This window comes from Culex pipiens, chromosome 3 (assembly GCF_016801865.2).
Source record: "Culex pipiens pallens isolate TS chromosome 3, TS_CPP_V2, whole genome shotgun sequence".
NCBI classification, from domain to species: domain Eukaryota; kingdom Metazoa; phylum Arthropoda; class Insecta; order Diptera; family Culicidae; genus Culex; species Culex pipiens.
The window spans coordinates 28,607,872-28,679,960 of NC_068939.1; the positions used below are offsets into that span (position 1 = coordinate 28,607,872).

General features: G+C 37.0%; 2 protein-coding genes across 2 annotated transcripts; one reads left to right on the forward strand and one right to left on the reverse strand.

The window, feature by feature from the left end:
- The first annotated feature begins 2,088 nt into the window (after positions 1 to 2,088).
- LOC120425981 (PI-PLC X domain-containing protein 1) lies at positions 2,089 to 13,210 on the forward strand. Its single transcript, XM_039590638.2, has 3 exons — positions 2,089 to 2,452; positions 7,694 to 8,104; positions 12,176 to 13,210. The coding sequence occupies exons 1-3, from the start codon at positions 2,341 to 2,343 to the stop codon at positions 13,171 to 13,173; spliced, it is 1,521 nt and encodes a 506-aa protein (XP_039446572.1). The 5' UTR covers positions 2,089 to 2,340; the 3' UTR covers positions 13,174 to 13,210.
- Positions 13,211 to 21,852: 8,642 nt separating this feature from the next.
- On the reverse strand, positions 21,853 to 56,379 carry LOC120426311 (PI-PLC X domain-containing protein 1-like). Its single transcript, XM_039591072.2, has 3 exons — positions 56,298 to 56,379; positions 23,478 to 23,741; positions 21,853 to 23,425 (listed from the first exon to the last, which is right to left on the reverse strand). The coding sequence occupies exons 1-3, from the start codon at positions 56,377 to 56,379 to the stop codon at positions 22,452 to 22,454; spliced, it is 1,320 nt and encodes a 439-aa protein (XP_039447006.1). The 3' UTR covers positions 21,853 to 22,451.
- Positions 56,380 to 72,089: the final 15,710 nt, after the last annotated feature.

A 72,089-nucleotide genomic window follows, 5' to 3' on the forward strand; every position in this document is an offset into this window, starting at 1 on the left:
AACCACAAAAGCCACCACAAAACCAATTTCGCAAACGCAGTTTAACGGGACGTCATGCGTGGTCGGCTCCTATTCGCCATCTTGCGTTCTCTCATTGCAGTTTTCGGAGAGAGTGATAAAGAGAGAATGACATCGCTGGGAATCACGAGACACAAGAAGAGATCTCAGAAGCTATAGAGACGGCCGCTATACTCTCGGATGTTTTTGGTGCAGAGATAATCAATTGATAGCTTTTCTATCACTCATTTGCAACACTGCTCACAAAAATATTTTGACAATCAAGAATAGGTTGTTTTAAAAAATAAAAATAAACTTCTAAAATATTTCAGAAGCTGAGCTTTTTTTTTTCAAAGAACTGCTCATGTTTGAAAGAATTGAAAAACTCACAAAAATATTACGACAAACAAGAAAGTGTTGTTTATAAAAATAAAATAAAAACTTAAAAAATATTTTAGAAGTCGAACTTTTTTTTTGGAAAATTGTTGTGATTGTTGTGAGGACAGATCCAGAGCTTCTGCGTACTGCGTACTGAATCTGGAGCAGAACCTTTAAAACACATGCAATCAACTTCATGGTTGCGATTAACTTCAACTTGCAACATCAGTATTAGAGCGTCCAATTTCCCGGGGTACGAATTTCCCGGGAAACTGGAATTCCCGGGAAATTGGAATTCCCGGGAGACTGGATTTCCCGGGAATTCCTGGGAAATTCTAAATTTATTTAAAATTGTTCTGATTTATATTTTGCATCAAAATTGTATAGGACAACGGTTTTCATGGTTAAAATCAGTGTAAAGATCAACTCATAGCTTGACTGCATGCAAAAATTCATACAACTAGAAGAAAATGTATAATTTATCTAATTTTATTAGCTCAAATCGTACAATAAATCAAAAAATGATTTTTGGTAATTTTTGTTTAGAAGTATTTCTTCATCAAAATGTTTTGGTCAGTAAGTAAAATGAATCCATACTCCACAATAATAAAATTTCTTTAAAACTTGCCTTTTTGGCCAGTTTGACAGAGTATGGTTTGACACATTAAGTAATTGAAAAGAAGTCATGCAGAAATTAGTTTTTTCTTAGCAAATAAATTTTCTAAAACATGTCATACTGGTTTCAGTTCTTGGAAAAAATTGTTTAAACAACAAAGAGCTATTCAGGTCTTCCTTTAATATCTAACTTCTGGTGTTTGTTTTACTTCAAACAACTCAGTTTTTAAAATATGTTTGCATTCTTTGGGTACCCCTCAAACAATACAAAGTAGTTTTCAATGACTTTTTTAACGGTTTTCGCCTCATAGTTTTCAAGTTTAGAATTGATTTCGGTCGAACGTTTTCTCTCAATTTTGCAATAATAATAATTTTGCGGTAAGGGGTTTAACTATTCTTTAGTTTTTTTTGCTTACAATTATTCTTTAAAAAGTTCACCTGAATTGTAATAGTTTATTTTCATTAAGCAAGGTTTATTTCCAGTTGTTTCAGAAATTAATATAATCAGAAATAAATCTTGACATGAAATTGAATTTCTTCATTTATTATTTTTTCCAGAGCATTTTCAAAAAATTAAGAAAATGTATGCTTCCGCTTAAATTTCGGGAATTCCCGGGAAATTTTAAATCCCGGGATTTCCCGGGACGGGAAATTGGATGCTTTAATCAGTATTCTCTTATCGATAACATCAAATAACTTTTTCTACTCTTATTAAAAAAAATGCATTCAAAAAATGCATCCAGCGAAAGTGGATCTCCACGCAAGCCCACATCCACTTCTCACTTTTTACGCAGCCAAGTTGACCCGCCTCAACACTCCAGCAAAACTGGTTCTACAGTCAGAGTGGTGACCGTCGCTCAGCCACGCGGAATTCCTCGCCATCAGTCGCGGCATTCGCACAAAGGTAGAACCTCTCCAAGGTCCAACAGCAGTGCAATGCTGTTTGTTGTTCGTCACGATCATCGCGAGTTGTGCTATCCATCAGTAAGTACACCACGATCATCAGTGTGCACATATTATGTAAATTTGAAACCCCCTGAGCGCGAGAGCAACAGAGAGAAATTCGTTGAGTCGCGATGCTCACTGTGAATGAATATGTACGGGACAGTCAACGAGACCAACGAAGCGCTAATCAGTTGGGTGACAATACTGCCGTGGAGCGGATCGCTCGCAGTTTCGCGGGTTAACCGGGCGAAAGGCTAGGGCCGAGTGTTTGTTATTTTGGATAGCATGAGAACGTTGATCGTGGTTTCCGTTTTGTGGCTTTAATTTGATTAGATAGCGGGTGAAAGTTTGGGTTTTGCGGAAGTATTACTTCAGTGTGCGGCTAGCGATATAGCATCTAATATAATGGGTGAGAATAGCAGAATTAAACCGCAGTTAGTGATCATGGATAGATTGTTACCTTTGCTGCTGTCATTGGTGCTGATTATCCAATTAGGCCACGCGCAACGAATGATTGGTGAGTAAACTATTGTTGAGTTGGCCTGGTATTGGTAAAACTTCACTATCTTTACAAGCAAACGAGAGATTAGCAATTTGGCAATTTGAACTTTTTTGATAATTCCAAGGTTTTAGGTAACTCACAAAACTCGAAGTATAAATCTACAGGAAGCTGTCAAACGCAAAAAGCGCGTTTGACTTGCTTTTTATTTCTTTTTTATGTTTGATCAACTTATACTCAAAAATATTAATTGTTAACCATAATTCACTCCACGAATGTCTCAACTTCTTATTTTTTTTAAAGAAAATTCACGCACCCTTGTACAAGACCCCGAGACACCAATTTATCCATACATTATTCGTAATCATACAATACCTCACACAATATTTCCAGCATGACCAATAAACACAACTCAGCATAACCCTCAACAACTCCAACCTGCCTCCAACTAATTTAACGCGAACCCCCCACTCCTCCCCAACCCAAACTCTACCCCAAAACTCAATTCTTACCCCATCCAATATACCTCTCACCTCCCAAAACCCAGACCCCCCCCCCAAAAAAATTTTTAACCACTCTTCCCAACCATATTGAGTTCTTAAACTTTTCTATTTACTTATGCCAATCCCCCTTCAAAACCCCATTATCTAGTCAAGTTTTCATGTTTTCTTACTAACATTCCTTATTTAATGAAAATAACCCGTATCAAACGTAATTTATCCCTCTAGTCGTCAATACCAGAAACTAGCTATACACCTCTCTTCATTTCCAACTTCACCCCCCATAAAAAACCAACCCATCTCGAACCATATCCCAACAAAACAGTGACATCCAATATCAACCCAAATCACCCAATCCCTAGCCATACAACCAGTCACTGCAACAAACATATTCAAAAAGTAAATAGCCAATATGATTATTGATTCACAGCCGTAGAAGCTTACCTAACCGACCAACCATACCAAACACTAAACCTCAAAATGTCCAAATAAATGCAAATTAAAATATATAATTTAAACATTAGCAAACCATTTTTATTATCGTAGAACAAAAGTTGCTCAAAATGACCTCCTGAACACGGGAAAAATAAAAAAAATTGAAAAAAAATGTGGGCAGTAGAGGGTTAATCTACTTATTTGGTTGGTGCCCAAAAATCCAGAGAAATTTTTCTTTAGGATAATACGCGCACTTTGGAAACCAAGTGCACAAAAATATCGTTTTTGGATTGGATTTAGTTTAATTTAGAACTGTTATTAGAAAGTATATTAATGCAACTCAAGTGGTTATTATTTAAGCCAGGGTTGCTAGAACTTCTAACTTTTAGACTCGTTTGGAAGGTCTTTTTATTACCAACCCAACGATAAGTCAGCTGATGGGTCGTATGGGTTTTGTATGGTATTTTGATCATTTTTCCAACGAAAGGTCGGAAGATGGATTTGAACATAAGTTCCATGCTGATAAGTGAGATCCAGCTTCAAAATGTACACAGCAAATTATGATGTTCGTTTTCAGTTAATATTGACTGAAAACTGCGCTACTGTAATTTTCAGTTAGTTTTTCGCTGAACTTAAGTAAAAAATTGTATGGAGCTGTCAAAGTTTGCTGAAATTTCAGCAATTTTTTCTTTACTGAAAATTTCAGTAGTGCAGATTTCAGTAAATTTAACTGAATTCAGTAATGAGGGATTGGTGTGTAGGTACTTATGCATCACTAAACAGCAATTCCCCACGAAATCAGCACGATTAAAAAAAAAGATCAGGGAATTCGTTGGCCAAAATTAACTAGCCAAAATAATAAATTGGATGGCCATGATGGTGACCTACACCGTGTTAGGGTGGTTCGAAAAAATGCTATTTTCAACGATTTTCTCAAAAACAACATTTTTCAAAAAATCATACCTCCGCGCCACTCAACCGAAATTAAATCTCTTGGACGCAAATGAAATCTTATTAATTAGGCTTTTAGGGAAAATAGTTTCAAAAATCACAAAATGGTACAGTTTTAACATTAACTTTTTTTACAAAAAAATATAAAATGGGGAAATATTTTTCGAAATAATATTTTCTAAAATTGCTTCCCGGTGTATTTTAACTTTGATTTTTTAATTTAAACAACTCACAAGATTGTAACCTTGCATTTTGAAAACAGCTTTATGCAAAAAAGTTTCATGGCAAAATTAAAATAATTAATTAGTACACAATTTTGAAAAAAAAGGATTTGAAAAAACGTTAATCAAAACGTCAAAGAATGAACGCAAAGTAATTCGAGTTATTTTATTATTAAATATCTGCAAAATGTATAAACAAATCGCATTATTGGTGGTGAACATTTAAAAAAAGTTTTTTTATTCAATTTGGATTAAAATACAAAACATGAATTTCCAAGAATTTGTTTAAAAGTTTAAAAACTGCTATGCATGATTTTTTTCTATTTTCTGGAGACATTTTAGAAAGGCATATATATTACATATTACCCCCTTTCCCCCTTATTGATTTTCTTAAATCTCCGAATAATAACTAAATTCTTGATTTTTTTTTGCATAGAATATGTTGTGTCAAATGGTTATATTTTGTATCTTGAGCTACTGCTAACTTTTCTGAACGCAATTATTCCAAAATATATTTTTTTATTCGATTTAAGAGTACCTAAAATTGCCGTGACATGTCAAGATTTTGTAATTCGTAAAAAATCACTATCCCTAGCTATAAGACAGTTGCAAATAAGTTTCAATGTTTATCCCCCCACCCCTTTTAAGTTCGGCTCGAAAAATCAGGGGCAATAAATAATATTTTTCAAAAAGCTAAAAAAATTCTATGGAAATAGGAGTTTATCAACAATCCATTTAAAAAATTAAACAATTAACAATTAAAAAAAACATTTTCCTAGTACCTACATTTTCTTTAATTTTAATTTTTGTATTTTTTAATCCGGCTGAAACTTTTTTGGTGCCTTCGGTATGCCCAAAGAAGCCATTTTGCATCATTAGTTTGTCCATATAATTTTCCATACAAATTTGGCAGCTGTCCATACAAAAATGATATGTGAAAATTCAAAAATCTGTATCTTTTAAAGAAATTTTTTGATCGATTTGGTGTCTTCGGCAAAGTTGTAGGTATGGAAATGGACTACACTGAAAAAAAATGATACGTGGTAAATTTTTTTTTGGTGATTTCTAATTTCACTTATTTTTTTATAGACATCACACCGTCTTTTCAGACTGATTTTACTGGGACAAACAAAGAACACCCAGAGGAGATGGGCGGGAATCGAACCCGGGCCCCTTAGCACACATGAGGGATCGGCAGCCGAAGCCGCTAACCACCGCGCCACGGGGTCCTCCTTTTTGTCACTTGATTTGCAAAAAAACACTATTTTTATTATTATTTTTGGCATGTTTCAGTGGAAATTAAATGCCAACTTTTCAGAAATTTCCAGAATGGTCAAAAAACTTTGACCGAGTTATGATTTTTTGAATCAATTCAATTTTTTTCAAAAAATCGAAATATTGGTTGCAAAAATTTTTTTATTCCATTTTTCGATGTAAAATTGAATTTGCAATCAAAAAGTACATTAATGAAATTTTGATAAAGTGCACCGTTTTCAAGTTATAGCCATTTTTATGTATCTTTTATCAAAATAGTCGAAGTTATTGATTTTTTTTAAATACTACCCATATTTGCCCACTTTTGAAAAAATATTTTTGAAAAGCTGAGAAAATTCTCTATATTTTGCATTTTTGAACTTTGTTGATACGACCCTTAGTTGCTGAGATATTACCATGCAAAGGTTTGAAAACAAGAAAATTGATGTTTTCTAAGTCTCAACCAAACAACCCACCATTTTCTAATGTCGATTCTCAGCAACTCATGGTTCGATTTTCAATGTTAAAATATGAAACATTCGTGAAATTTTCCGATCTTTTCGAAAAAAAATATTTTCAAAAATTTTAAATCAAGACATATCAAAAGGGCGTAATATTGAATGTTTGGTCTTTTTGAAATGTTAGTCTTTATTTAAAACTACATTTAATACTTTGTGCTTGTGTTTTTGTAAATCATAGCTTTTTTTTTTAAATGACAATTACTGCTTTAATAAATTTGTGTCTTCTGGAACAAGCAAGAATTTTCAAAGTAAAACAGTTTAATTTATTTTTGTGAGAAGCAAGTCGAATTAGAAAATAAGTCATTTTTTTTATGAGTGTATTTTTTCAGTGAAATTCTACTTACACTCTGCTCGAGGCACCAAATTGAACAGAAAACCTGTTTTCATGACAGAGATTTTTGAATATTTTCTTTCTGTATGGGCATCTGTTCTAATTGTACGATGACTGTTGACTGTTGAACGAACTGTTGATGTAAAATATCAAAATAGAAGAAGTAGGGGGAGAGGGGGTAATATGCACCCCCTAAGGGAAAACTGTGATTTCTCAACCATTACAGCATTACTGTGGAAGAATTTTGTTCGATGTTCTAAAACAACTATTATTCTTCGTCATCCATGTGAAAAAAGTTTTAAAAAACCTCAAAATTGTTCGAAAATCTCAAATTTCTAAAAACATTTTTGATTCATTTCAAACAACCATGCGGGGCAATATGCACCGCAACATTGGGGCAAAATGCACTACCACAACGGGGAAAAATGCACCACAACAAGGGGCAAAATGCACCGGGTAAAAGCAGTTTTCACTGGTCACCACTAGATGACACCGCTGTTTTTACAAAGGTGCTTCACAGCGGTGCCTTTTGCCCCGACCACGCTTTTTGCAGAAAATTTTATTAAAAATGCATTTTTTGATGTTTTTGGGCTCATCTATCTACAGAATAGTGAAGATTATGGCAAAAACTATATACCTCAACACTTACAATAACAATGAATGCTTTTTATATTGTCCAAAAATCATAATAAAAGTTCAATGAAAATTAGATGAAAACACAACATTTTAAAGTTTTGCAAATAACTTAAGCTGTTTTTATACTACGATGCTCAAATTTTCCAGCATGGTTTATTAATGTTAAGCTTCCAATTTCTATGAGTTTTTCCCCGGAAAATTCTTCCAAATACCGAGAAAAGCAGGGGGTGCATTTTGCCCCGGGGGTGCATATTACCCCCTCTCCCCCTATACAAAAAAAAATTCATCCAAATTAAAATTATTTTTCTTAGAGTCTTAGGTCTTAGTGAAAGTGCCTTCCAAAAATAAATTCCTTGTTATTTGAAGAAGTTTGAATCTCAGTATTTAAGGTATCAAATTCCTTCTTCCAGGTGATCACGTGTACGAGCCGAAAATCTCCGACCTGTACATCACGGTGAACGCCCGCTTCCAGACGCTGGAGCTGACCTGGCGCAACTTTGACGACCCGGGCGGGTACATTCTGCTGGCGGAGGACTTCCCAATTAGTGCGTTCCAGCAGAAGCTGTTCTACTACACGGTGCCGGTGACGGACGACAGCAGCAGCAGTACTGTCAGCAGCTTTGGTGAAGTCGGCAGTGGGGAAGCTGAGAGTGATGGGGTGGTCCGAAATGGGAGCAGCACAACTGAGGAACCGCCGGTGGCGACCACCCAGATGGTGGAAATTGACTGGGAGTACGACTTCCGGGACCAGTACGGGCAGCGCAAGAAGGAGGTTCTGGTCGCAATCAAGCCAATGTACTCCAATGGGTGGACTATGACGGGTGAGTTTAAGGGGGGTGGCGGATTGGGTGGAAAATTGAATTTAAGTGGGATTGATTAGATGTTCTGGATATCGCGTGACTCGTCAGACGATGATAGCAAAACAGAGAAATTGAAAAAGCGTTTAGGATAATGAAGAAAACTGTATCTAGATTTGTGTTAAATAAATCGTAGTTTTGGCTTACATTTTTGCATTAACAAGTAAGTATCAAAATGTAATATAATTTAAATCTATAATGAAAACAACATCCTTTAAAAATTGTTTTCGATTTTATTTAACCCATTTCCAATCCCCTTTATTGATTGGCAAATTATTATTTATTCGAGTAATGATTACCATTTCACTTCACGCTGAATTTACCTTGCTTGTGCCAATTTTTAATTTATTTGATTGGTCAGCAAGGCTCCGCGAGAGGTCGAATGAGTTTTTAATTAGTTCAAAGCCGGCACGAATTGGGCCAACATTGCGGGTGGACTCATGTCCGCAGGGTTTTTCATTCTTTCCACACATTTAAACTTCGGTTTGTGGTCAACCATTTTTCATTTCAATGACGCACAAGACTGTTTCTTTTTTGCTCGATTGTTTTCCATGACAGATTTTCATGAATATAAATTTTTGAACCGATTGTTAACGGCCAATTGGATTTTATTTGTTTCGGGTGAGTTACGATCGGCAAGTTAGATTGCTTTTTTTTTACTCGTGGGAAATTGATCGTATAACGCATGGGTGATTATTATTTAAATGAAAAAAAAAAACTGCAATTCCGATGTCACACGGTTAAGCCCTGGTTGATTCATGCAATTGTCGGAGCAGTGACGATGAAATTAAACTTAATCTTGAAAATCCCAATTCATTTATGCCCTTCCGGTGTTTCGTGATGCAGCGTCTGGAACAAAGCACGCCGTACCGGTGAGAACTTTAGCCGGTCTGACTCATTCGAGACAGTCATCTAATTACACACTTAAACTTAATTACCAATCGCACGGTAAGAAATCATGCTAGTGAAGCTGCAATCGGATATTTCAAATTGATGAAAGATTTGCAAATAAAATACAAAATATTGTATCGGGTCCATTTGATGATCCCAACTTTTTCGTGAACATTAAAAAGTTTAATTGGTATATTGGATTTTGAAATATTGTTAAGGTCTGTTATTTCCAGATTGCTTAAAAAATGTAAAAGCTTGGAGGGTTGGAAAAAAGAACTTGATTTTTTTTCATGGAAATTTTCGGCAAATTTTTGAAAGCAGCAACTGATATAATGTTTTATGCACTTTGCTTTGGCCAAACTTTTTAAATATTTGCATTTTATGCATATGTGTTAGAATACAAAAGGTGCCAGCTTTTGAACTTTCGTGCATGACATCATGCAAATAAAAACAAATTCTGATTATTCAGGCCGACTTTGAAAGGGGGGGGGGGGGGGGGTGGGGGGGCGACATAAACTTTGAAAAATATTTGCAACGGCATTACATTAAAAAATAATGGAGGAATTAGTGCGTCCATCCCGGGAATTCCAGGGACAAATTTCCCGGGATTTTTCCAAAACCGGGATTTCCCAAATCCCGGGATTTTTTTTAATTTGTCCCGGGAATTCTGGAAATAGAAAATAATAAAATTTTGATCTGCAAATTCAGGTTTGGTTGTAAAAATTGATAATCAGTTGAATACATAGGAATCGATAAGAATTTTTAAAATTTGTATTCGGCATAGATTATAATTAATTTGGAATATTAGGGGAAATTGTTTAAATTTTAGTCTACAGAATCGCAAAATACCGAGCGCTTTAAATATTTTCTATTTAATTTTGTTTATTTTCAAAAGAATCGGTGTCATATTAACTTATATTAATTGATTTCATTATTTTTTTAATTAAATTATTTTTCATCAAACGCATTCAATTTGGCAAATCCGTACAATGTGACAAATTAAGACAGCTATTAAAGCCGTTTTTTAACATAATGTTTTGAATGACTTCGGTTAAAACAGGAACAGAACAAAATAATTAGTACACCGATTTCCAAATTTATTGCGCTAAAATCTAATGTACCTATTCAGGCTGTACTCTCGATTTTCCCCAGTTATGTAAAAGATCAAATTCAAAATTTATCTTAAATTTTACATTGACTGGTGTAATTTTTTTGTCGTTCTTCTTTTGTAGACATTTTCAAAGAAATTTGTGAGGCTTTTTCAGTCATGTCATATAAAAAAAAAATATTACAGAAATCAAGATAGAAATATATTTATTAAAGACATATTTGATTTGAATCACATTGGAATAAAAAATTGTTGTTCATTTAAAGTCCAAAGCACAACAAAGTACAAAAAAACATTTTTAATTTATGTTGAGCTCTTTAAAAACTCGTCATCCTTGTTCAGATTGAATTGTAGATTATCACCAATTAATATTATTGAGCTAATTCTTTGATTTTAAGCCTGAAAAACATAACAAATATAAGAAAAATGTAGATTTTGTTACTACTTCAAAAACTTCTCGGAATTCTGGGAATTCCCGGAATTTCAAAAATATTTTCCCGTTCCCCGGGAAATTCAAAACCCGGGAAAATTGAATGCTCTAGGAGGAAGTTTTCATTTAAAAAAATATATTTTCATATAGCTGAGTACTACTACTCATACTACTTTTTTGACTGAGATGTGGTCTTGCAAAGAATGACGATTCGAAAAAAAACATTTTTCTCAGTACTACGTCATCATCCAAATTCTTGTAACAGACGATATCTAGATAAATATTAATAAAATTAAAAAAAAGAAAAACTTTACTGCAATTGTCTCTACATTTCAATATTTTTTTCTAGAAACATCAAAAATTTACAAAAAATATCAAAAGTTTGAAACTAATTTTCAAAATGTATATATTTAATTTTTGATTTCTTTATATGGTCAAAAACCCGCATCTTTTGAACCACAGAAAAGAACGGATAATATTTTTGCCGCCTTGCTATGATTTATTTAAACGGTGATTTTTGAAAAAAAAAAAAAAATAAAGTAAATCTTCCTCCAGAATTTTGCTTGACATCAGTTCATTATGCAAAATAATATTTTCAATCGAAAAGCACTTTACAGAAATTTTGATAAAATGTGCCGTTTTCGAAATTCAAAATATTCAATACTAGGCTTTTTTGAATGCTAGTCTTGATTCTAGCCCAATCACACATTTTTACACTTTAAAAAGTTACAAAAAACACGAAATTTTAAAATGAAAATTTTTGTTCTAAATGAAAAAATGACCATTCTGGGTTATTGAAGATTCGAGAAGTACATTAAATTTCCCATAAAATGACATGTCCTAATTTATTTTACAGTCAGGTAACGGAAAATAACAGAGTTTTTAAAACTTTTTTTATGTTTTTACGATGATAAATACGTTATTTAGGAATTTTGAGCACGCCATCAAACCGGGCGTCCAATTTTACATAAAAGTCACTTTGACACCAAATTTCCATCTCATCATTTTTTTTAAATTATTGAAAAATATGTCTTTTTTCGCATGTTAAAAAAATTAAGCGATCGTACCACCCATCAGTTTCGAGTTATAAAAAAACGGACCTCGGATTCGTGATCAGAGACAAAAGTTACCCCCTAAGACAAAGTTTCACGCAAATCGAAGAAGGGTCGGGGCAACTCTTCCCGATTTCGTGTGATTTGGTAGAGAATTACCCAATGGCTTTTTTGGTCGTATGGAATGCTCCCATAACTTTTTGTTAAATCATTAAAATACAAAATATGAAAACACCTGAAATCGGCCAATTATGTAGAGAATTGCTCGTATAAAAAAATTAAATCGAAAACTGAACAGATGTTTCAATAAATACTTTATTTGTTATTGATTCTTGAATCTTATAAAACATACACTTTTGTTAAATTGAGTCTTTTGAATTCAGTGTATCTATTAACTGCTTTTTGTTTTCCTTATTTTTATTAGAAAATTAACCATAATTTTGTCAACTGTGAGATTTTTTTTTCCTGTAATGTCATTGAATTGTTATCATTTCACTTCGACAAGATTTCTACCACTTTAAACGACTCAACCTTCTTCCAATCTCTGCCTTCAGACATCTTCTACGACCGCACGCTCATGGATCGGGTGGACATCACGACCAGCTGCTACGGCTACTACGGGTACTTTGTGGACGCGAACGGCACGATCCGGTCCGAGCACTGCATGAAGCTGTACCCCACGTGGATGGGAGACCTGCGGTCGCACCTGGGCAAGTTCCGAATGCGGGAGCTGTTCATCCCGGGGTCGCACGATTCGGCCTCGTACAAGAACGGGTTCGATCCGCTGAGTCAGGAAAATCTGGTGACCAAGTACTGGCTGACGCAGGACGACAACATCCGAGGTCAGCTGCTGCAGGGCGTTCGGTACCTGGACCTGCGGGTGGGGTACTACCGGACGGCAAGTCCGCCATTTTATGCGAATCATGGGTTTGTGCGGTTACAGCCGTTGAAGAAGATTCTGGACCAGGTTCGGGATTACGCGCTGGAAACCAACGAGATTATAATTTTGGACGTGCAGGAATTCCCGGTAGGGTTTGGGAAAGACTATGATATCCACGATAAGTTGATTAAGTTCTTGAACAACTCGTTGTGGGACGTGATGGCCGATCCGGCAATCAGCTGGTATGGCAAGCTGGAGGACATTTGGGCCCGGAATCGAACAGTTATCTTGTGCTACGATCATGAGTACGCGATGAGGTCGTACGCGGACGTGGTGTGGAGGTCCGTTGAGCAAAAGTGGGGTGACGTGCAACGGATGGAAGATCTCAAGAGCTACCTGTTCAAGGTTCATCAGAGGCACGCGTACGGCTTTACGAATAGACCGGTGGCCGACATGGCAGAACTTACGCCGGATCCGTGGGGTGTGATTACGGATCGGTACGGGGGTCTGAGAAAGATGGCCGATTCGGTGAACCGGCATGTGACCAAGTGGTACTTTGAGGAGCTGGGACCGACGGCGAATGTGGTGGCGGTGGATTTCGTGCGGGGGACCAGCATAATTGAGGCTGCGTTGTACTGGAATCTGAAGCGGGAACCGAGTGGTGGTAAGTGAGGTTGTTAATGTTTAATAAAGAGGTAGACAAAATGTTCGTTGAAGTGTGTCTCGTGTTAAGCCGTAGGATTATCACAGTCAGTTTTCACAGTCAGAATGTCTTATTACTTAAAGATTTCTTCAATGTGACAAAACTTTCAGGCATAAATCCAGGTATTTTCAATGTGATAATTTTTTTTGTCGCTGTAACCTCAAGCTCCAACCCCTTTCGAGCTGGCCGAGTTGTAAAGCACCCCTCCAGGAAACCAAAGCATACCACCTTGTGTACACACCATGGAACAAACCAACCACAAGAAGTGCCACCCAGTTCAGACCTGTTCAGACTTTCATAAAGGTGATGATTTATGGAGGACTTCTTTTCAGCTCCCTTTTTTTCGTTTCGTTTGCTCTCACTCTTCCTTCAGCTCGGCACACTCTTTATGTGTCCTTGCACTATTTTGTGAGAAGCCGCCAAAACGACGACATGAGCACTTAAACGTGTGTGTGTGTGTGGGTGGGAAGGTGGTTGAGTGTCCACAAAGGAGCATTTGGAACTGAAACTGAAAATGCTTTTTGCTCCTTTCCTGATTCTATTTGACGGAGTTTTCCTGTGTCTTGAGAGCGAGTAGTGGCCGGGCTTTCTTCTTGGAGATGACAAATGGTGTGCTAGGTAAAAACGAGTAAAGTGTTCATTTTTTGAAAAAGAAATTCTATGAATAAATTAAAAGTACGCCGTTGAAAAAGCTTCCACAAGACATTTACTAAGAAGGGATGGAAAAAATGCAAAAGTTTCAACTGTCAGCTAGATTTTTTATTCCCTGTGTATATTTGCACAGGGAAAAATATGTCAGGATGGTTCTGTGTGGCTGAAGAACTGCGATAGCTGGGTTCCCAGTTAAATCGGATCGTTTGTCATCGTACTGCTTAAAAATTCATCTCTCCGAGAGATGGACGTGTCCCTGATTAAATGGTCCTATATTTCAACAACTTTTACTTGCATTGTGAAGGTTCAGATTATGTTTCTGTTTTTAAATATGGCGCCAACATTTTCTGACATTTAAAGTTTTATTTTCATCTTTTCACATATGTTTTCAGAGTGTTTATAAAACATTCATGATGCATGAATAAATTCCAATAGAGTGATTAAATTTTTTTTACAGATAAGAATTTCGTAATTTTTTTCGAGATATTTAATTTTGCTTATGATGAAATTTTGCCCACACCATCCCTATGTAAAAAATGTCATTTTGCATCACTAGTTTTTTTTCATAAAAGGTTCTAAACAATTTTGCTGACTGGTCAATGGTCACACTAAATGGGAATGTGAATATTCGATAATCTTCATCTTGAGAAGACATTTTCTGATTGGGTGTCTTTGGCAAAGTTGTAGTTTATGATCAGGACTTTTATGAGAAAAAAATAGGCAAGCGGAATTCTGATTCACCTATAAATTGAACTCTTAAAATATGCTTTTTAAATTTTCCAAATTTAATATAATTTTGAGGCAGGGTTTGCAGATTTTCAAGATGGGAGCGGCCGTGGCTGACTGGTTACGGTGTTCGCTTTGTAAGTGAATGGTCCTGGGTTCGATTACCATCTGCTCCCAACGAGAAAGTATTGGAATTATAAATCTTGAAACTCTTAAACTCATGAACGAAAAATCAAACTCGCTCGAGTCGGGGTTCGATCCCCCGTCCTTTGGATTGGTAAGCAAAAATGCTAACCACCAGGCCATCACGGCTTGGTGAGCTATGACTGGAATTAGGAATACTGTTACTATCAACTATATACGCGCTGGGTCTTTGTCCATTTGGCAAGGGTTCTGAAGTTCTAAATAACGTTTGAACCCGATTGGTGCAAACGTTCTTCAGGGCGGGGCTTGTCGATAAAGCTGAAGTACCTCGCGATCGGCTAGCCAGCGTAGAAATGGGTCACCGAAGCTCGGCAGAGCTAACACCTTCCAAATGCCTATGCGAGTTATTTGCATATATAGAATGTCGATCTAAAAATACATGGAAACAACTCAATTTGTAAGAAGTGACCGCGTGGTCCCGTTTGGTTGGTTGCACACACACACACACACACAGGGTTTGCAGATTTTCAAGATTCAGCCGAAATAAAGATAAATTATTATCTGTGCTAGATTTGACAGTTTTTCATTTGCTGCCAATTTCGAAAAACCTTTTTGTTAAATTGAAGAGCCTAATTAAAATTCAAAGAAATTGTAAATATTTGATTTGATGAAAATGACAAATTTAACTTATTGATGCCAAAAATCAATTAAATCCTCCAAACTATAACAAACTGGTTAATCAATATCCTTCCCACTCATTTATGTAAGATTTTCGACTTTCAGATTTTCCCAGGTTTTTGGTCGTTACTTGACCAGATTTTTTTATGGGACATAAAAAGAAATTTGTTGTATTAGCAAAGTATTAGCAGACAATATTATTTTAAAGATGCAAATCTAAATTCGCAATCGAAAATAACTTCACTCCTTTTTGAAGTGCACCGTTTTCAGATTGTAGGCATTTTAAAGTGATGTTTTTCGAAAATGTTCAGTTTATGCTTTATTACAAAAATATGAAGGAATGGGACTTCTGAAAAAATAATTTCGAAAACCTGAGATCGAAAACTTCCGATTTTGGATTATTTGACTTTGTTGATCGGAGAGTTGGTTTCTTATATAAAATCTAGACCGTCTAATTTTCCGTTCCAGAAAATAAATTTTCGTGAAATCCCGGGATTTCCCGTTTCCCGATAAATTTGTCAATTTCCCGGGAATTCCAAAAATTATCGTAGGTAATCATTATCTTAACGTTGAGGCCCCAGTGTTTTGAAAATGTACTGAAAAATAAAATAAAATGAATTAACTTCATTTTCTTTTATTCCATTAAATTTATTTTTCATCTGGAAATTTCAAATCATGGTTGAAAATTAAATTTCTGGAGCATTCAAAACTGGAAATAGGATCGTGTTTATCTGTTGGGCATTTTTTTACTATTTTATTGAATGAAAATAAACTGTTGGAATTTGTGTAGGCTTTTTAAAGAAATTTGGTCTAATGTCATTTGAAAATAAGTTATTAAATCCTTTTCCACCGAGATCAAAATTGAGGTTGTTTACGTTTTCGTTTAACATTCCAACGCCCAAGGCTCCAAAAAAGTTGGAACGGTAACTTCAACTCAATGGATCTCGGGCATAACTCAACCAATCAAGATGATTCTTCTTTCCAGTGATTTGTTAGGATGTCTAGATGATTCTAGAACTTTGCAGAACTTAATTTGATCAAATCTGTAATTTTTGCGATTGAAAACATCGTTCCAACTTTTTTTTTCGCGTACAAAAAAAAATTCGCCAAAAATTCCGCGGAGGCAGTCGTTTTGAAAAAAGGTGGAACGATGTTTTCGGTCGCAGAAATTACAGATTTGATCAAATTAAGTTCTGCAAAGTTCTAGGATCATCTAGACATTCTTACAAATTACTGGAAAGAAGAATCATCTTGATTGGGTGAGTTATGCTCGAGAACCAGTGAGTTGAAGTTACCGTTCCAACTTTTTTGGGAGGCTTGGGCGTCCGTGTAAGTTGGACATGCGTTGGTCGTTCCAGTGTTAACAAGACCAAATTGAATGAAAATTGAATTAGTATCATTCAATTTATCAAAGAGGGTTGTACATGAAAAATGTTATGGAGCACTTAATCTACCAACGACGCAAAAGGGTTAGTTAAGCAAAATCGGTACTAATTTTAATTTATCGCATAATTTAAAACAACTTTTTTGTTATGAATATATTTTTACCGAAGTCATTTATCAAGCTGAAACCACGAAACAAAATCAATAACATAAATAAAACCATTATTTTTTAAAGTATAACTGTGTTCGGAAACCAACCATTAGCATTTTTGCCTTTTTAAATGTATGTAACCCCATAAGTAATTAATTTTAAACTTTTATTTTTGCCTTCCTCACCTCACTGAGGAAAGGCTAAAAAATCACTCAAATGAAATTCTTAACTAGACCCACCTACACTTATACATATCGACTCAGAATTAAATTCTGAGCAAATGTCTGTGTGTGTGTGGTGGGATGTTGATCGAAAATTTGCACTGGATTATCTCGGCACTGGCACAACCGATTTTGTCTGTATTGGTCTCATTCGATCCGTCTTGGGGTCCCATAAGTCGCTGTTGAAGATTGTTAAAAGGGTGGTTTTTTTTAAGAAAACCCGTCATGTTATACATTTTTAGAAGGGTATTTAAAAGACCTTTCTGACGAGTCCAAAACATTGAAGATCTGACAACTAGGGCGTCCCAAAAAATGAAAAGTTGTCAAATCTTCGGTGCTCATCGCTAGAATGATAGATTATGATGTCAGGAACAATGTTTTCATACAACAAAAAAATCCCAAAAATGGTTTACAACTCGCGCGCGGAGCTTGAATGAAAAAAGTGCATTTTTCGAGTATTTTTCAGAAATGCGCGTAACAATCATACTAAAGTCATTCAAATTTGGTCGCCTTGGGCTCAAAGTTATAGTTAAATGTCCCCTGAACAAATTCCTGTACAGACATAGTCCATAAAAGCTTGTGTTTGAGCATGACAGGGCGTATTAGGGGGAAAAAAAAAAAATCAAAAATCACTCCCCAAAACGAGCCAAAAAAATTTGCAGCCAAAACTAATGCATTCAGCCTATAGGAAATTTTACGGAGATTATTTTGCTTTTTTTAACATTCAATTTATGTTCACGCAAAGCCGGGTATTTGCATTTTAGTGAACAAAAAGTGACGAATTTTCAAAATTCTTAGTATATAAGCGTTTTTAGCATAAAACATGGGCTACTATGATTACAAACGAGAAGGCATATATTTGGATATTTTTATTTTGCTCGCTCAAAAACGATATTTATTAAAAACATTTCATGTAAAAACATGAGATTTTCTCACAATGTGACGTAAAAGACCAATAATCATAAATCAAAAGGCGATTGTAACGCGCATTTCTGAAAAATACTCGAAAAATGCACTTTTTTCATTCAAGCTCCGCGCGCGAGTTGTAAATAATTTTTTGGAATTTTTTGTTGTATGAAAACATTGTTCCTGACATCATAATCTATCATTCTAGGGATGAGCACCGAAGATTTGACAACCTTTAATTTTTTTGGGACGGCCTACTGACAACCCTATCAAACCAAACCCTATCTTAAGTGTTATTTATGCTTTTTTTGCGGAGGCCGGAACTCAGATATTTTGATGAAAACGTTGTCCGCACATAAGTGCACCGGATCAAGAAGATCTGACTACCCAATCTGATGGTATGAATATTGAGTCAAAAGTCCGCCCTTTTGTGTCTATTTTGGATAGCGTAATAATTTGAGGAAGGCATCAACCACCAATGGGTGGATAGAGTAACGTTTTTTAACTGCACTTTAAAAGATCAAGCTGTAAATGAAATGACTAGAAAAAAAATGTGACTCAGAACTGTTGCTTCAGTTAATAAACATAATTCAATGTCAAATACATTATCTAATGAGATTCAGATGACTAAAAATTAGATCAAACCTCTGTGATATTGAGTTTACATGTCCATGTAATTCCAGCTAATGTTAGACCACCTTCAAACATGAAGCTCGTTGGTTGTACCTTTTTGCTCCTTTTCAATTCACACATAGCTTTATCCAATCACCAAGAAAATGTAGCAATAAATTACAGCTTGGAAGTGCTGGACTACATTTTGCGAATAATAGAGTACGAAATCAGCATCCAACCGGGTGCGTTTAGTTGTGTTTTCTACAATGTTGCTTCACAACATTCCGAGGATAACGTCATGAATGCAGTTTTGGAATCTCCTCGACTGGATCGGGTTGCGAAATACGTGATCACGAGAGATTATCGCGACGGTTGTGGGACTATTCCTGCGAGCCCATCGATGCTGCTCCTTTACCCTGGGGACGATGCGGAGTACATGAAACTTCAGACTACGAAAAATCACTTGAATTTAGTGCTGTGTTTGTTTGAACCATCAACTAAGGTGCTGGTTTTTGCGAATCTTACCGACTTGAATGTGGCGGTTAGCATAGCAATTGCATTACTTTGGGCTAAAGTTATCAGTTCTTGCTATGTTGATAGCGTCACGGCTTATGGCATCCAGTGCAATAGACCGATGTGTTGGCAGGTGCCAAGAATGCAAAAGCCAATGTATCTATTTTCGTGGGTGCGTCGAAGGTTTGGGGGGCAAAACATTTACTATGTGCAAAATTCATTCTCGCCAGCACCGTGGAATGAACGATGGGTTAACGAAACAGCGCGATATTTGAACACTGAATCCGTCATATATCACCACTCTTGCAAAGGAAGTGATGCAGCTTTTTACAAGTGTTTGACAGCTGGAGAAGGTGAATTCGATGTCATCTTGAATCCTCTTTGGATCAAAAATGTGGACTATGATATTTTATGTACAAGTTATCCCTCTTTTTGGAGAATCGCAGTTCCTAGAGATAGACCGTTGAACGTAGCGGAGCTTTTGGTCATGCCATTTACGTGGCAAGTCTGGACTTTACTGGTGACAGTATTGGTAGCCTCCGAAGTTGTCAAGCAGCTTTATCCAAATTTGCTAAGAAACGATCCAATTCTGCTGGCTGTGTGTGGTTTCGAACGGCATGATTTACATCGGGCAGGTCCGATGGAAAAGCTTTTTTTTATTTCGTTGATCATTTTAATGTTCTTCATGTCGAATGCCTTCGAGTCAAAGATTCTATCCTTGATGACGAATAAACCATCAATTCAACGGATCAAAACACTAGCTGACCTATTCAAGTCTGACATTAGGTTTTACGAAGATCTGGAAACCAATCCCCACTTTCGGAACTTTTCTGTGATCGGAGAATTGATGGTTCAAGGTGAAAGTGGAACAATGGCACCCGGAGTTGGCGGCTATTGGAGAGGCGATTGGGTTGACCTGATGGAAGAAGTTTACTTCGATTACGATCGAATGCAACCTTTTTATGTGGTGTTGGACTACGCATCGTTCGAAGATCCCGAGTGCTACGCGGTCCAGTGGAGGTCACCGTTCGTTGAAACGTTTCAGTTCATGCACATAACCTTAGTAGAAGCAGGACTCTTTGACCTCTGGAAACGCCAATACAAGGATGAACAGCGCTCCATGTACATCGGACGACGGCCCAGGGTGAGTATCCAGAGCAAGGTAGATCTCAACTTTGAAGACTTGCGACCAGCTTGGATGGTTTTGGTGCTCGGATTGTGTATAAGCACGCTAGTATTTCTAGCGGAAATGTTTAGGAAGCGATTCCAATCGTTGCTTTTGTATACATTTGGTAAACATAAAAGAAAGGATTACGTTAGCATCCAAAAACTTCTCAAAATGCAAAACTTTCCCTTACTCCAAGTGAGCCACGCGAAATCACTTCCTCCATAATCACTTAACGGTACACATCAACCATAGCTTTTGCACCCAGATTTCTGTTACGAACATTTTAGTATCTTCAATACTACGGGAACTATCGATATAATTTTTTATTCATCCCCTAAATTACTGTCTTCGTAGTTTTTACAACAAAGTTTGACTATTTTTTACAATCAGATTCTTGCAGGATTGGGTCCGTAAGTTTGACAATTTCGGAATAAGAAGACAACAACTTCCTTGGTTGATGTGCACCCTTAACTGTAATCACAATTCAAAATAAATTGTACAAAGGATAAGCTCCTAGCCAGGGAAAAAAATCAAGAAAAAAAAGAAAACAAAAAATTAATAAAATAACGTTGGTATTTCACTAAAAACGAACACCTTGCTTTTGGGCTGAATTAGTAATAGACCTTCGAAACGAAAAAGTGAAACTCGATGCTTGATTGCTTTTTCCTTCGCTGTTGCAGATAAAAGACGCCTAGTATTCTGGGAAGTACAGTTATAATATTGCTTTTTGATTGACCACGCGAGGAAAGAACACGTGTTTCATTCACTGCAAATATTTTTTTTGAATTCATTTTTTAAGCACAATAAAATAAACAAAAATGTGGTAAGCTTATTCAGGAAAATCAAATAAAATAACATTCCACTAAAACATTCTGTTTCGCAATTTCAATTATCACCCCGAAGATTCCGATCAAAGGCACGAAATCTGTCTACGTCGCAGCACGTCTCCATCACTTTTAGCGATCTGGTTGCAAGGAATTTTCGGGGAAATTTAATTTCCCAGTCCGGAGACAGCCACGTGTCACACCTCCGCCCTGCTCCTCCCACATCAGACAGGCTAAAATTGCACACTGCTCTCGCTTCTCGGTGACACATCCATTTGCAGCACACCTGCCTTCCTACACAACCTCCGATACTGCTCTTCTAATCACAAACGTGTAATCTCACCTCACCTGCGTTGCCGTTGCCTCGGGCAAAACTTTTCCACCCAGCTATGCGAAAGGAAAACTCCGGTGTACGTGAGATGCCAACGCAGCAGCGGACACCCTTTCGCCGGTGGGAACAGTGGGTGAATTTTTGATTTTTGATGGTCAAAAAATCAAAATTAACATTTTAGCTGCTAAAAGTTTTAAGTAAAGCTTGAATTAATTTTAAAAAATACGATAGTTATGTTTCAATTAAATTTGATTAAACAGAACAAACATAAATGAATCAGACGACTGTTCACACGTGGGTCAAAGTTCAGAGGAATTCAAAGGGCTTCTCTTGTTTCTAGGTGAAAACATCCGACCAGTGCGCCACCGTTCGAACGAGCCACTACAAGTGGCAACTTTGGCTGAGCTTTGTTAGATAGTTAGTTAGTTGGCTCGGCTCAGCACGCCCTTCCACTGACTGGTGATAGAGAAATTGAGATAAGGTATCTCAGACATTATATTAAAATACTTTCAGCCAACTCGACTCGTTGGATCTGTGACCCAGTTACGGTGGCGATGGATAGCTCGCTGAAGATTGGAGTACCTGTTAGTGCGAGAGGGTGGTGTCATATTTATAAAATTAACCACTTTGGGTAAAATTTTAACCCACTGGGGAGCTTGGTATCGCTAGAGACAACGGAGTCACTGTGGCAGAACAGATTAGTAGCGTAACTCTTGGAAGGATGCTCAAAGTTGGATGGCTTCCAGAACTGTTTGCTTTTGTAGAGGTGTAGACAAATGTTTTCCTTATCTAGATCCGAGAGTTTGCCGTTTGTTTTCAAGGTGAATTTTCGGAGAAGTGCTGTACCGACACAGGTGGTGCCGTTCTATCTCTTCAATGAGTCTATGAATAACTTGTTTTGTGGCTTATCCAAGCTCTTTCAAAGTCAAATGTATTTTATCAAGTCACCTTTTTGAGGTTCCAGTACAGTGCCGCATCCACAATACTAGTCCCACGAAGAAAATCAACCGCAACCACGTTCGTCGTTGGTCCGAGATCCTCAAAGTACCACCGAGTCACGTGACGGTTGACCGAATCGGCCATTTCCCGCAACCCCGGACTAACTCCGGTCACAGCTCCCAGCGTAGTCGCGGTCAACTCGGCCATATCGGCTACCACCATTGAGGAAGCCCCCTCCTGATGAACCCCGTACAAGTAGTCCTTCAACTTTGTCACGTTCTGGACGTTTCCCCACCTCTGCCGTACCGGACTCCACACTATGTCCGCGTACTTGGACGCAACGTAATTGTCGTTGTAGGTTAGGACTACAGTCCGATTTCGAGTCCAGATGTCCTCCAGACTCGAGTTCCAACCTATGGCCGGATCGGCCAGAACGTCACTTAGGGAATCCTTCAGGTATTGCACCAACTTGTCGTGTACGTTGTTATTCCGGAAGCCCACCGGAAACTCATGGGCGTCCAGTATGATGATCTCATTTGTCTTCAGTGCGAAGTCCCGAACCTGTCTCAGAATGACCTGCAGAGGGTGGAAGCTAACGACTCCATGATTCGCGTAGAACGGAGGCTTCAACAGTGGGTAGAACGCAGGTCGCAGGTCGATGTACCGAGCTCCTTGCAGAAGCTGATCTCGAATGCTGTCGTCCTGAGTTATGCTGTACTTATTAACTGGGGTGTCCCAAAGTAACGGAGGCAAGCCTTCCCTGTACGAAGATGAGTCATGGGTCCCCGGAATAAACAGCTCTCGCAGTCGAAACCTGCCCAGTTTGGCTCGTTGGTCGGACATCCACGTTGGGTGCAACTTCATGCAATATACAGACTTGACTGAGCCGTTGTAATCCACGAAGTACCCGTAGTATCCGTAACAGCTGGTATTCAAGTCGACCTTGTCCAATACGTTTCGGTTGAAGGTAACATCTAGAGAAGATCTGCATTATACCAAATCTCCTTACGCAACAGTTCAACTTACAAGTCTCGATCCACCCGCTTGACACCGTAGGCTTAACCGAGTAAATACCCCTCTTCTTATCCCGTCCAAAACTATACTCCCAGAAGGTTATTGGCACCCAGGGAAGATTCAGCACCCGGCGCTGGAATGCGCTGATTGGGTAGTCCTCCGCCAGCACGATGTACCCGTTGGGATCGTTGAAGTTGCGCCACGTTAGCTCCAAGTGATTGTACCGCGCGTTTACGGTGATGTACAGATTGGAGATGGTGCTGGGGTCGTTTGTACCTGTTGGGATATCGAATCTCAACTAATAATATCAAATTCATCTTACTTTAAGCTTACCAGCGTTTTGTGAATAAGCTAACTGGGTAAAACCTATTACCATTAAAAGAACTTGTGGTTTTAGCTTCCTAGTGTCCTTCGCCATATTTAATAATCTTCAGTGGGACGCAATCCCAACTATACAAAAGACAATGCTGTAGTAACACTTGTGTCCGGCAAAACTACAACTTGACTATTTGTTTCGCTAATTCGAGCAGCAGTTAAATAACACTCTTCTGAAGCGATTCTATGTATTGAGAAGATAACCTAATCGCTGTTAGGCACAACAAAATATTTTAAAGTATTATTAAAACCTTTTTTCTTCGTTCAAAATCAACCTTTTACATTAAAACCAGTGGCTGCTATCAGAAAATGACATCTCAGCTTCTTCAGAAATCCCAGAAAGTTTTTTTACTGTGCTTAACTAGAGCTGTTATCAGTCCAAACAAAGTTATCTTTGGTGTATTCTTCTAACAATTAGGATGCACATTAGGTCAGTTTTATTTAATTTGCGCATTACATAAGGTATAAATTTGAACCACTGTATTTTAGACAGAGGATTCACTCGTCTGTCAGAAAACAATGTCACGTTGGGACTGATTCATAAAACAATCCAGAATCGATTATCCGATTATCTCTCCATGGAAAAGGAAACTTCTAAAAATCAAATGATAAAAAATATTTTTTATCTTCTTATTGATTTTCTTATTTTTAAATTCAGATTCAAGTTCCCCAAAATAGTCGAATTCGAGTAATTGTTTGATAACCATATAAATATACTCATCAGTCCTTCGCTATTTTGTTTTTACCTGCATTAAATAATCCTGAATCACTTAAGAGCATTTTTGGAGTCATCAACTTCTCAAAAAGACAACTAAAAAAAGTGATTTGATTATCCAAAGATCCATACATACCATACCAATCAGCTTAGAACACCATACGCGGTGCCCGTGCTGTATCAAGAAGGTTGTTCCATGTTGCTCGGTTCTGGGCTGCAGCTCGCCAGTCTCCTAGGTTGCAGATCTTTCTTAGGTCCGCCTCGATCTGATTTCCCCATCGTGCACGCTGTGCTCCTGCTCTTCGGCCTGTGCCGCCATCGGGTCGCGCGCGGTCAAAGAGCATCCTGACAGGATGGTCTTCGTCCATCCTCGCGACATGGCCGGCCCACCTGAGCCTCCCGATTCTCGCCAGGGTAACGATTGTCGGTTCTCCCAGCAGCGCGTGCAGTTCGTGGTTCATGCGCCTTCGCCACTCGTTCTGAGCTGTACGTACTCCACCGTAGATCGTTCGCAGCACCTTCCGTTCGAAAACTCCAAGGGCTCGTTCGTCCTCTTGCCGCAGCGTCCAGGTCTCGTGGCCATAGAGGGCAACCGGTCTAATCAGTGTCTTGTACAGGGTCAGCTTCGTGGCGCGTTGCACTCGATCAGATGTCAAGGTTTTCCGTAATCCAAAGTAGGCGCGATTCGCGGAGTGGATACGAGTCCGGATCTCTAAGCTGGTGTCGTTGTCGGCCGTTACCAGCGATCCCAAGTACACGAATTCGCTCACCTCCTCCAGCACTTCGCCATCCACAGCTAAAGGGGTGAGTCTTGGGGGGTCAACGTCCTTTGAGCCCCTCCCTTTCATGTACTTTGTTTTCGTCGTATTCATGGCCAATCCAATTCGTCCTGCTTGCGTCTTTAAGGCGGTGTAAACCCTTTTCACCGTCTCTAGGTCTCTCGCTATAATGTCAATGTCGTCCGCATAAGCAAGAAGTTGAACTGTCCTGTTGCAAATCGTGCCTCTCGTGTCTATACCCGTTCTTCGCACAACTCCCTCAAGTCCGATGTTAAACAGCGCATTGGATAAGCCGTCACCTTGTCGTAACCCTTGGTGCGATTGGAAGGGGTCCGCTAGCTCCCCTGCCACTCGCACGTGACACATCACACGATCCAAGGTAGCCTTGATCAGCCGAGTCAGTTTGTCCGGAAATCCGTTCTCGTGCATGATCTGCCATAGCTGTTCGCGGTCGACTGTATCGTACGCTGCCTTGAAATCGATGAAGATGTGATGTGTGGGCACGTTGTACTCACGGCATTTCTCGAGGATCTGCCGGAGCGAGAAAATTTGGTCCGTGGTGGCCCGAGCGCCAGTAAACCCCGCTTGATAGGGGCCCACGAACCTCCGTGCGTACGGTGTCAGCAGACGGCAGAGGATCTGGGAGAGGATTTCATAGGCCGCGTTGATAAGCGTGATGCCGCGGTAGTTGCCGCAGTCCAGCTTATCGCCCTTTTTGTAGATGGGACACACGACACCATCCATCCATTCTTCTGGTAGTTTCTCCTCCCTCCAGATCTTAGAAATCACCAAGTGGATCGCCCTCGCCAACTGCTCTCCTCCATATTTGAAGAGCTCACCGGGTAACCGATCTTTACCGGCGGCCCTGTTGTTCTTCAGCTGCCTGATCTCCTTCTTCACCGTCTCCAGATCAGGTGCCGGGAACTGTTCGTCAGCAGCGGGCGGTCCAAGTTGGGCTTCAAAGCCGTCTCCATGCGCTACATCGCCGTTGAGGTGCTCGTTGAAGAACTGCTGCCACCTGTTCAACACCTCGCCTTTGTCCATAAGAAGGTTTCCCTCGGCGTCCCGGCAAGTGTTGGCTTGCGGCACATAGCCTTTGCGGGACCGGTTGACCTTCTCGTAGAACTTTCGCGTCTCGTTCTGCCGGAACAGCTGCTCCATTTCGGCGCGATCGCGATCTTCCAGCTGGCGCTTCTTGAGCTTGAAAACCGTTCTCTGCTGTTTCAGCGCTTGTTTGTATCTGGCCACGTTCTCATCAGTTGCAGCTCTCAGCTTCACCGCATAAGCTGCTTTCTTCTCGTCAAGTAGCCGCTGGCACTCCTCGTCGAACCAGCGCTGCTTTCCATCTCGGACCGTACTACCTAGCGCGGCTTCAGCGGCACTGCCGATGGCCGAGCATATTCTGCTCCATCCATCGTTGAGCGAGGCAGCGCCGAGTTCCTCCTCCGTTGGCAGGCTCGCTTCCAGCTGCTGCACGTAGTGCTGAGCCGCAGCCGTGTCCTGCAGCCGCTCGGTGTTGAACGGCGGTGGGAGCCGGCTCCGTCGTCGGTGGTACGTCGTCGACAGTTTTGAGTGCATGCTTGCACCCACCAGGTAGTGGTCCGAGTGGATCCAAAGATCCAATTTTACGAAATGGAGGGGGACTTCGGATACTTGAGTCTGGACTGCAGTGAACTTTTAAAAATCACTCTAACATAAATTTAAATTTAACTACCCACGTTTATGATAGAGCAGTGTATGGTAAATATTTGTACACATCATTTTAAAAGGTTTTACAAAAACAAAAGCAATGTACAGAAAAAGTTTGATTTGCCAATCAAAAAAATAATCACGAGCTACTCTATAATAATTTGCGTATTAAAACTCATAACATCTGTAAGTTTAGTGACTTCCAGAGGAATCCATTAGGAGTGAAACTCAATCAAATTTTATTTCCAGCCACCACCCACAAGTGCATTTTGAAAGCTCTTGTTCCGCCCATCTGCGAGGCAGCATCAACTTAATCAAATGATATTACCTCAACACAAATATACGCGCGTAGAATAACTCTCACACACACACGCAGACTGGCTGGGAAAACCATTTGGTGTAGCATTAAACAGCGCGTAGAAAAGGAGCAACAACAAAAAAATGGCAGATGCACTCTGAAATGCTATTTGCATCCCGCACCGGATGTGGGTAAAATGCTGGTGGCTGACGTTTGTAGGATGCGCAACAAAAGCTGAAAGCTATCCAATTTATTTCAACTTTTAGCTTTTTGTGGGTGAGGATGGTGATAGATCTCAACGTTGATTTGTTTAATAACTCATACACAACAATGAAGTTTTTTATTTAATTTTTATTTCGACCATAATTTAAACAAAGAGAAAAATTCAAGTTTGAATTTCACATTAAATAAATACCTTGCAAAAACTCAATAAATAAATCCATTTGAGCATCTCTAGCTCACTACTGAGGCCGTTGCAAATATTTTTTGAAGTTTAGAAGCCATGGTTTCAACATTTTAATGAAAAAAGTGTTTTAAAATGCATTATACACCTGTCCAGTTGTTTTGCCATCATTAATTTCCAAAATATCTAAGTATTAACGAAAATTTTATTTTTTGCAAAAAAATTTTTTTTTTGCGGTGCTGTACATTGGAATTTCATAAAAATTGAGAACATTTTTAAACAAGCCCAAACATGCTAAATATGATTATCAATGCAGAAAAATGCATTTCAGATTTTTTTCAGTTGATTATTCTTCTATTTTCATGGAAATTTTGAAGTTTTCTGAAAACATTTTTTTTTGCCCCCTGATTTTTCAGACCAATTTTGAAGGGGGGAGGGCGACATAAACTTTTTAAAATATTTGCAACGGCCTGATTTCAAATGAGTGTTTTGAGTTTGAATTCCCGGGAAATTTAAAATTTATTGAAAATTGTTACGATCTTGGTAATAATTAATTAAACGTATCGAGGTGCTCCGATTTGGATGAAACTTTCAGCGTTTGTTTGTCTATACATGAGATGAACTCATGCCAAATATGAGCGACGACAAAGGAAAGTGGGGTAAAACGGGTCTTGAAGTTTGAGGTCGAAAAAACATTAAAAATCTTAAAAAATGGCTCGCATTTCCGTAAAACTTCTTCAATTCCAACTCTCTTAGATGCATTCGAAAGGTCTTTTGAAGCACTTCAAAATGTGCCATAGACATCCAGGATTGGTTTGACTTTTTCTCATAGCTTTTGCATTGCTGTTAAAAATTGATTTTTTAAAACCTCAATATCTTTTTGCAACAGCCTCCAACACCCATACTCCTATAGGTCAAAAGATAGGTAATTTCATTGACTATAAGCTTACGGTATAAACTTTTTGGCCAGTTGCAGTTTTTCTCATAGTTTTTTGATTTTTCTGTAACAAACATTTTACAACGTTAGTTTTTGCCCTGTAAGCCGTCATAGCGGCACTTTTTGGTCTCAATTTTGTCATAATCGGAATCCTCGAACAATTTCACGTAAGTTAGAAGTATTGGAGTTATATATAGACAAACACATTGGTGAAAAACTCGCTCTTAAAATTTTCTTGTAATATTTTTGGCAATTTTAGTGCTTTCGGAACACATTAGGAGCATTGAAAAATGCATCTTCTGGCAGAAGTACGAATTCGCTAGCTCTTTTTGTTAAATTGTTAAAGTGATTTTACGGTTTCAAATGTTTGTTTATTTTTGGAATCAAAAGAACATTCTGTTTATTGCAATTGGAAGCTTAATACCCTTTTTGATAATGATTTAAAAATATCAGGAGGGTTTTCAATAATTCAAATAAAAATTATTTAAATATTGTCATTTTCAAGTATTTCTATCAAGTGAAATAGCAATATTAAACAAAAAGCATAACGTTGTAGGTGCCAAAAAATTAGCATGAATATAGTTGAGAAAACTTCCGGACATCAAATATTTGGATAAAATTGCCAAAATTTTACCATGTGACCATTTTACCATGCGCTTTATACAAGATATGATATGCATTTAAAACTTTTTTTTCCATTATAGGATATCGTGGTTTTTGTAACTTTGCAGAATAACTTTTTAGAGTATAACAATGTTTTACATAGTTGTCGAGCAGTGAAATTCGTGAAATTTCACATAAAATTTTTTGAAATCAGGAAATTTAACAACATTTTATCTACAAAGGGGTAAAGTGTAACTTTGTTTTGTTTTCAATTGAAAAAACGTTAGATTTACTTTTTGAACTTTTGAACAGGACTCTTATATTTGAAAGAAACACAAACATTAAAATCGAATAGAAACAAAATTGTGTATAAAATGAAGCATAAACATAAATTTTATTTTCGTAATCATCAAAAAATCGTTTCGTTTTTTAAACATTCAATTTGGTGCGTTATTTTAGCATTCTCGCCTTCCTCACCTTACAGAGGGAAGGCTATAAAATCACTCGAAAAATGAACTTTTTAGTTAGACCTCCTAGGCCTACCTTCATTTGTACATATCGACTCAGAATCACCAGCTGAGCAAATGTCTGTGTGTTTGGCTGTATGTAGACATGTGTACCGAATCAATGTCACTGGAATATCTCGTCACTGACTGAGCCGATTTTGACCGTTCTAGCCTCATTCGATTCGTCTTGGGGTCCCATAAGTCCGTATTGAAATTTATAAGATTTAGTAAAGCATATCAAAAGCTATGATTAAAAAAATTGCTAAACTTCACAATTTTCAAAAAAGGGTGGTTTTTTCATGGAAACCTGCCATATCATATATTTTTAGAAAGGTTCCGAAATTACCTTTCTTGTGGATTAAGAATTTCCAAGATCTGACTTACCAATCTAAAATTACAAGCAGTTTAAAAAAATGGTCAGAATTGACATAACCTCAAATGGTCGAGTCTGATCGCCATGAAAAAGCCGTGTAGAGGGATGCCATTTTCCTCAAAGGCGGTGTTTGTATAATCTTGACTAAAAGTCTGTGGGTAGTCTGTTTTTTTTTTACTCATCACTTATTTTTATTTGGTCCTCTTAGGTGCTGCGATCACGTTAAGGGAGATCCATAAAACATGTGGACACTTTAGGGGGTTGGAATCACTCTATAAATGAGAGTTAGGCACCAACCACCTAAAGGTGGATTAAATAACGCTTTTATAAAATTTTGTGTTTTCGGATATAGGTCCACGTGATTGTTGTTTTTGTTAATGTTTTTGTTTGAATTGATAATTTATGTTTCATTGCTTATGTATCATGGAGATTTAAGTATTGATTATTTTTTTTTTTATCTGATTCTGAACCCAAGATCTAAAATGAGTGTCAATATTCACATCGTTTTATATTAGATTTTTTGTTGCTCACAGCCTTGTAATTGCTTAAAGTGTTTTAAAAGGTCATTTACAGGCCACCATCAACTTGAAATCTAAAACATTTCCTGAAATTAAACGTCCATCACCCTCTGCAACCACAAAATATAATCTGGATGCAGCGTATTCCCCCTTTCCTTCATGCCGGCGCCTTCCTTAGGCATTAAAAAAAAGGAAGTTTTGATTACTTCTGATCCTACTCACCGCAACAACTTTGTTTACCCAACATTGAATGACATCGCCAGACGTTCCAAATTTTCACCCCAAATTATGACGTACCCAAAAGAAACTGATGGCAATCAAAAATTCAACGCGTTCGATTCGCTCACTTTCTTGTTATTGGTACAAGAATTCGGTAAAATGCCAACATTCATACTTTATGGTCGCCCAGGCCAGCAAGCCGCAGTCTTGAGAATTGATTCCGAGGAAGACCCCCCCCCATCAGTACGAGCCCGTCACCCGTTCTTCAGCAAACTTCTTTACAAGAATAAGCTCCGTGTTGGGGTTTGTTTTTCTTGGGAACTTGCTCAACTCAACATTCCGGGAGGTCGCCCTGCTCGTTCGTCGACGGGGTGGAATAAATTTTTCCTCGTAAAACGAGACACGACCCTCATGGTTGGGGGACATCGAAAAGTGTGTTTCGGTTGTTTGTCTTTGGAAAAGCTTAACTTTTTAAGTGGATACTTTTGTCGAACTCAATAATGTCACATTTTCGCGCTCAATTTGCTTGCTGATTGAAATTATGTGATCCAGATGGTGGAGGGGAAAATTAAAATAAATCCGTTAAAAATCTACTTGTCTGTGATCCTCGCATGTGACAGACGTCATGCTGCGTGTTTGCATCTGTGCTCAAGAATCCACTCACGTGGTGGACATTTGAATGACATAAAAACAAACGTGCAAAGCTACTCTTTCGATGACTTGCTGTTGCCACGGGCTGATCCAAAATTGAGAAGTCTTTCATCGTCTGGCTGATTGAGAAAGATCCTTGGGGGTTGTATTTTTGATAGACAAAGCATCGTAATGGCTGAACGATTTTCGAGTTCATTGACTTGAATTGGAGAAAGCATTTGCGTGTTTTTGCCCTAAAAAACACAACATCTCTTCTGTTGGTTATTCAAAATTCAACTTAGAATGTTTCAGTTTCTATCCTATTTGATTTGCTTGATTTCAAACATATTTTTTCAAATTTAAAATTCCTTCAAACAATCATGAATGTTGCAGACATTTTTTGTGACTTTTTTAAACTTCTTTAAATTATTGCAGTCATTGAAAAAAATCGATGAAAAGTCATTTTTTGCAAGTATTTTTGTGAATTTTCTGTGTATTCAATCACACTTTACTAGAACTGGGATAGCCAGTGCAGACGAACAAGTAATCCACTAGGACTAGTCTTAATCTATAGCGCAAGTTCCATCATTTGCTTTCATCGGTAAATAACAGCAAATCCCTTGCTCTCAACGCAACGTGTCAATTTCCATTCAAATGCCGATAAACCACATCGACCGCACCCGGACGCCCCTGACGCTATCTGTAATCCTTTGCCCAAAGTGTGTCTGATGTGTTTGTAGCTTCAAAAGGACTGGAAGAGCCTAATCGAGCTCGATCCCCCCGTCCAATCAAACCTTCTCCTAATTGATCTGCCGGGCGTACACAATCATTCCGAGTGGAGGCAGATTAGTTTTTCCCTTGAATCATGTTTCCTCACCCCTTTTGCAGTCGTAAATTCAACTCCAATTTACGATACCCCCCCTCTTTCCGTCCGTATACTGGGGTCATCGGGAAGGATCCGGCCACCCACCCACTTTTCCCAACCCCTTTTAAGGCATCAATTAGTGTAATCACTTATTCAAATGAAACACCATCCAACTGACTTGGGCGGTGCAGTACTTTGGTGTGGAATTTCACCCTCTGGATGCCGATGCTGGTGGTGCTGATGTTGGGTATCTTTTGAAAGTTTTATCTCTCGTCTCGTCTGAAGTGGGAAACCCCGTAAAACTGAAGCTGGGATAGGATGCATTAGATACATTTCCCACTGGAAAACAGCGAGTAGTTACATGAAAAAGTACACCCGGGGGAGAAATGATGAGCTTTTGAAATAAGTTTGATGGATTTAACAGTTGAAGTTGTTGATGAAGTTTGAAGTTCATCACTGTTAAGGGATCTTTTATAATGTAATGTAAGGTTAAGGCTACCAACTATTGCTGAGCAAAAATCCGCACACTTTGCCGATATGACACCATGGTATAACAAAAACTAAATTAAAAAATAAAACTATGTCGTTTTTGCAGCTTACAAATTTAACTTTGCTATCAGACAAGCACGTTTAAAAATATTCACAAAATAAACCGTGATAAGCTGAATAAAATTTTCATGTTCTTCCATTTTTTTGTTAAACGTTTAAAATTTTACGAAATGTCAAGTTTGCTTTTAGAATAATATCGTTCTCAGTGTTTTCACGAAAACATTTATAAAAATTTAACACTTTTTAATATACTGTTTTATTATAAACTGGTTCGAATCCCGCGGCGGACGCTCATAAATTCTATGTGTAAATATGGGTAGGTATTCGGCGCCGTCGCTCCGTGCCATACTTTCATACACTTAGGAGCCCAGGGCGGCGAAGTCCTTGTATATAAAAGGAAGACACTAGTGGTTGGTACTATCAATGGTGGCCGACAGCTATAAAGTCAACTTCGTTTTTTATTATAGACTGAATTATTATTTTGAGTACATTATTCTGATATAACACAACAAAATAAAGAAAAAAACATATACCTTTATTGATACAAAAATGAAATATTTTCAAAGATTTGTTTGCGAAAAACAATCTTTCACAAGCAATAATTAAAACAGTATCAGTTGCTACTTAAGGAGTTTCTTTGTAAGATTAAACATAGACCGTTGTAAATATTTTTCAAAGCTTTAATGTCGTTTTTTTTCAAAAATCTTCAAAATTTTAATGAGTTTTAACTCCAATTAACTGGAAGCAATCTAAAATGCACTTTTCTGCATAAATAATCAATAATAATAATCAGTTTAAACATATTTTGAATTGATTATGAAGTTAAGATGTCCAGCTCCGCAAAATCTTTTTTTTTTTTTCGTAATAAAAGAAAAACTATCGTCAATACTTAAATATTTTGGAAACTAATGATTGCCAAACAACTGGGCAAGTGTAAAATTCATTTCAAATCATTTTTGTCATTCAACTGTTAAAACGTTGGCTCGGAATTTAAATTTTCATACATTTTTATTTTATTTTTTTACTTCCGTCGAGGTCATTGGTCAGAATCGAGGGACATAAACTTTAAAAAACATTTGAAACGGCCTTTAAAACAACCAAATTAAGGCTTAAATTACTATACTTTTTATGATCTTCTACGTCCAACTTTTAAACTGATCATATTTATTTACAATATCTGAAGTTGTTTTTTTGTTACTTCATTTGCACAAGATATTTTTTTTAGTTCAACTAATTGATTTTATATCTTAAAATTTCACATTTAGGGCATTGCAAATATTTTTCAAAGTTTATGTCGCCTCTCCCCTTCAAAATTGGTCTGAAAAATCAGGGAGCAAAAAAAAAATTTCCAAAGAGCTTAAAATTTTCCATGAAAATTAAAATCTAATCAACTGAAACAATCACAAATCCATGTTTGGGCTTGTTTAAAAATGTTTTGAATTTTTATGAAATTCCATTGTACAGCATCGCAAAAATTTTATTTTTCGCAAAAAATATTTTTTTTGTCAATGCTTAGATATTTAGCAAACAAATGATGGCAAAACAACTGGACAGGTGTATAATGCATTTTAAAACAATTTTTTCATTAAAATGTTGAAACCATGGCTTGTAATTTCAATTTTTATACCCCTCCTTCCCCCTCGACTTTGGTCAGAGTAGAGGGACATAAACTTCAAAAAATATGTGCAACGGCCTTAATCGACAATTACCAATTATTTAACCAAACGTAAAGATTAGGGTTAGTGAATTTTCACGATTTCGCGGACAGCGTGAAATTCGTGAAATTGGAAGATTTCCGTGAAATCCCGTGAAATTTATCAATTTTCTCAAATGAATTCCTTGTAATAACAACATAATAAAAATTTCATCTATAAAGACTTTTTAAATAATTGTTAGCAAGACATAAATTTACATAAAATTGTGACAACATTTACTGAGGAAAGAATGCTGCGATTATTTAAATCATGTTAACAAAAATCGCTCAAAGTAAAAAACATTTTATCGGAATCATCAAGTTAACACATGGAAGATGTTATTCTCATACCAAAAAAGTTTTATTTTTACAAATTTCGGTTTATTTCAACCAAAATTTGTTTGAATTGACTGAACGAGTATAATGTGATATTTTATTGTAAGATTGCAAGTATTTTTTTGCGTTAAATTGTTTTTTTTTTTTAGAAATTTCAGAATTTGTTCTGAGTCCTGTTTAAATTTCACGATATTTGATTATTTGGGTGGATAATTCCCGTGGAAGTTAAAAAAGTACCATCTTTTCTTTTGTTTTCTGTTCTGATTTTGAATAAAATTTTGAAGATTTCGTTACATATTAAATTATTTTTGCGTACTGATTTTAAATTTATTTTTTGAATGGTGAGATGAAAACCATAAACATATTTTTAACATAAAAAAATGTCGCAGAATGTTCAAATAATTTAAATCTTGCGTTGAAATAAAATTCAATAAAATGTAAAAAGATAAAATAGAAGCAAATCAGCAAAAAAAAAATTAGCTGTATTAGTCGAATACTAAAAAGGCAGTTTAATGAATGAGAATATCCGTGCCCTACATGTCGGCTCAAAATATATATCGAGCCCAGCCATTAGCCACGTGGAAACCTTTTTGGAAATTAGGATAAGTTTTGTTGTGTCTCGTTCAAATTTAGTGAAGATTTTATTTAGTTTATTGAAGAATATTATATTATGAAGCATAAAAAATAGTTTCTGTGATTTAAACATAAGATTTTCTGAGTTATTTGAAAATTTTTCACGTTCCGCGAAATTTCCGTGAAATTTGGTGTTTTGAAATTAAGTTCCCCGTGAAATTTGCAATTGTTGAGCGTGAAAAATCACTAAGCCTAGTAAAGATATAAAGATACTAAAAAGAATTGATGAAGAAATAATAATGAAGAAATAATAATAATGATTTAAAATGAAATATCATTCCGTTCAGAAAAAAATTAAAAACTCATTTGATGTAAAAATTTCAATTAATGGGAATCAAATCTCAAAACTCAAGAAGTAGTTTCATATCACTAATTTTTTTTTAAACTCCTTATTTGAAGAATGTTCAACATTAAACCAATTATCAGGACAAAAAGTGCTTAGTGTTTTTAATGTCCCCTGTCCACGAATCCAATCAATTCAAAAAGTGGGTCGCAATGAACATAGAGAGCTTCAGAAAATAAACCAAGAATCAATCAAAAAATCGAAACTTTTGAAATTAAAATTGATAAACATCATAACTGTGTTTGAAAAAAATCAAAACTTTACTTTGCAAATAACAGTTCTAATCTTTTGTAAATGGAATGGTGGGACAATGGCTCGATAGTAACGAGTTTAAATATTATAAGAGCCTAACTTTTTCCTTCTTCTTGTTACACTTGTTTGAGTTTATATTTCATAAAAAAAATTTTTTTATATAAAAATTTGTTTTTTGGTCCAAAAATATGCATTTTTAATGTAATGATTGATTTAAACTACTTTCCGAAATATTTTCTTTTTTCAATGCTCGACAATTTTGCATCTTGACATCCTTTTTAAATGCACGTGAGACATTTATGCGTTTAGAGATGATTTTTCACAATATCCTGAACCGGAACTAATTATAGATAGAATCAATATTTTTCAGGGTTAAGTGTAAAGCAGTAGATTTTTTTAAAATTCATATAAAATGGACAAACTTTCATCAGAGTGCAAAAAAAGTCAATCACTATTGACCAACCCCTCAAGGTATACCCTTGTTTTGGCACCTAATACCATTCCATTCTCTAAATGGACAATGCAATCACCGATTTTGTTACAAACTGACATAAGGAGGACACTCCGGAAGAGAGAAAGCTGTTTCGAAGAAATAGCTAGAGAAAAGCAATAAAATTCGCCACAGCTCTAGGGGATACCACAAAAATCCGAAATCCAATAAAACTAGAACACAGGCGAAGGGGGAAAAACCGGCAAGGTGTGCACTCTGGGCTGTAAAACTGTAAGCAAATTGGAAAGAAAATGCTTGTTTATGGCTAAATTCACACGTTGCAGCATCCACTAGCAGTAAATACTGCAGCTTGGGGAGGTGGGATTAGGGCACGGTTTAGTGGGTGAAGTTTATTTGATTTCCCATTTCCGGTTCGAGATTGTGAGTGCAATTGCTGGACTAAGCGCGTTCGGTGTACCACTTGACGGTGGCTGTAATGTTTGTGAAAAATGTTTTTTACGGCATGACGGTTTCAAAAGAGGTTTTGCACGTTCGTGAAAACTCTTGATTCTTCCTCTCAGTTGGACGCAAGAGCATGGAATGACTGACCTAATTTTTTTCTGAAGGAACGATTTTTCGTTGTGAAATTTGTCCACAATTTAGGAAGGGTGATCCAAATTTGAACTTAAACTTAGTGCATGCACCCAATTAAACTTAATAAATTTATTGCTGGGTACTAAAAATTAATTGGCTTTTATCTTTTTTTTTTTGTTAATTAAACTTGTTCTATGCAAACAGAACTACCTTACTTTTACCCCAATAACACCAAGTACCTCTACTACCACATTCATAACTTCGGTGAGAGATTTTCCATCCTGCATCCCCCGAGGGAAATAACCACACCGAGACTGCCGGTGATGACCCTCGCCAACCTCTCCTTCTCCTTCTTCAGAGCATCCCAGCTTTTTTGTCACCGGGAGGACGCTTTTTCCACTCCTTGTGTTGGACTAAACCAAAGCCCTCAGACCTCGTTCCGTCCCAAGTGGCGTCAATGGAGTAAACAAGAAAAGTTTTGCAATTTAGAACGGGGTCGGATTTCTTTTTCACCTTTGCTAGCAGATTTTTCTGAATGTCACAGGTAAGTGGAAACTATTGCTATATTTTATAAGAAATAAAATGAATATTTTCTTCTTCTCGAGATAAAAAAAAAGAATCGGTTCAAAATATTTCTATAGTTTTAAAACCATGTATAATTTAAATAATTATCCGAATTTTAGAGCGTTTAGAGGCCTTTTTGAAAAATAAAGCGAATATTTTTATGAAATCATTTTTCATATGTCTGATCTTATAAATAACACCAAAAACAGCAGCTGATAACAGGACTTTATGGAACACGTTGCAAAATGATTATTTTTTCAGCACGACGCTTACATTTATCCACCAAACTCTGCCGAGTAGGATAAATACGAAGAGTGCTGAAAAAATCGAGTTTTGGAAAAAGATATTAAATAGGATTTTCGGAGGAACGGAAAATTGGAATTTAGGATTGAATTGGATTTTTTCAGTGACACGTTTGTTTCCCTGCTTGAATGATGTTTGCCGTCAAGGTAAGTGTCAAACTCAAAAACAGTATCGTAATGACAAATAAAATTACGTAATGGTAATAAAAGTTATTTTCAATTCGTTGCAAAACTTATTTTTTTCAGCACTCGTCGTATTGTTCTACCTCGGTAAACCTTGTTGGAAAAATTTGCAACTTGTAAATTTATCTTAAAATATAAAAAATGTCAGTTTAAATGTGTCATCATGTCTTTGAAACTTTTTCCCTTAAGCACCACACTGCAAATAACTGCTACAGCAAGGACTATTTGTTTGTCCCGTGGGTTCAACCTGGCCACCAACTACGACAACACCCACTCCGTCGCCGACGAAAGCCAGAAGTCGTAGAAAAAGGTACACATAATCCCGTCATTATTTTTCCTCTCCTGAATCAATAGAACCAATTGGCACTGGGAATTTGCCTGGGTGCTGGAAAGTTCAAATTGGACGCGACTTCTCTACACCTGGGCAAATCGACTGGAGCTCTGAACTTTATTTCTTTCGGTAAAGTGTCGATAAAATTAATCCTGGCTCATAAATAAGCCCACTATTAAATCGTTTCGTGAGTTAGATTATTGCCCTGGAAGCAGTCTAGCAGTAGAAATTAACGAGCAGAACCGTACTCATAACTTACCGATTAGAGTCGTTTTGGGACTGCTCGGTTTGTGTTAATTGACCAGCGTTACAGAATTATAGCACACATTTGGGTCATCTAAAAACATATTTTTTCCCAAAAGCCACCCTTTCAATTTGTAATATGCACTCAAAAGCACTTCACTCCGTAGTTTGTCCTCAATGTCTGGCCGGGATTTTGCAATTAGGGGCGGCTGCTGCAGTTGCCCAATGTCCTGCGGGAGTAAAAGCCCCCCCTCAGTAAACACAGACCCACATACCCACAAGTACAAGCTCACACAATGGCACTTCATCACAGAATGTGTGTGGCTTGTACCCACACAAACATACGTGGCTCAAGTGTGTGTGTGAGTGAGAGAGGGATTGCCGGAATGAAATATGTTCCGAGTCCAATCAATTTCCGAGCTTGAAATTGAAATGGACTGCCAGGTCCCTCAGGGGAAAACGAGCATTCACTAGGCACCAGTAGTGACGGAGTGTTGGGGTGAAACCCGGATAAAACTTTGCACTAATTAGAGTTGTGTAACTTTGTAAACTGTACACACAGCATACCCATGGAAACTGGTTGGTAGTGCTTCCCGCTGACTGGTGGCCAGTGGCCATATTGATTTCGAAAGTTCAACCGGAAAATTGAATAAATGGAGTTGGCACAAATCTACCGGGATTGAGTGGGAGTTGTGACTTTTAGTATCGATTTAGTAAAGTTGATCTGGTGGAATTGGAACCATTGGATATTACGCAGTATGAACTTTGTTTTAAATAGTAACAGTAACAGTAATTAATAAAATTTAAATGAATTGATGAATATTGATTTAAACTAAAACTTCTTTCGAAATTGTTTCATTCAGTAAATATAAATTAATATTCTTGATCAAGACCGATGATTTTAAAAAGCTTGTTTTAGATATCATTTTGTTGTTTGATTTTTTTTATCAATGCTGGGTCATTCTCCGCCAACGCACACAGCAGTTGCCTCGACCCCTCTTCGATTTCCGTTACACTATGCTCTAGGAGACCAGTTTTTTATATCTCATGACGGAGGGGCGGTACGATCCATTTCATTTTTCAGGATATTTACTGAGACATTCTTTTCAGTGATTTGTAGCTCAAAACCGGGAAGAGATAGAAATTTGGAGTCAAAAAAACTTTTATGTAAAATTGGACGTCCAATTAGACGGCGTACTCAAAATTTGAAAAAAAAAGATGACAAAATTTGCAAAAAAAAGATGACGTTTTCAAAATTTGAAAAAAAAATATTTTTTTTTCATTAAAGAAGGTTTAAAATTAGTTTTAAAATCACTGTCATTTCCCTTTACTCTACTGTCAAAATCGTGAGAAAATTCATTTAATGAGAAATTTAACATACTTTTGAATCTGCAATGACTGAGGGTGGCCACTTAAGCCCCATTTTTGAATTTCCGACTTTTTCAGAACCTCAAATAATAAGAATATCTCGCCGAAAAAAATATTGTTAAAACTGTCTATCAAAAGTCAACATCACCCACCGAACAAAATTTGGATATTTGGAAAAAAAAATTAAAACAAACTATTGCCTGTTTTAGCAAAACTAGAAACTAAACAATAAATTTATTAAAAAAAAAAATGGAAGCACTCACAATGTTGTCAGTAGGAGAAAACTTAAAAATAAATATAAAATATAAATTTAAAAACTAAAAAAATAAATAAATGATTTTATGGTTCACATTGCCAAACCTAGAACATTAAAAAAAGAAAACCAAATATCTTAGAGGTCCTGCGATCAAATTAGTTTTGTTTTTTTTTATTTATTTTTTATTTTGTAAATTCTGATATTGAATTATAGAAATCCATGCTAATTTCTTAATTTATCAGTTTGTTAATATTGTCAATGTTATTTCGTCTGCCTGTGTGGATCAATCGGACCGCGCACTGGACTCACAATCCAGAGGTCGCCGGTTCGAATCCCGAGGCGGACGCAAAAAATTCTAAGTGTAAATATAGGTATTCGGCGCCCTCTCCCCGTGCCATACCTTCACACTTAGGAGACCCGGGAGGCGGAGTCTTGTCGCAAAAAGAACGATACACGCCTGTGAATCCGTTGACGAAACCGCAAGGTTTAAGAGGGCCACATTGTAAGGTGTTACGTCGATTCCGTTCAATTAAAAATTCAGTTCATTGAGAATTCATGCATCAACACTTATATTTTGCGAAATTTTTGAATAGTCATATTCATTAAATATATTTGTAATGGCCTAAATAAAAAATATCTTTAAAAATGGCAAAATTTACAATTTCAATATTGCAAAAAGCAAAAAATTATCAATTGTTTTTCATTAAACACGAGAAACGTTTGGTTTTCATTTAATAGTTAAGTTTATCCTTTAATTGAAAATCAACTTTTATCTGTTCAATGTTTTTTAATGGGTTGTTATTTTTGAAGCTTATGCTTGTAGGTCAAATGTTAAAATATGTTTGTTTAACAAATTTTAATAACGTTATATCAATCTATAAAACTCAAAAATTTCATCATTCAGTTGCTTTTCTTTATTTTTTTTCTTGAAATAGAACAGAAAGTTATTTTTTCTGCAGTTTTGTACAAATCAATCAATTCAACAAAGCCAACATGGTAAATTAACAAAGTGAAAAGAACGTTATTTTATTTGTTATGTGCTAACAACTAATTGGAACAATTCTCCACGAAACCCAATGGATTTTTCTTATATTTTTTGATTTGGCTCAAACTTTGTGGAGGCTCACCCATCAAAGTCTTCATTCAATATTGACAGCAAGGAATTTTTTTACTGATTTGGTGTCTTCGGCAATGTTGTAGGTATTGATGACGATTATTCAGAAAAAATAGGTACATGGAAAAAATGCTGATTTACAATTAACTTTTTTTCACAAACATTCAATTTAAAAAAAATCGTTTTATTTAGTTTTTGAATTTTTTAAATATATTTTTAATGGGACAAAAATCCGCATCTTTTAAGCCATTCAGAAGCATGGCTAAATTTTTTTTTATCGGAAGGATCAATCAATTTTTCATAACAATGACTATACGGACTTGATAGTTTGACACATTTACTCATTTATTAATAATAAATATTAAAAAAAAAAAATAAACGGCAGGTTACTCTGTCACTGAGCAAATTGGCCCAAAACTGATTCATCAAGCATTTTATTTAGTTTAATGTCTATAACATCCTAAATGTGACCAATTTTCAAGTGCAAACAGTTATTTTTATGTAAAATTGTCTGATATTTCCGATAAAAATATTTTCTGATTTTTAAAAATTGACCTAACATATGAAAACGACCAAAATTGCTTTTTTAGCGTAATTGGGGTTAAATGGGATTCATGGGACATTTTCACATAAGGTAAGTGTATGGGCACAACAATACCAAACCAAGTTATTCCAAGGGTAAAATAATACCACAGAATTAAACCATTTCCGTACCAAGTTGAGGTCTTCTGGATTTTTGGACATTGCTTGAATACCAAAACTTGGTATTGCCATGGTTTTATTTTTAGGTATTCCCGCGCCCTTGGAAAATCATATTTTGGTATTCCTGTGGGCTTCCACATGCATGATTTTGGTATGAACCAAGGGCACATTTTGGTCGCTGGTATTTGCACAAGTAATACCAACATTTGCTATTTTCATGTCATTTTTTAGTGCAGCAGTTTCAGTTAGTGAAAAAACGGAAATGATCCATATGCAACTTCCAAATCTACTCACCTGATGATTCCATGTTGTTTTTAGTGATATTCTTCACCACGTCGAATACATTTGTCATTGATGAACGGCTTGTGCTTGAAGTTCTTGAAGCTTCTGAAAAATAACAAGATTGAAAAATAAGTGTTATTAAAATGAAATTGGATTGAAATTCACCAAAATTCAATAATCTGTCGATTGACTCGTTTTTCAAAGTAAATGGTTATCCCGACTAAGAGAAATTTCAACGATAAAAAAAATCTTAGTGGGTATATAAAAAAAAAATTAAAATCAGCTGTAACATTTATATAAACAATTGAAAATCAGCTTTAACATTTTTGGGTTTCAAGTCATTTAAGCGCAAAATTATTTTTTTGTCAAAATTGGTCAAAATTTTCCTATAGGTTTAGAGGAATTTGATAAAACACAGTAATACCAAAATAATACCAAAATGTGGTATCCTGACTTGGAACATTTTCCACAATTTCAAGTCATTTCTTTAGGAGGTATATCAAAAATGTTTAAAAACAAGTTTGAAATTTTCGGTTTTCAATGAAAGCATTCGCTTTGAAACATCATTTTAGCGCAAAATTAATTATTTTGTCAAAATTGGTCAAATTTTCCCATATTTTCAGACTGTAATACCAAAAGAATACCAAAATGTGGTGTCTGACCATTGACAAATTCTGCAATTTTGCAATATCAATACCTTAAATTGGTATGATACCATATGTTGCTCTTGCATAATCCTTAAGACAAATTTTAAAGGGTCCTGCACCCAAAGTTAAAGATCGAGGGGATAGTCCTCCCGAAAAGAAACGCGAGGAAAGTACTATTTTGCGAGAGTATAGACCTCTCGCGTGTTCATTCTTTCATTGAAACATATCATCCTATTGAGTGGCTTATATGGACAAATGACCACCACTTAGTCACCAAACCATGGTGGCCCATACGGCAAAGGCACGGTTCAATATGCCGAAGTTGCTGGGTTCGAGTCTCGGTATCGGTACTTTTTTTGACATATGAACTTTTTTTGAAAATGAACCCATGAGTAAAGTACTCTCGCTAATTTCTGGATTTATCCTCTCCGTCCGCACACAGTACCATTTTACTACCGAACCGTGCTCTTTATCCTCTCGTATGCCGATGCCCAGTTCTGGGTGTGGAATACCAAAATTTGGTATTGATAACAGAGAAAGGTATTATTACACATTTCCCTTGTTATTTGCCCATGCTCGGGATGGGAAACAGCCGCATTTAATTAAGTCCAATTTTGGGTCCGATTTCGCCCACTGTGCGACGTCTTTAATACGACAGGTTCAAATATTTTCTCTAGCCGTCACAGTTTATTTTTGCAATTTTTGGATCTTGTTTGCTAATCTGACCAACAAAGCCGGAAATAGTTATTGCCGAAGCAGTTTCGGTGTATGTTTAAATGTCTAAATTAGAGCACTTGGTTCCTTCGCAAAAGTGTCGACACAGTACATGATCGTTTATTGACACTGATGATGAGCAAATCCATGGAAAATTACAAAATATGTTAGCTTATTTTTTTTATTTTCCTGTGAATCTTAATAGGTAAATATTTATTATTGTAACATTTAAATAAATCATAAAGATTTTTTAATAATTCAAAGTATTCTCACATTAAAAAGTTTGCAATTCAAAGTGGAATCCCTTCATCACTAGTCCATCTGTAACCGGTCACTGCAAATTAATTCACACGCTAATCAAAAATAGTTTGCTCGCGGTGGCAAAATCCCAATCGTCCGTAACTCCCGACTTCATCACCAACCAACTTTCGCGCTAAAACCATCTGGCCCGCCATCCGCTTTCCCCACCCAATTCACGCCCCCTGTTTGCCTTACCTTGTAAGTTCCACAGAGAGGAGGAGGCACGCCAGCTAGCGCTAGAATGTCGCGAGTTCCTTCGCTTCCGGCCAATTTATAATCCAATTAAGAGTTAGATTCCATTCCTTCTTCACCACTTCTGGCTGAATTTTCCACACACTTTTCCTCCCCTGAACGGCTTGCTTTCTCGAAGTGCACTCTTGTTGAGTCGCTGTTTAGATTTCCATTCCGGGTTTTGAACACAAATATTGCGCTTTTCACTTTTCCAGATTAGCACAAGCGATTTTCCCGCGACTTTTTTTCCCGAAAGTGGCAATAGTAGTAACTTTTCCGATCCCAAATCACCAATCTTGCGAATAAAAACGCATTAAACTTTTAGCGGCACCGGCAGCGGCTTCAATTTTTTCCTTTTTTTTTTTGGGGAAACTTTTTCCTCGCTTTCCCTCCGTGCTCCTTTTCGACGAAAGTGTAGGTTACGGGGAAGAAATAATATCACACCGAGAAAAAGGCAATTTTCTTCCCACTCGCTCGCCGTCTGATGAGTAAATAAAACAGAGCCACCGATTTTCACTTTCCGTTGGTTTTTCTTCTCTTATTTTCCTCACTGGAAAGGTGGCGGGGAAGGATGCTGATTTGTTTGCAGTGAGACAACAAAAAAGAATTTTAATTATCAAACGCACCGGGCAAGTGTCGAACTTTTTCTTCTTTTATTATTTTCCGGGGAGGGGTGAAAAATTATTTCCTCTCCGTTTTGCAGTCGGCCAAAAATTGAAAGGATCCTTTTCAATGATTTTCACTTTTCACTTTTGCCAACCTTTTTTTATCCTTTTCTGCTCACTCTTTGTGTGCCGACTCTAAACGAGGAAAACCAGTGTTGATAAACTTTTTTTTTTCTTTCCTATTTTCTCGCACCGTTTTTCCGCCTTATCTCCAGACAACTCTAGCAAAAGGGATAGCACACAGCATCCTTTCTCACGACGACACACAGATACAAAAACGGAGGGAAATTTGTTCCCGCGACGACGACAAGGAAAGCTTTTTCTTATCCTTTGATTTCCTGTATTCCTCAGCCTCTTTTTCACACCACCTTTACACACTTTTCCAGAAATTGGAACCAGGAAACTTTCCCACAATTTTCCTCCACAACAAAAACTCCACTTGAAGTCACGCGATGTCAAATTTCTTCCCAAAAATCTTCTCACTCAGCGACAAAAAAACACGACTTTTTCGCTCACGACCAGAACCTCGAACTCCACGACACGTGATGCCTGGCGAATTTTCCACGACTTACTCCGAAGACGGCGGGCAGAGATCTGTTTTGGACAGGATTCTTCCCGTGCGAAATTGGCTGCGAGTGCGGGAAAATTCGCAATCTAACAGAGAGAGAGGGAAGAGAGAATTTTCCGATGGTTCACGTGAGAGTCTTTTGAGAGTCTGCGCGGAAAAGGGAAAACATGTAACTCAGCGTGTTTTTTTTTTAATTTTGGGCGATATTTTGGAGTGCTAGTGAAAACACCACTAGGAAACGGTAGGTGGCACGTCGAGCGGTTTGTTTTTATGATGAAAAGGATTTTTCCGGCTGGGAAAATAAACAAGTGCCGGGTGGTGGTTTGGGCGATGCTGATAAGGTTGCTTTCATCATGAATCTATTAGTGAGAATGAGTTGTTATTTTGTGGGTTTGGGATTTTGGGCTCTTTTAAAAGTATGGATTTACCATGGGCTATCTTTTCACTTGAAATCAAAAATTTACATAGGATTTTTAGATATAAAATTGTTTAATTTATCAATACATTTGTTTAATCTTCAAATATATCAATGTTAATTTGTTAAACATAAGAAATTAAGTTTAAATTTTGAAATATCATTTTGAAATATTTTTTTTTTGCGATAATCGGTGTCCCAATTATTGAGTGAGCTTGATAACTCTGTTATTTATATACACTTTTGAATAAAATATCAGGCCTTACTCCTTGAACTTGAAAAAATGGTCATAAATGGCCAAAATAATCACATTAAAGTACAAATATAGAAAATTTATAGTAACTTGTGAAGAATGCCAGCAAACTTCTTACAGAGCTCAGAGCCGTACATTGGGTTCACAGCGCCTTTGGCCTTTTCCCATATTTACCAACATTTGATAAATTGATATTTGGGTCTCAGAACAACCTCCTAAAATATAGAAACTTATTGGTTGCGCCTAAACTTTGCGCAATCAATTTTTATTTTGGATGGAAATTTGTGTAGGAAAACTTACTTCTTTGTATTTTGAGTTTTGTTATTTATATTATGAACTAAATTTTAATTATTTCGCAATTTTGTTTGTTTGATAAATTCAGAAGAAACATAAAAATAAAAAATATCAAGAGGTTTTCAACTAAAAAAAAAACAATACTAAATTAAAAACGCCACGTTTGGACCGTGTTCTGCGAAATGGACCATGTCGATCCATTTTAGGGGGAGAGGGGGTAATATGCACCCCCGGGGCAAAAAGCACCCCCTGCTTTTCTCGGTATTTGGAAGAATTTTCCGGGGAAAAACCATAGAAATTGGAAGCTTAACATTGCTAAACCATGTTGGAAAAATTTGAGCATCGCAGTATAAAAACAGCTCCAGTTATTTGCAAAACTTTAAAATGTTGTGTTTTCATCTAATTTTCATGGAACTTTCATTATGATTTTTGGACAATCTATTTGGATATTGTAAGTGTTGAGGGGTGGGTCTCGTGGCGCAGGGGTAGCGGCTTCGGCTGCCGATCCCGATGATGCTATGAGACGCGGGTTCGATTCCCGCCTTATCCACTGAGCTTCTATCGGATGGTGAAGTAAAACGTCGGTCCCGGTTTCTCCTGTCTCGTCAGAGGCGCTGGAGCAGAAATCCCACGTTAGAGGAAGGCCATGCCCCGGGGGGCGTAGTGCCAATAGTTTCGTTTTTTAAGTGTTGAGGTAAATAGTTTTTGCCATAATCTTCATTATTCTGTAGATAGATGAGTCCAAAAACATAAAAAAATGCATCTTTAATTATTTTTTTTGCAAAAAGCGTGGTCGGGGCAAAATGCACCGCTGTGAAGCTCCTTAGTAAAAACAGCGGTGTCATCTAGTGGTGACTAGTGAAAACTGATTTTACCCGGTGCATTTTGCCCCATGTTGTGGTGCATTTTGCCCCGTTGTTGTAGTGCATTTTGCCCCAATGTTGCGGTGCATACTGCCCCACATGGTTGTTTGAAATGAATCAAAAATGTTTTTAGAAATTTGATATTTTCGAAAAAATTTGAGGTTTTTAAAGACTTTTTTCACATGGATGACGAAGAATAATAGTTGTTTTAGAACATCGAACAAAATTCTTCCACAGTAATGCTGTAATGGTTGAGAAATCACAGTTTTCCCTAAGGGGGTGCATATTACCCCCTCTCCCCCTACTTAATAATTCGATTGATTTCTAGTATCGCAAATAATATTAATGTTACTTTCTTGTTCTTTTTTTTTACTATTTTTTTCAAATTAATGAACAGAATTTCTAAAAAATGTTTGAATTATTTCTTAATCTCTGAGTTTTGAAGCCATTTTAAAAATAGTAAATGTGGTAATTTTAGGCAAAATAAGGAGCGGCCGTTGCTGACTGGTTACGGTGTTCGCTTTGTAAGCGAATGGTCCTGGGTTCGATTTGGAATTAGCAATACTGTTTCTACCAACTATATACGCGCTGGGTCCTTTTCCATTTGACAAGGGTTCGGAAGTTCTAAATAACGTTTGAATCCGATTGGTGCAAACGTTCTTCAGGGTGGGGCTTGTCGATAAAAGCTGAGGTACCTCGCGCTCGGCTAGCCAGCGTAGCAATGGGTCACCGAAGCTCGGCAGAGCTAACACCTTCCAAATGCCTATGCGAGTTATTTGCATGTATAGAATGTTAAAATCTAAAAATACATGGAAACAACTCAATTTGTAAGAAGCGACCGCGTGGTCCCGTTTGGTTGGTTGCACACACACACACATGTGGTAATTTTAGGCAAAATAACCTGAATAACAAAACAAATTTAAATTTGATATGGAATTGTAGAGCAATTTATTTATATATTTATTTATTTATTTAAAAAAATCGAATTATTCAGGAATGTTATGGAATCAAATTTCTGCTATTTTTTTGTGAAATCGAATAAAGATTTTTTTTTTGATAAAATGCATCATCATTTACCTATGTTTTTTTTTTTTAAAAAGTTGGAAAAATTCTGTATGGTTTTCATTTTTGACATTCAAATCAGATAATCAGTTTCTGAGGTGATTCTCAGTGCTTAAAAGAACAAGCATTGATACAATTTGATTTTCTGATTTTTTTCCGAATGGTCAAATCTTGCTTAGGCTGGTACACATTTTATTTATAGTTTTTGTCTCCCCACCCCCTTCAAAGTTGGCCCGAAAAATCAGGGATCAATCTTGGGTTGATTTAAAAATCTTTTCAATTTTTGAAAATTTAAGATTTATATTATCGCAAAATGTTTTTTTTTCGATTAAATTTTTGTGTTCGTCAAATCTTACATTTGTTTAAACTAATGATTGCAAAACAACTGAACTAGTGAAAAATGCATTTTAAAACACTTTTTCCAAGCAAATATTGAAACTATGGCTATTTCAATATTTTCATTTTTTATTGTTTTATTTATTTTTATTGTTTGACATTAAAAAAAATGTTTGACAATAAACCCTTTTGCATCACACTAAGTCTTTCGACTTATTTTCAATTTTTTGCAGTTTTCGCAAAACATTTACAATGGATATTTTCTTGCTCACTTTTATTTGAACTACCGTAAACCGGGGTGACTTTGATAGGATTTCAATTTATTTTTGGAATATTTTCCAACTGGTAAGGTTTTTCTTAAAACTATTATTTTTAAAACATGTACTGGGGTAGCCCACATGAGGTCCATACACCATTTTTGAAAAAAAGTTATGTCAATAGTGTTTAAAAAAATAGTTACGTTGAAAATTCTTAGTTTGAATTCCGGGGTGACTTTGATAGTCATAGTTTTTCCCGTTCAAATCAGTTTTATGGTGTTCAAACTTTATTTTTACGTCAAATGTACCATTACTAAGGTTGCTAATATTGTTTTCAAGGAAAAAATCAATGTTTATATTTAGTTAACTAAGTTTATAAGCTTTTTATTAAAATACATATAAATTTTAGGAAAAATGGTTCAAAAGTTAGAATTTTGCCTGAAATTCGTTGAAACTAGTTTTGGTTATAAAATTATCGATTAATATTGCATTTCAAACTAAATTAGAAAAAAAAATCAAAAATTTTCTCATTTTATATGAAATTTGTTCAACTGAAAATGCCTATAAAACAAGGGATTTTTTTGATTACTGTTTCAAAAACACATAGTATTTATTATTTACAAACTTATTTTACCTTCTCCTAGCGGAAAATTGTCCAAAGAATCCAAAAATGCAATCCGTTTTCCGATTCAAAATCATGTTCGTTTAGAAAAACATGACACTTTGAGAAGATTTAAATATTGCTATTCATCAACACTTTCTTAATTATAGTTAACTAACTTTTCAAACATTTCAATTTTTTTTGAAAAGTTCTTCTTGATGTACTTTGAACACTTCTCTACCACTTTCAGTATGATTTACTACTATTCCGTACGCATTTAATTTGTACTCTTCATTTTGCGGAAAAATCTCAAACCTATCAAAGTCACCCCGGCTATCAAAGTCACCCCGTTTTACGGTACTTACTACTTTGTAATAAACAATAAACTTTTTATGAAAGCTGTAATTCATAATGAAAGTGCTGGATTGATTTGAATGAAAAAAGTGTTTTTAAATGCATTTAACACGCTTCCAGTTGCTTTCCAATCATTAGTTTTCAAAATATCGATGTATTGACGGATTTTTTTTTTTTGCGGAAAAAAACTCTTTGTGGGACTGTACATTGGTATTTCATAAAAATTTAAAATGTCTTCAAAGGAGTTCAAACATGCTAAATATGATTAAAAACGCAGGAAAGTGCATTTTAACTGGTTTTCGGTTGATTAAACTATAACTTTAAAAAAAATTGAAGTTGTTCGAAATTTTTTTTACCCCCTGATTTATTATCGGACCGCGCACTGGACTCACAATCCAGAGGTCACCGGTTCGAATCCCGCGGCGGGCGCTCTTAAATTCTTTGTGTAAATATGGGTATTCGGCGTCGTCGCTCCGTGCCATACTTTCATACACTTAGGAGTCCAGGGCGGCGAAGTCCTTGTAGATAAAAAGGAAGACACTAGTGGTTGGTACTAGCAATGGTGGCTGACAGCTATAAAGTCAACTTCGTTTTTTATTCAGGCTGACTTTGAAGGGGTAGGGGCGACATAAACTTTGAAAAATATTTGCAACGGCCTTATTGCAAATTTTAAAAAACATAAAACTACTTTAAAAATGACATATCCCTCTATTTTTTCGCAATGGGAAATGGCATCGTTATTTAATCTATTTTTTAGCTTTTTTTATGACAAATACGTTTTTCGCAATTTTTAGTATGTCATCAAATTGGGAGTCCAATTTTACACAAAAGTCCCTTCGTCCCCAAATTTGAACCTCTTCACGGGTTCAAGCGACAATCCACTGAAAACAATCAATACAAAACTAAAAATCCCAAGCATAGGCGAAAAACTAAAAAAAATACTCATCTTGAACAAAACGAGCATGTTTCCAAAAACTGCTTCTTTCACTTATGAACAATATAATATATTTTCTTTTTCATCCAATTTTCTTTGGAAAGTGGATTAACAAAAAATTAAGATTAAGTTTGTGAGATACTTTTTTGACGCGAACTTTTGAAATTCTCGTTTTTATCTTTACAAACTGCTCAAAATCAATTTTCATGGAAACGTTTTTTATTTCTATTTAATTAATAAATCTCAAGAAGTACGAAAAAATTAAATTTTCTTGGAAGTACATAATTCATCAACGTTCATTTCCAAAAAAACGAAAAGCTTCAAATATTTGCATACAGTTTCCGCACATGTTCCACGAATTTAAGGACGACTATTTTTCCTATGTATTTACGATCTTCGGGGGGTGGTTGGTCTCGCCAACCAAGCTCCACCGAACAACAAGGGTCACATTTCAATATGTTTATGGTCTGTCTTACACGGACACAAACACACAAACACATTGAAACGATGTCTTTCGCTTTTTGAAATCGAGAAAATTGCTCGACCACCACCGCCAGTGGGCGACCAGTCAAATATTTATTTGATTTTGTTCTTAATTTATTTCATTTTCGAAAGGCAAACAGAACGCACCAACGCCCGAAGCTCCAATCTGTTTCGAGTCTGTTCTTTGGGGATTTGTAAGGGGAAGGGGGTAGGGTGGTTGGACGGTACTAGAGGGAGGTTTTAACAATGGTTATTGCCAACTTACGCAGTGTTTATTTGCGTTCATTGTGTGTGATCAGCTTGGTGAACCGTCAAGTGGGGGTAAGTTTGGTAAAGAAATTAAACATTAATAAAGTTTTAAAATTATAAAGGTTTCGGGAACAACGATTCGAGACAGAATTACAGAATAACACTTAGAAGTACAATCTAACCCGATCGCACAGTCCTTTTCAAAAGAATCACTCCCGTAGATGACCCACCAGACCGGTTGGATTGTGTGCGAATCAGAGAAGTGCCCTGAACCATGCCGGAATCTGGCCTTCTTATGCTTCTCGGAATCTGCTCCATTGGTGGTGCGTGTGATGACGAGGGTCATGTTGTGAGAATACGTCCTCCGACCCACATATGCCTCTTCGGAACTAATACTTTCTGTAGCTCACAGCCTTTGTTCAGTCTATTGCTATGGACTGGTTGGCCTGACCCCCGATAGAAAGTCTCTCCTGAGTCAGTCCAATCGAACTCGGAGAAGTCCGAACTGTGTGGTGTGGAAGATAACGCTCGGAGTCTACTGGCTGGCTTGTTGGGCAGGACCGCTCCGGGGGGAATGCTGGAATCTGCACAACAATAATCATCATCATTATTATTAGAAATGGTAATTGAGACTGGCGATGAGGATGGCCGGAGTGGAGACAGCAATCCTGAGGGGTCACGGGGGGGAAGACAAATATGGAAATGCGATAAGATGAATTTGTGGCCTCGGGTTTGTCGGTTGGTTCCTTCCCCGGCGACGGGGGCAGGGGGTTAGAATGGCCTTTCCTGATTGCGAAATAGGCAGGACCAGACCCAGAGTCACTTCTAACAGCCGGCAGGTAACCGCAATATGCTGATTCAGGATGCTCCAGCATAAATTGGAGAATTTTCGGTAGAAGACGAGAGGGGGGGAATTATTAAAGTTGAGCTTCGAGTAATTGATTGAAATTGTTGGCGAACAGAAGCAGCGAACTTCTTGGGAACACGGTTTGAACCAGGCAGATATGGTGCGGTGTTCTGGAGCGATTGACACAAAAAAGTATCAGTGACCCAATTGTGCACATACTCACAGCACGAAAGTGAACCCTTGCAAGCTATAAACGATAAAAGAATTTTCAATCACTTTCGGAGTTTCCACTCCAGTAGAGAAAGAAGTTGGTGATTGTTCCAGAAAGGTTTCCATAAAATGATATTTTTTTTGTTATTATGTTTTTGTGCACATATTTTGAATTATAATTTAATTAGCAAAGTAGTTTTGCCTTTCTTATTGAGGTAAGGCTTTAATCCTACTTTAAAATTTAACTTTTTATTAAAAGCCAGTGACCCACCCTATGTACACCTATCCACTTGTAACTCGAAACCCTTTCCAACGAGTCCAAAACTTTGAAGGTCTGACAACCCTGTCTCTAGTTATGACCACTTAAGAGATATTTATGTACTTTTTTGAAGCCGGATCTCAATTTAATCTATGTAAGCTATTTCCGGATCCATCATCCGACATAACGTTGGTTAGGTAATCGAAAGACCTTTCCAACGAGTCAAAAACATTGAAGATCTGGCAACCCGGTCTCGAGTTATGACTACTTAAGTGTAATTTATGTACGTTTTTGAAGCCGGATCTCACTTAAATGTACGAAAACAATGTACGGATCGATCGTCCGATCTGTTGTCGGTTAGGTAATCGAAAGACCTTTCCAAGGAGTTTAAAACATTGATGATCTGGCAACCTTGTCTTGAGTTATGACCACTTATGTGATATTCATGTACTTTTTTGAAGCCGGATCTCATTCAAATGTATGTAAACTATGTCCGGATGCATCATCCGACCCATCTTTGGAGGTAAGACGTTGATGATCTGGCAACCCTGTCTCGAGTTATGATCACTTAAGTGCAATCGGTGTACTTTTTTATTCCGGATCTAAAAAAATAGATGAAATTTGTGTCCAAACCCATTTTTGGTAAAGAGTGAGGAAGGCACCAACCACATAGGTGGATTAAGGGGTTACATATATGTAAATCAGCAAAAATGTCAGAGGTTGGTTTGAGCACACACTTAAACTTTTTTTAAAATCTGTTTTCAGGGCATTAAAATATACATTTTCATATATTATCAAAACAAATTTAGATATTTTATTGTATCATTGCCGAGATATAGCTATTTGAAGTTAGCAGTTTCAAAAAACGGGTGCCACGATATCTCACACTGCCTTGACCAAATCTGCTCAAAATTTTGGTCGCTAAACAGGTCCTGTGTGCATGACGAAGGCCGATTTTCAAAAAAATTAAAAAAAGATTAAAATATATTTTTGTGTTTTTCATATAAAAAATCGTCAGTATTAGATTTTTGTATTTTTTAAAAAAGCAAAAAAAATCAAAATCGGGCTTCGTCATGCACACGGGATATGTCTTGGGAGTCTTCACCCCGAATTTCAGCCAATTTGGTCCATCCAATCTCGAGATATCGTGGCACCCATAAATCAACTCGGTGTTTCGAGAAAAACGCTCAGAAAGTTTGACAGTCCGCTTTGCGCACGGCAAAATGATGAGCTTAAAATCGTCTCTAACTCAGTTTAATCATGGGATATCTTCATGAAAGTTTCAGAAGTGATTAAAAATCATCTTTTTAGTGGATTCAATAAATTTTCTGTAATATGAAATTTTGTGATTTTCTACATTCTAAATGTTGAAGACTACTCGGAAAGCTGGACTTTTTTTCAAGTAGATAATTTCGCGATAAGAAATTTAAAGTGTAGTGCCCATAGTGCCCTCCCATTTTTGGCAACATGAATTTTTCAAACATTTCTGCTTGCCATAAATCAATGTAAATTTTTGTATTATTCATTATTGTGTGATGTTTTAGGTTGGTTTTCGATCAACATTTTAGAAGAAAAATAAAGTAAGTATTATTATTTTTTTGAAGAACGGAAACGTGTCAAAAACCGAGATGGCACTGTACTTCACCCATAACTGGGCATCGGCATACGAGAGGATAAAGAGCACGATTCGGTAGTTAAATGGTACTGTGTGCGGACGGAGAGGATAAATCCCGAAACTACCGAGAGTACTTTACTCATGGGTTCATCTTCAAAAAAAGTTCATCTATCAAAAAAAAAGTACCGGTACCGAGACTCGAACTCAAGACCTTCGGCATATTGAACCGTGCCTTTGCCGTATGGGCCACCATGGTTCGATGACTAAGTGGCGGACATTTGTCCATGTAAGCCACCCATAGGATGAACTGTTCCAATGAACGAATGAACACGCGAGAGGACTATACGCTCGCAAAATTGCACTTTCCTCACGTTTCTTTTCGTGAGGACTATCCCCTCGTTCTTTAACTTTGGGTGTTGAAATAAAAAAAGTTGTCCAAACATCAAATCTGTTAACCCTATCCTTCAGCTTTTAGCACTGCCAAACCCTGAAAAATGAACTGGATTTCGATGTCGGTGAGTACACGTTCTGTTCGTCAACAGTAGTGTTTCAAACCATTTTTTTCTCTCCTTTTTCCCAAGGCATCGAAAAGGATACACCAGCAGGACTGACCATTGTGCAAGTGAAAAATGATCTCCCAGTCAGGTCTCATTGCTCCGGCAGTGGGCAACCCAAGAAGCGGTGTGCGAAGAATTTCATTTCCACTTCAACACATGACTACGACGACGACCGGGTTTACTTCTCCAATCCGTCCGTTCGTACGGGCGATGAAAAGCTCTCGGTAGTTTTGTTCTGCTTGGGTGGTTTTTTTCTCGACTTTTTCTACAGTTCTGAAGCGAAAGAGGGCTCCTTGTGTTCTTCGAGGCAGTGGGTTTATGCTTTTTTCCGAGAAATTATTTCCGTTTGAAATTAGATTAGTTGTCCGACAGGTCAGGGAAAGGTTGGCTTCTGGGACTCTTGCTTTGGGGCGCTGCCGGCCAGTGCAATAATGGTTGCACTTTTGCCGGATGAGTACTTTGAATCATCGAGCTTGTGGCTTCAACTTTTGTTGTTTGAACTTTGTGTTTTTGTGAAAGTAGTGTGGCAATAAAGTTTCGTGAGTGCTTTTACTGCTTATTAATGTAAACAACTTTGATCGAATTATTTTGAAAAACTCTTCAACCATGAAAGCAGTTAGGCTTATTTTTTTAATTTTCGTTCCTGGCCTGAGTTTGGGCGAGTTGGTACCGACGAAAAAGTACTGTCAACTGGGACGAAATGGGACTGCAGTCTTAGCAGCATGTGAAGCATTGCAAAACCAACTTACGCAGAAAAAAAAACATTCTCCAGATGAACTTGTATAAGATAAGAAATCAGCGGCCTCATAAATCAAACATAGAGCTTTTGATGAACATTCAAGTTTTTTCTTTCTTTTGAACTAACTGACGTGGTGAACTTTAAAAATAATCGCCGCATCTTCTCTGGTGACCTTGTCCAACTTACCTTACGTAATTGCGGCATCAACGGCTCCACGGTACAACCCGACGGAACGCCTTACGAAACGCTCATATTCGCTCATTTCATCGTAAATCGTCGCAAATTATAGCTCACGTGTCACGTGGCAGGGCAGGAAGAAACTGCCCGTTGAGGCCATAGGCCAAAACTCGTCGTCCGAAGGACTCGCGGTACACATATGGCAGGTTGTGGGAGGATTCTTTTTTTTTGCCAAACATTTTGCGATTCCTTTTTTTGCGTTGACTGGGGTGTTTTGGCAACGGAATTTTGTTGAATTTTGGGTTAATTTAACAAAATATTTGTTTGGTTGTTTTACATTTGGGTCATTCCACCTCGAACGTTTCAACACACGAAAACAATTGCCTCTTTCGCAAACATTGTGGAAAACCTTTATTTACTAACTGCGATATCTCGGAACAACAAATCCTAGAAGGTTGATCCAGGATTCATTTTGAAGAAAATTCAGCGTAGAATCGATTGACGCAAATTGAAAATAGTTTTAAGTGTTTGTTGCGCAAAGGAAAACTTGTAGCTTGTGTTTTCACACTGAAGTTTTTACCTCACCATCGTGGTCCTGAAAACACTTTACAAAAGTTTTCTAATTTTGGTAAATGGGTCATTAGGGGGTAATATCAAAATCTATTTTCCAGCACAGCAGTTTTTCAGTTCCTTTTGGGGTCCCAAATAGTTTATTCTCCATTCTCCAGATGAACTTGTATAAGATAAGAAATCAGCGGCCTCATAAATCAAACATAGAGCTTTTGATGAACATTCAAGTTTTTTCTTTCTTTTGAACTAACTGACGTGGTAAACTTTAAAAATAATCGCCGCATCTTCTCTGGTGACCTTGTCCAACTTACCTTACGTAATTGCGGCATCAACGGTACAACCCGACGGAACGCCTTACGAAACGCTCATATTCGCTCATTTCATCGTAAATCGTCGCAAATTATAGCTCACGTGTCACGTGGCAGGGCAGGAAGAAACTGCCCGTTGAGGCCATAGGCCAAAACTCGTCGTCCGAAGGACTCGCGGTACACATATGGCAGGTTGTGGGAGGATTCTTTTTTTTTGCCAAACATTTTGCGATTCCTTTTTTTGCGTTGACTGGGGTGTTTTGGCAACGGAATTTTGTTGAATTTTGGGTTAATTTAACAAAATATTTGTTTGGTTTTTTTTTTACATTTGAGTCATTCCACCTCGAACGTTTCAACACACGAAAACAATTGCCTCTTTCGCAAACATTGTGGAAAACCTTTATTTACTAACTGCGATATCTCGGAACAACAAATCCTAGAAGGTTGATCCAGGATTCATTTTGAAGAAAATTCAGCGTAGAATCGATTGACGCAAATTGAAAATAGTTTTAAGTGTTTGTTGCGCAAAGGAAAACTTGTAGCTTGTGTTTTCACACTGAAGTTTTTACCTCACCATCGTGGTCCTGAAAACACTTTACAAAAGTTTTCTAATTTTGGTAAATGGGTCATTAGGGGGTAATATCAAAATCTATTTTCCAGCACAGCAGTTTTTCAGTTCCTTTTGGGGTCCCAAATAGTTTAGTCCTCACTTTTCGCAAAGCGATTAAATTTTATATGGGAATTTGTATGGATTGACATGGTATGAAGTTACATATAACCCAGATTTTTCAAGCCGATTTTAAAGAGGGTGACATAAACTACAAAAAAATAGCAATTTAATCTAATCTAGTCTAATCTAATCTAATCTAATCTAATCTAATCTAATCTGATCTAATCTAATCTAATCTAATCTAATCTAATCTAATCTAATCTAATCTAATCTAATCTAATCTAATCTAATCTAATCTAATCTAATCTAATCTAATCTAATCTAATCTAATCTAATCTAATCTAATCTAATCTAATCTAATCTAATCTAATCTAATCTAATCTAATCTAATCTAATCTAATCTAATCTAATCTAATCTAATCTAATCTAATCTAATCTAATCTAATCTAATCTAATCTAATCTAATCTAATCTAATCTAATCTAATCTAATCTAATCTAATCTAATCTAATCTAATCTAGTCTAATCTTATCGAATCTAATCTAATATAATCTTTAAAAATCAAATAAAAATTTCAACATTTTAATGGAAAAAAAGGTATGGAATGTCATTATACAGCAGTACAGTTTGAAACCAGGCCGGTGCAAATATTTTTTCAAGTTTATGTCTAGGGCAAGTGATTTTTCACGGCGAAAAAATCAAGATTACGCGGCATGCCAATTACAAATCATAGAAATTTCCCGGCAATTTCACGGTACTCTAAAAACTGCTCAAAATAAACGTTAAACCGTATTCTTTTAGCAAAATAATTAACAGAAAACTGTCTTAAAAGTAAGCAGTAGTTTAAGATACAAAATAAAACGCGTTTAAAACCCCCTGACACAAGTGATTTATTTGAAAAATGGTTAAAAAATATGATTTTAATATGTATTATTTTACAAATCAATTGAATCAAAACACATAGAGCAATTCCAGCTCAAATCAAGATTTTTTCTGGTACTTTTGTACCCGACCCTCTCCAATTTCAATTAAATTTTTCAGACATGTTATCCTAGGCCTATATAAGCTAGTTGCACTCGATAATGACATTTGAGAAGTGCGTAAGTTTTTTAAATATTGTTGTATTTCGTAATTTAAATATTGCTGTACCTCGAAGCCGTTGCATTGTATCAAAAAGTGGTCAGAGACAAATTTGTAGGAAATTGGACGAGCTTTCTGTTGAAAATACACTGAAAGAAAAATACACGCCACTTCTACGAGAATTTTCAATTTTTATTTTTAAAAGTTAAATTTAAAGGTGATGTCACGATTTTTTTTCGTTCAAAATTTTTGAGGAAATGGCCTAAGATGTATCAAAAAGACTCACGAAAAATGCAGGATGGTATGTCTCTCCTAAAAAAATACAAAAATCATTTACTAAAACTGTTTTTTTTAAAGTGGTCTAAACGTCAAAATTTTCAAAAGCCGATAGTGGCAATCGATTCCCCAGACAATTTTACATTATAGACTCCATATTAACCATTGTCCTATGTCCAATCCTTGTGAAGATAAAGCGATTTTAAAAATAAAAAAAGTTGAAAAAATAAGTTTTTTGGTGGTTTTTGGCAATTTCTATATGACAGACTTGATTTTTCAGTCTCGTAAGTATTTTTAACAGAAAGCTCGTCAAATTTTCCATACGTTTGCCTTTGAAAGCATTTTAATTTAACTCATTTTAATATTTACGTAAGCTTATTTACTATCCCGGTTTCTACCACACTGGCAAATGTCCATCGACTCTGAACAAAGTCGGACGGGGAAAGCAAATAAATAAATAGTTTAAACTTTTTAAGGAAAAAGTGTTTTAAAATGCATTCTACACCTACCCAGTTAAACTACATAAACTACATGGTATGTTTGAAGAACATTGATACACTCTTAAATATAAACAATTTTATTGAAAATCACAATTCTAAAATGTAAATTTTTGCTCTAAATGATAAAATGACCCTTCTGGATCAAAAAGTATATAAAATCAAATAATAAGAATCAAAAAGTATATAAAATTTTCCTTCTAATGACAGTTGAGTAAGTTTTTATTGGATTTTTTTTCAAGCCATCAAATCGTGCGTCAAATTCTACTTAAAAGTTAGTTTTACACCAAATTTTCAAAATATCTTCAATTCAGGCTGCAAATTATTATAAAACACGTATTTTTTAACGTTCAATCATTAAAAGGGTCATACCGCCTTTCCATCACGAGGTATCTAAAAATGGTCCTTGGATTTGTGATCAGGGACCAAAATTACAGGACAAAGTTTCACGCAAATCGAAGAGGATTCGAGGCACCTTTTCCTGGTTTTTTGTGAGTTGGCAGAGAATAACCAAAATGTTTTCCTTTTAGTTTACGAAATACATATTGAATTTTGAGGTTTAGAGTTTATTGACAAATCTGACCTTCAATATCTTGTAAACCTCAAAAATTTAACAGTTCAACAGCAAAACATAATTTCGCATGTCCGAGGGTCAATCATTGATGTCAGGGGGTAGCACCAGGGGGCAATCGGATTTGTACAATCCTAGTATGCAATTTTATCAAAAGTTTAATACAATTTCAACAAATATTCGAATGAATTTAAAAAAAAAATCGTTTTATGACGGGGACACTTTTTTTAAACCTCAGACCGCCCCTCCCCTCTCGTGGACAATTTTCATACAATATTTTGTATGGAGCGTGGACAATCGCTGACCCCCCCCCCCAAAGGTTTCCACGTGGTTTATGGATGGTACCCAGAGAAAAGAAATCTATTTTGTAATGAGTTTTTTCTATGTTTTCCATTTGAAAATGTGCAGTAGAAAATGAGCATTACAATTTGTCAAAAAATTATTAAATTGCAGTTGAAAATTACCCTCAGCTTTCGAAACCTGTACTTAATGCTGGCTTCCTCTTGCTGTGTTTTTATTTTGCATCCGCCACGGTGGGGTGGTTTCACTTTTCCTCCTAAGTACAAGTCGTGCTCCTCCTAGTGAAGAGTCCTCCTCGGTGCACTCTGCTTCTTGAACGCTGCAAGGGGATCAATTTCGATTCCCTCGCGACCGTCCCTCTTAACGCTTCGTCCCGCGAAACCAACTGACGGAACAAGGATATGCATATTTATGGCCCGAGTACAAGAGTCCTTTTTCCTCCTGCCCTCAGGCTCACCGCGATGTTGGAATAGAGCTATAAATATGATACCCGAGTCGGGGGTGTTTGAAATGCCAACGTTTTTTTTTGTTTTGGGGTGCGGTTGGGGGTGGTCCCAGGTGGAAATCACCCAGCGAATAATAGAAATGTTGTGTGTTTTCGTTTCCTGCCATGAGGTTGACCGTAATTTAGCTAAAAGGACTTTGATTTGTCGAGTTTTTCTTTCTCCTGCCACAAAACAAAGCTTCCGGTCAAATCCGGTTCGAAGCAAAAACCGAGCCCTAGAAAGGGACGCTTCCGGGTGGTTCGGCTTGGCCAGGCAGAACGTGCACCCACAAATCCTTGGAAAATAGGCCGATTTATGGCCACTTTTGAAGAAACCCCGGAGGCCGCACAATGGACGAGTGGTTGGATTGGTTCTGGAAAAACCGTTGACGGAAGTCGTGTGTTTGGATGTGGTAACACACAACGAGCAAGTGTAAATCGAGCAAGAAGTGTTTCCTGGTGGATTTACATGTTTTAGAATGTAAATGGATTGAATTTGCAACTGGTTACATAAGAACACGGTCACGGTTGTTTATTAAATTGTTTCGTTTGTTGAGTTTAAGACCAGATTGTTTTAATGGCAAGTGCGTGGCCGAATGGTTACGCTGTCCGCTTTGTAAGCGGATGATTCTGGGTTCGATTCCCATCTGCTCCAACCTTCCATCGGATGAGGAAGTAAAATGTCGGTCCCGGCCTTGGTTGTTAGGCCGTTAAGTCATTCCAGGTGTAGGAGTCGTCTCCATGCCATAAGTACAAACAACACACCAAACCAAGCCTACTCCGGTGGAATCGCTGGCGGCGGTTGGACTCGCAATCCAAAGGTCGTCAGTTCAAACACTGGGGTGAAAGGTTCCTTGGAGTAGAAAGAGGTTTGGGTGCTCTCCCCATTCAAGCCTTCGGACTCCTAGGTTCGAGCAGAAACTTGCAATAGAGACCACAAAAGACCCGGGGGTCGTTAATGTGGATGGTTTGATTTTTTTAATTTGTTTTAATGGATTCATGTAATTTATTTTGATTTTTCAATAAATTGCTTTTTTAATTCTGATCATTTTCATAATCACAATTTAAATTATTTCATCAACAATGATTTGATGTTAAATTGTATACGGATTAGAGTCTAGTGCTATCATACGTTTAATTTCAGTTAAACAGCAAGATAAGCGTTGTGCAGCCATCCGGAATTGTGCAACCTTTATTGCTAATGCTAATGCTAACAATGATTTGATGTTAAATCTCAGAAGTGATTATCTTTAACCCTTCTGCGCCACTATACGGACTTCTATCTAAAAATTCACGAAAAATCAATTTTTTACCCGATTTTGAATCATCATTGAAGTGAAGGAAAGAAGGACTCTTATACAGCCATCTCATAACCCGCCCCTTGAATTCTTCCCAGCAAGCGGACATTTTTCTCTGAATCGGCTATTTTAGAAAATTTTGGGTAAACTTTTAATTTAAATGTTAGAATAAGTTTGCAATAGAGCAAGTCTCAACGAAATCGGCCAATTTCGACCATTTTAATTTTTTGTATTTTTTTATTTGGCTCAAACTTTGTGGGGGCCTTCCCTATGACTAAATAAGCTATTTTGTTTCATTGGTTTACCCATACAAGTCTCCATACAATTTTGGCAGCTGTCCATACAAAAATGGTAAGAAAATATTCAAACAGCTGTAACTTTTGAGTGAATTTTTTGATCAATTGATGAGGACTATTGAGAAAAAATAGGTACACGGAAAAAAAATTGCAGATTTTTTAATAAACTTTTTTTTTACAAAAACTCAATTTCCCAAAATACGTATTATTTGATTTTCGAGATTTTTTGATATGTTTTAGGAGACAAAAACCCGCAACTTTTGATCCACAGAGAAACAAGGTCAAATAGTTATTTTTGGTAAAATCGAAATTTTATGCAAAAACAAATTTTACGTAATTTTTTCCTTCCTCACCTTACTGATGAAAGGCTATAAAGTCACTCGAAAAATGAACTTCTCAATTAGACCTCCTAGACCCACCTTCATGTATACCTATCGACTCAGAATCAAATTCTGAGCAAATGTCTGTGTGTGTGGTGGGATGTTGATCAAAAATTTATCACTCGATTATCTCGAGACTGGCTAAACCGATTTTGTCCGTTTTGGCCTCATTCGATCCGTCTTGGGGTCCCATAAGTCGCTATTAAAAATTATGCAGTTTAATGAAGTACTTCAAAAGTTATGCTAAAAAAAGATTTTGACTAAAGTTCGGAAGATTGTAAAAAGGGTCGTTTGTGTAAGAAAACCCATCATGTTATACATTTTTAGAAAGGTATTTGAAAGACCTTTCTAACGCGTCCAAAACATTGAAGATCTGACAACCTTATCAAAAGTTATATAGATGGAAATTTTGTGCCAAAGGGACTTTTATGTAAAACAAGCCTTACCAAACAAACTTCGTTCTGCCTTTTTCCGTTTGTTGACGTTTTTAGCTCTTTTGCTTATTCAGCCTCCTGTGATCAAAATTTGATTTTACGAAACTTTTCCCATACGAACTGCAGATTTTCCGGATTCGGTTCCAGAGTGGCCAAAATTGTAATTTTTTGACGTAAGAACCTTCCTTGGACTTAAACGAACCCAACGCAACAAAGAGAACCTCGATCCGACGTTCCGTGTTGAATTGATTCGCGTTCGAACAAAACCGTCGAAATTTTATATATATATATAGATAGAAGATTAGACGCCTGATTTGATGGCATCTCAAAATATTTTTTTAAATCTCCCACATTCTCCGTCATGTGATTTAAGGGGAAATTTAATGCACTTTCGAATCTGAAATAACCAAGAAAGGTCATTTAATCATTTGGAACAAAAAATTTCATTTTAAAATTTCGTGTTTTTTATAATTTTGCAGGGTTATTTTTTAGCGTGTAACAATGTTGTACAAATTTGTAGAGCAGGCAACTACACAAAAAGATGATATATAAACATAAAGAGTTTGTTTTGTAATCATCACAAATTATCGCGATTTTACGAAGAAAAAAAAAACGTTTGGAAAAAGTTGGTTGTGTCGATCAAGGCCGTTCATCGTCACCCGCGACAGACACGAACGACGAAACAAAAAGAAACATAAAGAGTGACTTTTTTTTGTTCCAAATAATAATTTAATGACCCTTAAGGGGTTATTTAAGGGTTATTTCAAATTTGAAAAGTACAATACATTACAGTTGAGTAACGGAAAAGGACAGAGATTTTAAGCTTTTTCAATTTTTTTTCGATGATTTTTTTTTGCGAATTTTGAGTACGCCATCAAATCGAGAGTCCAATTTTACATAAAAGTCCCTTGACACCAAATTTTTCATCTCATCACAATTTCAGACTGCAAATTATTGAAAAACATGTCTTTTTCGCATGTTCAAAAATGGAAGGAGTCGTACCACGCCTCCGTCGCGAGACAAAAGTTACCCCTTAGGACAAAGTTTCACGCAAATCGAAGAGAAGTCGGGGCAACTTTTCCCGATTTCGTGTGAGTAGGTAGAGAATTACCCAAAAGCTATGCGACTTTTCTCCAAAATCTAATAAACCCAACACCAATTTTAAATCTCTCAGCTAATCCCCCGCCAAATTGTGGCTTTCGATGCATAAACAAATATTTACGTTTCGATTCGATGCTCCTTCATGCCGGGAATTGTCCTTTTCCAAATGCGAACGAGATTTTTGTTTGTACGCCCGAGTGGGTGTGATTCAGCAATTGGATCCAATTAGAAATTGATTACTCGATCCCCTGGGGGCACCCAAAACATTGCTGACTGGGCCCAAAAAAGTTTCTGCTCCGTCTGCCACTTGAATGAAAGGTGTTGCGACGGAGAGCGTCCGAAGCAGTCCCTTGTTCTGTGTCAGTGTTTGTGTATTGTTTGACTGGTGCCCGTGCTGTCGCTTGGAATTGAATAAAGAAATCAAAACAATCTGAGCAAGCGGGAGCACGGGCGCAGCTGGACAGGTCAGCTGCGTAAAAACACCAAATCTGTGAGTAAATGTAATACTGTGAACTGTTGAATGTTATTAATTAGGAAATAAACATTTTCAGTTTTGTAGCATGTGGAAAATAAAAGAGTTTTATTTTGCCCTGCTTACGAAAACGGTGCCCGGAGGAGCATCTTCCCGCCTGTCTCAACACTACAAAAAGATTTGACACGGCGTGTCGAAGTCCGGGGACCTGTGACCACGGCCGGCAGCTGAAAAAGGCGCGGTGAGAGTGGCATAAGGGCGTTCATTTAGCCGGAGCGTTAGCCGGAGAACTGAAGCGCAGAGTCGGGGGCAATGGCGGTGAGAAGGAGCAACAAAATGGAGTCGGTGAGGAAGTGACTTGCCAAGGAGGTTGCGCTCGCGACAAAGTGATCACCCGTGGCCCATAAATCGAGGCAAAAGAGGTCGGGCACGGGTGTGAGACGGAGGTCAACAGGCAACCTCGCAACAAAGAATTCTCATCGACTCCAAGTAGCAGTCGTCGTCAGCAGCACCAAGAGTCAGCGAAGAATCTTCGGGACGCACCGCGATCAAGAAAACGTAAAACTCCGGATTCGACAATGCAGCAGTTTTACGGGGGGGAGTGTTGCGACGGAGAGCGTCCGAAGCAGTCCCTTGTTCTGTGTCAGTGTTTGTGTATTGTTTGACTGGTGCCCGTGCTGTCGCTTGGAATTGAATAAAGAAATCAAAACAATCTGAGCAAGCGGGAGCACGGGCGCAGCTGGACAGGTCAGCTGTGTAAAAACACCAAATCTGTGAGTAAATGTAATACTGTGAACTGTTGAATGTTATTAATTAGGAAATAAACATTTTCAGTTTTGTAGCATGTGGAAAATAAAAGAGTTTTATTTTGCCCTGCTTACGAAAACGGTGCCCGGAGGAGCATCTTCCCGCCTGTCTCAACAAAAGGATTACACTGGTTAGCGAAAAAGCTTGAATTATTTTTTTTTCTTAGATCGAAAATCGTTTTTTACTGGCTTCCTACTGCATATTGGAAAAGTAGATTTTTTTTTATGTTGACTTATTTTTCATTCTGTGTAACAGTGTAATCAGAAGAAAAAGTTTATTCCCTGGAGGCAACCTCCGGCGTTTGTTTGCCAGATTGACACAATGCTGGCAATGTGGCAATAATTCAATCTCCGGCTTCAACGGTCGATGGATGTCAAGCACGAACACTCAGCAGTTTTTTTCAAGAGGAACTTTTTGAAACAACCAATTCAGGAAGATAGTTGTTTTTCTTGATTAGCAAGGTTTTAGTGCATCTAGCAGTGTATTTTTTTCCGATGGCACTTTATCAATTCTAAAAGTTATCAAAAGTAAATCCCACTTGAGTATTTCTGATAACAACTACACTGCCCACCATTGAAAAAACGGCTAATATCCACTTTTGGCAAAAACGAGATATTAGCACCAGGTGGTAGAGGATGTTCCAACGCATCTCCTGGAACTTAAATTTCACTGAAATAGTGTTTAGACTTGGCTGCCGATGCGAAAAAACAAACGGCTAATATGCCGCTCTTATGGGAAATTGCCTTGACGGAGCTTTTGTGACAAACTCTAAAACGCCTTTTTCTCAGAATACTTGATTTGGCATAATAGCCGAATTTTCAATTATGGGCAGTGCAGTCATCCCACATATTCGGAACACCCACAAATTCGGAACACTTTTGTGGTAATTTGTCAATAACATGGCAAATGCAGCTTTTTTGTCGACCCTACTATTTTTAGGACCTTCATTTGGACATTCTCTTGCTATTTCACTGGTAAAAGTACTACTTATTGAACAAAACACCTAATTTCAAAACTATTTTATCCAGAGCAGCAAAACTCTGCCTCCAAATTGCCTGTTCCATGATTGTGGGATGTAATTATGCATCCCACAATTGTGGAACACCTGAATTTAACCGATATTTTCACAAAAAAAGTTATCAGACCATTCATAAAACATAACTAAGCTTATGTTTCGTTGGTTCCAGTGCGTGAAGTCATTATTTTGTAAAAAATATGTACTCATGGAGAGAACCAAAGTTTGTTTACATCCATAAGAAAAAAGTGTTCCGAATTTGTGGATTTCAAGGGTCAAAGTTTTTCTAATCTAATCTAATCTAATCAGACCCTAGCGCAGCCAATCTTTCGAAGGGATCCTGGAGAGTGCCTTAGGTTAGATGACGCCTAGCACTCTTCTTGTCATTTATTAACATTTGTAGTGCGCCATTGCATTAGAATGCATTGAAACATCACAAGCGTTAAAGCGGCCAGGCCTACTGCGTAAAGCCGTATCGCAGAGATGACTCGTAATTGGGTTGAGTTTGAGCACTGAGTGTTCGAACAACAACACAATTCTGAATCGACAGGGGAGGAAGAAGCGTGGGGACACACCACCATACGCTCCGATATTTGGTTGTATTCGTTGGGAGCACCATGCTAAGAAGTTTTGGTACTCCGGGACCCTCTGGGATGGGACATTGTATTTCCACGAATGCCCTGGACACTATTTGCCGTGGTTATAGCGCCACAACTCGCTCTCTGTAACAGTATTCCTAATTCCAGTCCAAGCTCACAAAGTCGTCATGGCCTAGTGGTTAGCATTTTTGCTTACCAATCCATAGGACGGAGGATCGAACCCCGTCTCGAGCGACTTTGATTATTCGTTCACATTCATCATTTCAAATTAATGTGTTCTTAACTTTCTCGTTGGGAGCAGATGGGCATCGAACCCAGAACCATACGCTTATAAAGCGAACACCGTAACCAGTCAGCCACGGCCGCTCCGGATTTCAAGGGTCAAAGTTTTTCTTCAAAAACTTGATATAAAAGTTAAAATTTGCGGTTGTTCGATACAGCATTCGAAAGATCGCAAAAAAAGCTTTCAAATGAAGGTAAAAGCGAATCATTAAGTTCAATTATCGACTTTCTATGATTTTTTGAACATTGGCTGATCTGTAAAATGTTCCGAATATGAGGGATGACTGTAACTGCGCGACACGCACGGCAGGAAAACAATTCCCGGTACGTTGGTTGTATTCTCGTCTCCTCTGGGGAAATGCCTGGAAAAAAAACTTTAAAGGTGCAAGCGACGCGTGGTACACGTGGCCAGTAGCCGGAAAATATCACTCGCGTAAAGTTTTCCCATCGCTCACGAGATCAAGGGGAGCGATAAGGGGGAAAACATTAAAAACTTGTTTCATGAGAATTTTTTCGTATTGAAAAAGTTTTTAATTTTGCTTTTAGTTTTCCGAAAACTCACACATCATTTGCTCCGATCCCTGTTGGATTTTAGTAAAACTTTGTTCAAATTGGTAAATTTGGGCCCTAATAACGAATCCAATTATTTTTTTGTTTTTTTTTATGTATAATTTTACGCCCGATTTGATGGCGTAACCAAAATTCTGAAATACATATTTATCATCAAAAAAACCCTACTTAATCCACCCTTTTGCCTTTCTCACATTTATTAAGTTTTTTTGGTAAAACAAAAATTTCAAACCTACAAGTGTCCTCCAATCATATACTCATAACTAATTCATATACTCATAACTATCGATAGGGTTGTCAGATCTTCAATCTTCTGGACGCGTTGGAAAGGTCTTTTCAATACCTTTCCAAAAATGTATAATAGGATGGGTTTTCTTCTTCTTACAAAACAACCCTTTTTACAGTTTTACGGAACTTACTCAACTTACGGAACTTACTACAGTGCAATCCCATTTTAGGCAACACGACGTGATTTATGTGTTGCCAATACAGGGATGTGTCGTAACCTTCCTTTTAACTAGAGCGTCCAATTTCCCGGGGTTTCAAATTTCCCGGGAAATGGGATATTTTCAACCAATTTCCCGGGAAATCCCGGGAAATTTTAAATTTATTGAAAATTGTCCTGATCTAGCCTCTGTTTAATATTTTGCCACAAAATTGTATAGAATTGCGTGAAGATCTTAATAGCTTGTCTGCATGTTATAAAATCATACAATTTCAAGTAAATGTATAATTTTTCTAATTTTAAAAGCTTGAATCGTACAAGAAATCAGAAAATTATGAAAGGTATTTTTTGTTGAGAAGTATTTTTTACCAAAGTTTTTGGACAGTGAGTAAAATGAATCCATACTCGACACTCATAAAATTTCATTTAAATTTGCTTTGTGACCCAGTTTAAGAGAGTGGGGTTTGACACATAATGTTGAAATGAATTAAAAACATACAGAAATTATGTTTTTCATAAAAACTAAATTTTCTGAAGCAAACCATACTTGTAAAACTAAGAAATTAATTTAGGTTTATAAATTGTGTGTGTTTTGACAACTATTCTTTTTTTTCAAATATTTGTAGCAAATTTTTAAAAACTGTCGGCATTCTTTGGGCATCTCTCAAACAGTACAAAGTAGTTTATCAAATGTTTCCCGGGAAACGGGAAATATTTTTTACGGGAATTCCCGGGAATGTTTTTTCCCGAGACGGGAAATTGGACGCTCTATTTTTAACCTTCGCAATTTTCTTTTTTTTGCCAATCCTAAAATCACCAAACTTCGTTCTCCAAAGTTCGCAAATAGACTGATCGCTCTCCAGAACGTTATTCTGGCCGAAGGTTCGTCTTCGGATTATCATCGGAAATCTCTCTCTCTCATCTCTTACTATCACCACGCCTGACAAATGTGTTGAGCCAAACCAGCACACTTTCGGGTCCTTCGGCTTACCTTTTACTGTCATCATATCTACTACTAAATTCGTGGCGTCACACGATCAGGCATGCGAGATATTGAAGATTTTCGGGCACATCACAAAAACGCAAATGAGCAACTCTTTACGAAATCGGCCGATTTCGACCATTTTTATTTTTTGTATTTTTTGATTTGACTCAAACTTTGTGGGGGCCTTCCCTATGACCAAATATGCTATTTTGTGTCATTGGTTCACCCAAACAAGTCTCCATACAATTTTGGCAGCTGTCCATACAAAAATGGTATGTAAATATTCAAACAGCTGTAACTTTTGAGTGAATTTTCTGATCAATTTGGTGTCTTCGGCAAAGTTGTAGGTATTGTTGAGGACTTTTGAGAAAAAAATAGGTACACGGAAAAAAAAAATTGCAGATTTTTTTATCAACTTTTTTTTCACTAAAACTCAATTTCCCAAAATACGTATTTTTTGATTTTCGAGATTTTTTGATATGTTTTAGGGGACAAAAATCCACAACTTTTGAGCCATAGAGAAACATGGTAAAAAATCTGCCGCCGAGTTATGAATTTTTGAAAAAACTTCAATTTTCGTGTTTCTTTTTCTTAAAGCGGCTCTATCTCAGCAACCCGAGGTCCAATCTTCAATGTCTCTTTGACAATTTTATAGCAAATTTTCTGAAATTTTCAAAAAAAATATTTTTAGAAATGGTCATTTGGCATTTGGGACTTGATGGCAAAATAATATTTTACAAATCGGGTTTTGGCAAAAGAAGCAAAACATTGTTATTCTTTTTCGTGAGTAATTCATTCAATTAAAAATCATCGAATAACATGGCAAAACAATACGTTTGAGCATTGAGCCTGTGCTCGAAAATCGTCAAATGTGGCATCCCTGCACACGATTCTCTCTCGAATTTCGTAAAGCATTTCACAGATAAGCAGACGTTATATCGTCTTATCATTACTGTCTGAACTTCTGTTGCTTTTTTTTCATAAATTTATTTTTATTAGATCCTTTTCGGTACTGTGGCCTGGTTAGGAGCGAGTCGGCTGTTGTAATTAAATTTTTCTTAAAGCTTAGAGTAATTACAGATGATCTTGTCTGTTATGAACTTTCCAAAGATCTCAGCAAATTGTCAACTATTTATGTTTCCAACGTTTTTAGCAAGTTTTTTTTTAATTTTTCTTGCTCTTGTTAGTGCTATTGTTATAGAAATAATTGTTCCAAAATGGATTATGATGCAACACACAGCTGAAAGGAACTCCAAAACTCTGTTATGAACTGCAAAAGAACTGATTGTATCTTGATTATTCACCAATAAAACCGAATTGAATTGAATTATGTTTCCAACCTGGCTTATCTGCGACAGGCTGTTGCCAAAATCGAGAAATCTTAAAAAGTGTATTTAAAAAAAAACCTGCCAATATTTGTTTGTATTTGTGTTAAACATCATTGACCCTTCAGAATGACGAGTGTGGTTTAAAGGAACATTAATAAATTACGTAATGTCCAAAGTAGAAGATTTTTTTGGCTTCCAAAATAATTACTTGATTTACGATCAAAGATACCGTGGTGTAGGGGTAAGCGTGGTTGCCTCTCACCCAGTCGGCCTGGATTCGATCCCAAGGTCTCGGTGGCATTTTTCGAGACCAGATTGTTGGCAAATGTTGTAAATGTTGGCCCCGGTCTAACCTAGAGGTAGGAGTCGTCTCCCTGGGTCCTGTCCCGGTGGAGTCGCTGGTAGGCAGTTGGACTAACAATCCAAATGTCGTCAGTTTGAATCCCGGGGTGGATGGAAGCTCAGGTTGAAAAAGAAGTTTGCAATTGCCTTAACAATCAAGCCTTAAATAATAATTAGATTAGATTAGGCTTCATCCATAAAGTACGTCACGCTAAAATCAGTCAAAATTTACCCCCCCCCTCCCCCGCCCTTTGTCACGCTTTTTCTATACTTATAACACGCAATGTCACACTTGCCCAGACCCCCCTCCTCCCCAAGAGCGTGACATACTTTATGGATGACGCCTTAGATCAAACATATTATTTGCTTTAAAAGTACTAATTTTTGGAATAACAACTAATTAATGTTTGTTTTGAAAGCATTACGTGACCAAAAATATCAAATTAATTTAACAGAATGGTACTGCATCAAAATAAAAAAATAAAATCCCTATACAAACTCCATACAGAATTGAATAGCTTTGCGCAAAGTGGGGCAGAAATTGTTACATATCGAACCATTTTCAGCACCAGCTCAACTGTATCGCGTTCCCAAAAAATTAGGGAGATGAACCCCAAAAGGAACATAAAAAGTGCTTTTCTCACTAAATTTTGGGCAACTTTTTGTTGCGTACAATCATATTACACCCTAGTGTGGCATTGATAATTAGCATAAACAATAAGCTATTATTGTTCTAAATGTTCTAATCTATATCATCAAATAACTTTAAAACCACTTTGGTTATTAGGAAAAAGTTTGGT

What these genes read in the sequence shown, in the direction of transcription:
- LOC120425981 (XM_039590638.2), top strand. Translation starts at nt 2,341, where the DNA reads ATGGGTGAGAATAGCAGAATTAAACCGCAGTTAGTGATCATGGATAGA. An exon ending in CCACGCGCAACGAATGATTG is followed by an intron (nt 2,453 to 7,693) that starts GTGAGTAAACTA and finishes TCCTTCTTCCAG; the next exon opens with GTGATCACGTGTACGAGCCG. An exon ending in CAATGGGTGGACTATGACGG is followed by an intron (nt 8,105 to 12,175) that starts GTGAGTTTAAGG and finishes CTCTGCCTTCAG; the next exon opens with ACATCTTCTACGACCGCACG.
- LOC120426311 (XM_039591072.2), bottom strand. Translation starts at nt 56,379, where the DNA reads ATGTGTACCGCGAGTCCTTCGGACGACGAGTTTTGGCCTATGGCCTCA. An exon ending in CCTGCCCTGCCACGTGACAC is followed by an intron (nt 23,742 to 56,297) that starts GTGAGCTATAAT and finishes ATATCCCAACAG; the next exon opens with GTACAAACGACCCCAGCACC. An exon ending in AAGCGGGTGGATCGAGACTT is followed by an intron (nt 23,426 to 23,477) that starts GTAAGTTGAACT and finishes GATCTTCTCTAG; the next exon opens with ATGTTACCTTCAACCGAAAC.